The sequence below is a fragment of the Siphateles boraxobius genome, unplaced genomic scaffold, assembly GCF_051911475.1.
Source record: "Siphateles boraxobius isolate OS27281-9 unplaced genomic scaffold, OSU_SipBor_1 7, whole genome shotgun sequence".
NCBI lineage: Eukaryota > Metazoa > Chordata > Actinopteri > Cypriniformes > Leuciscidae > Siphateles > Siphateles boraxobius.
The window spans coordinates 8,552,894-8,616,868 of record NW_027509197.1 but is presented as its reverse complement, the minus strand read 5'-3'; the positions used below and the strand labels follow the sequence as shown (position 1 = coordinate 8,616,868).

Below are 63,975 nucleotides of genomic sequence, written 5' to 3'. Positions count from 1 at the left end.
AAAAGTTGGAAACCATCACAGAAATTCTAATGGTTTCTATTAAAATACCAATAGGAACCATTGGCTTTTACCATTTAAACCATTACAGAATTATTTTTTGTAGTGTGTTTGGGACATATTCCATTAGGATGTAATGCCCCCACCAATAGAACCCAACACATATCAGTAGAGACCCACAGAGACCACTATAATTCCCATTACAACCAATAAAATTCCCTTGAAAACCATTAAATCCAATATAATTTCTGTAATGGTTTCTATAGTTTTTATCATGTGTTAAAGCTTTATCTTGTTTAGCTGTGAGAAGCAGAACTCTATAACTTGTTAACTGGTGGGACTGATATTTTTGTATGTTGAAAAGGATGTGCTTGTGTAACTGGTTGTAGGCCTACTTGTATAATGTAGCAGAGGGTTTTTGAAGTTTCTGTCTTTGATGCATGTTTTTATGTAACAATGTTCATATGTTCTCTAATTTATAATAAAAAATAAAAAAAACATTTGGCAGAGGGTGTGCTTTGGGTACATAATGCAGGCTTAGACAAAGTGTTCATTAAATGGTATGGTTTTTATTCAGAAATATTATTTTCTCCAGTCTTTGGTGAAAGGCGTTTTTTGTTGTTGTTTTTTTGTATAATAACGCCAATCCAAACACCGACTACTACAACCCACGGTGTTGCCATGGTTTGGCTTCACTTTTATAAGTAATAAAGCCACTATGTTTCAAACCTGTCCACAATGGATTGGGCTGTCAACAGCAGTGAACCAGTGTTTGCTTCAGACGTCATTTTCACGTGGACGTAATGATACAAGCTCAGAAGCAGTGGTTCATTGCAAGGACGGTTCGAGTTTTAAGCAAGCTTTGGTGCGTCGGTGTCAGATGTAACATCACTACTCTTTTGCCTGCGTCATCCAGTGTGGATTTGTACCTTGCTCAACCCAGCACTGATGCTGGATCCCTTGTGTTTGCTCAAGAAGAATACGAAGTAAAGACTATCTGTTTTTTCCTTCTAAACCTGCCTCTTGTGATTATCTGCCAAAAGTGTCCACATTGCCTCATAGAGCGGTGGTTAGAACCTTGGGGTTCTAGTAACACACTCTGGGTTCGAATCCCGGAGCTAACAGCAGCATGAAATCTTTACAGTATCATCCACTTAAGTTTTACGCATGCGCAGTATGTGCCTAAAGCATTTTCAGACGCTTAAGTGTGGAGGAGCAACTTTTGAATGTTTTTAAATGCCATTGTTTAAAATTGATCTGGAATGGATGCAGCCTAAGATATAGTATTCTCAAAACAAGCCCCTTAAAAATACACCGGAGGATACACTTTGTAAAGTTGGCTGAGTGACTTTCCAGATGAACTTGCTCAAATAAGGAAGTTTTGATTTGTTTAACCCTCTATTGCATGATATATGAAATAATAGAGAAAAAAAATATTTCCACTCATTTTATTAGCAGTCATAGCGCACATTGAACAATTCAACACATAATTTACAAAAATTATAATAATATGGGGTAGATCTATGTCACTTTGGCGCAACAACATGCAATAATGGGAATAAAAACAAAAAGTGCAGTCTATTTAATATATATCTCTTTATTTCATAACAAAACACATTTTATGAAAGATCTTCAACATCAACTTCATTTAAAAAAAAAAAAAAAACATTTGTGCTGAAAAATACAGTTAAATCCAGTTACCATCTTAGTGGGGTTTGTTACCTAGAAGTAACAATGCGCAACAAGGGAATATTATTTTTATGCACTCATTCTCATTGACGCCTGACTCCTCTTTCTGCCATAGAATGTTGTTATGTTCATTGTCACTGAAAAAGGTAATTACACAATTATTATATGTATCTGGAAATATTAGAGGCAGATTGAACATTTGGTGCACACACACGCGCGCACACACACACATCTGAACTTACAAAGCTACAAATTCTAGGCTATGCCTATGCATACTTATAGCTTAACTGTCATCATAAATATTGTTATTGTTGAATATTTTAAAATAAAAAAAACAAGGCACATACTGACAAATACTTTAATAAGTCTTGGTATCCTTCCATCTGTGTGAAATGTTATATTGCTGATAATATTGTATTGCTAACTAGCATGAAAACAGGGAATTCTCATTCCACTGTTGCATATTGTTGCTTTGAGGCAACAGCAATTTTACCCATTTACAAAAGAAATATTCAATGAAAACATAATCAACAGAGTGAAATTAAATCAGAACTTACCCAAAATTGTGAAAATATTTTTTATTTCATGGAAATCCTAAGGAAAATGTCACTTTTTCAAAGTTTTGTGGAGCTGAAAAAACATGGCTGCCGCATGTGAGTGCAGGTGAGGAAAAGACATTGAAAAGGGGGTTGGACAAGTCATTTGATCAAATACAAGCATTCTATTGGCTTTTCATACTTGCTCCAGATTACAATAAGCTTTGTTTTTTTGGTGTATGATTTTGTAAGCCCGAGAATATGAGGGAAAATGGGTATGTTACCCTGAAGCAACACTTTGCAATAGAGGGTTAACATTTTCTAGACACTATAAATTACCATTCACTTCCATTTGTGTTACTTTTTTAGTGTTTATGACTTATCAATACATTTACTATTACAGGTACTCTTTGACCATAAGTGAACTTGATTTCACTGAAAGGAAACCATGATCTGTCGTGGCAAAGGAGAAGGAGTGAAAGCATATTGGCGGATGTTGGCAATGGCAGAGACATTCTTGCAATAAAGTTTTGTCATCCATGGAGGTTGTCAAGCATGCTGGGTTTAAAGAGGGCTAAACACCAATTGATATAGACATTTTGCACAGACATTCCCTAGCATCCTTTCTGAGGAGCTTTAAAAACATAATGACGAGTTTGACTGACCACAGCTTGAGGAAGAAAAACCACTGCATGTTCTTGGAAGTGAACAACTCTCCAACATACAAATCATGCTGAAAGACAAAACCACACCAATGTCTCAAGTTCAGGGAATTTGGTGGCTGAACACTGTAGGCTCAGCAGTGAGTGATTGATAGCATGCTGTCAATCACAGTAAACCTATGAATTTAAGAACCGGCTCCGTCTAACACTATTTTGACTCCTTTTATTATTGGCTAGACCGTTTTGTTGTTGTTGTTGTTGTTTGTTGTTGTTGTTTTTTGCTTTTCCCAATGACTAATTTCTCATGGGGACACCATCCTAAAATTTAAAAGGGAGCTGTATATTTTCATGTATAAAGAATACTTAATTTATAATTATTCAAATTTAAAATGTTATTTGGAAAATATTCATTATCTGATGAGTTAAATGTATTATTTATTTAAATCAATCTTTGTTGTTGTACTTAATCTAGTCTTAGTTATTAATCCAAATTTTTAAATTTATTTTAAACCGTTTTTTTTATAAATTTTAATTAATTTAATTATTAGAATATATATTTTTTTATAATTATTATTTTTATTTATTTATACATTTTACACCCCCCTAGCCCTCCTTTCAGCCCCATGGACTCCAGTTTGAAAGCACAGGGTTTTGTTTATTTTGGCTTTAAACCAACCGTACAATTATAGGCGTGAATTTGCTTTCATACAACAGTTCAGTACACAAGAAGTTAAAATTTAAATCAACCTGACGAATTATGTCAACTGAGAGTTTTGGAGTATCATATATGATGAATTCCAGGATCATGCTAGATATACGATGTACCTAAAACCATCACTATACTGTGGTACTCAAACTGTAGGCTATGTATTGAGTCAAGAGACGCTCAAGAGTGAATTCCACTTTATATTTGACATCATGAATATTTAGACCAGTGTGATGTCACTGGAATTGGCTATAAATATGGAGCATCTCTTCATAAACGAGTGCAATTGTTATTAATGATGTATTAAGTGACTAAAGCCCGGTCTCTGTGCTGTTTCATTAGATTTATTTATGTAACATTAATGATTATTGTTAATGTATTCAATGACTAACATGACTGTAATTCACAACAACTTACAATTACACCAGATATATAATTTACAGCGCAAAAGACACGCCAATATTATACCATTCTTACCTGTAAAATAAATCAGCACTGATTAATAACAAAAGCATTGATTCACTAAACAGGACGATATGACGATTTCCTAAATAAATCTGTTTTAGTCTCCTCCTAAAAGTAAAAAAAAAAAAAAAAAACTAGTTATTAAAGGGGACATATGATGGTTCTAAAAAGAACATTATTTTGTCTATTTGGTTTAATGCATTGTGTTTACATGGTTTTAGGTTTAAAAAAAGTAATTATTTTATTATTTATTTATAATTTATTTATAATTATTTTACACATATTGTACTTTATTGTTGCTCGTCTTTGCCCACGCCTTTCTGAAACTCATCGATTTTTTGAAAGCTCGTCGTTCTGAAAAGCGTGGTGTGCTCTGATTTGGCCAGTGCATTGTGATTGGCCCAAAAATCTTAAGCGTGTGATGGAAATGGCATGCCCCTTACCGGAAAATGCAGATGACCAGGCTGATCGCTCAACTTTGCCAGCGCGACTAGACCAGATCGTATCAGATTGGTAAGGTTTTATTTCATTGGGGACATAATCATATAATGACTTATATTGTCAAGGGTGTGAGAACACTGTAAACATAAAATCATGTCTGCATTTGTGATCGTAGAAACCACATACAAGTACTGCTCTAAAAAATTTTAATTTTTAAAATATGAAAACATACTTCAGAAGCACCAGACTGTACTTGCAAAGATGGAATTGCCCCACTTTTTAGAATCAGCCTTTGTGCACAGCCGCCTTGTCTAGAAGGTTCTGGAAACAGTCCACCAAAAAATGCGCAGCACACAGTCGAATATTTTGGTTGTACTGTTCTGGAACAGTGTTGTAAATAAAGCTTAAGCACTGTTTTGTGTTTTCTAATTGTGTCCTCTTTTGGAAGTCGAAACAAAGTAGTTTGGCTTTGGCATCGAACTACAAAGTGTCTCCACGACATGGCGGCGCTGGCGGCAACAATAATACAGCGGGAATAAATCGCAGTGTTATGAAACTCTGCACGTGGGGGCGTGTTTGAACAAAGCGTTTTAGGAAGGCGTGGCTGAGCCTTAACTTTTATAAAGAATATCTCTTTAGGTTTGACACTTTGAGCTTTGTAAATCTGCATATCTTATACATGCAAAAACAGCTGCATAACACACTAAAGAAAAAGGAAATCAAGAAATCGCATAAAATGACCCCTTAAAGTGGGTTCGTAGAAGCTCCGCCCACAGCGCAATACGGACCGCTCACCCACGGTACTCAAAGTAAAACTCATACACAATTAAAATGCACTGTTCAAAAGTAATAAACAATATATACAAATAAACTTGGCATTGCCAAACAGCAATTATACTGTACACTCCAACTCACTCTACAAGCAAAAAACATCAAGAAGCCACAGAAGGCCAAGTCCCTCCTATTTGGACTAAAACATTAAGAAATTTAGAAAAAGATAATTACGGATGACTGTGGTGGCAATTTTAATGATATTCATTGATCTTTAGTAAAATATAGATGATTCAAATAATGTCACATGTGTGTCTCTCACTTGTAGTGAGAGAAGATTCTGTTTATGTACCTGGGGAGGCAGAAGGGGGAGACACTCCAGAGAACAGACGAACAAGGACCTCTGACCTAGATGTCAGAAGGCCATTTGGTGCAGGGGAGCTTAGTGGGCCAACTAGTGACGTCTATGGAAAACTACTGGGAGGAAGGCTCTGGGGGGAAGAAGGCCTTGAAACTAAGATAAAAGCTAGTTCAGTCTGTCTGGGGGTGTGTCACTCTTCTGCACAGGGTAACAACTGTGTATTAGACTGCTCCTATTCTTGCAAGAATAAATACTTCTATTTTATATAATTTGACTCTGAGTGTCTCTTACGCAGTGATGTTTGTTTGAGATGAATTTTTGCCACAACAGATTGGTGTCAGAATAGTGGGATTCCTTGGAAGTGCCTTCTGGACCTGAGAGCGGACGGTGTTTGGCCACCTGGACTGAGCAGTTCCAGCTCTACCTCGTAAATTTCAGAGAGAGGGGCCGACCGCTATCAGGGCCAGGAGAAACTCCACTGGAATCAATTGAAAGAACCCGGTGGCAACAGAAGCATCTCTGGTAAGAGACAGTTCAATTTATTTTCTTTTGGGTAAGTTAATTAAATTCAGTTTAATTGGGGAGAAGAGTGAAATTGAACCATATTGGCTGAAGGCTGTTTCTGTGGTACGTAATCTGAGATTAATTGAGATCTATATAGATCAAGAAATTTCAAACAGATACGAGGGAAAATGATCTGAGATTAATTGAGGTCTGTAACAGAACAAGAAATTTCAAGCAGATAAATAATCTGGGATTAAGTGAGAACTGTAACAGATCAAGAGATTTCAAACAGATAGGTACCCTGAAAATTATTTGTTCCACGACGGAGCAAATTGTTTTTAGGTACTGAGGCTAATTAGGGGGAACCAGAACAGTTTTTGGTAAACCTTAATTAGGAGGGCACTAATAGTGCAACCCGACCGATTTGGGTTAAAAGAAAGAATCGGGTCTGTTGGGGACGCCTAAACAGATTAGAGAAAACGCGCGTTGAAGAGAAATCCACAGGGAACAGAAAACAGCCAGTATGGGAAAATCTCAGAGTAAGCATGCCAAATTTGATACACCGGTTTTCTGTAGAACTAGGAAAGTATGGGGGGAAATGTATGTTTTAGATATTGAAGTAGGAAGAAGCAATAAGGCTGTCTGTGTGAAATAGAGGGAACTGTAAGTGAGACTTGGTGGAAGAGGGAAGTGAAAAAAAACAAAAAGGTGGTGTGTGAGACATGTGTGTGTGGGGATTGTGCAAACAATCATGTACTGGTTAGATAATGAAGGAACTGGCATGTTTGAGAAAAGAAAGGAGAAGATAATGAAGGAACTGGCATGTTTGAGAAAAGAAAGGAGAGGATAATGAAGGAACTGGCATGTAGGGAAAAGAAAGGAGAAATATAGTAGAAAACTATATGTGATGAAAATAGACATGGTCTGACAGAATTTATGGAAGTCAAATTAACTGTTTAAATGATATGAAAAGTTTTAGAATAAAATAAGGCATTGTATGATTGACAGGGATTAACATGATATGAAGAATGTTTTAAGCAGAATGGGGAACAATTCTAGATTTTGATAAAATAATGATTGAAATGATGATATATCTGCTTTATTTTATTAATGTTAAGAAAATAAGGGTATTGAAGCAAGTAGCTATAATGGTTGTCTGTGTAATTTACGGACTGAGTAATATAATCTGTTTTGGAGAAACAGTAGAGATAAGACTGAGACAATAATGATAATATTAAGTTGAATCTGCAGACTGACCATGTGATGGAAGGGAAAAGGCTTCAAACCAGTTGTAATGAAAATAATGATGTACAAATTGTTACACTTTATGAAGAGTAACTGAACAGTCCGGGAAAATAAATAAATAAATAGTGAGACAGAAGAGAGCAAATGCTGTAAACAGCTCTGCTCTGAAGATCTCATTTTGAAGAGATTTGCAGATGATGTTTTGTAAAAGATAAGCTGGGATAACAGCAACAGTACTTGTAATTAGTGTTGTTGATGATAATACCAAATTAGTAAGGTAAAGACAGAAAACAAATTCAAATATTTTGAGCATTCTCTGTGCTGCTCATGAAATTATGTTCTGCCAATAATAATGATGAAGAGTATGAGTTGGCTATTGTGATTGAATCCGCCATTGGTGGATGGTCAAAGGAATACAGAGAACTGCTTATCAGTGGGTCTGTTTACATTCCTGAATGGGACACACACTGCTTCAAGGGTGTGCAGTTAAGTTGAAGCCCTTTGGAAGCTCACAGTGATCAAACTGCAAGGTGTCTGATGCTGTAGTTGAGGCTGACACACGAACCAACCAGATGACAGAGAGTGTCTTGATTGTGGTCAGCAGGACCATTTAACACGTGACACATTTCTGATAATAATGTGGGGTTGAAAATAGATCAGTGTTTATATAACGATATTAAAGTTTTCGTCTGAGAAAGAGTAAGAGATAAAAACAAGGTCAAAAGATTGAAGTCTTAAAGTGAATCCTTTTGAAGAAAAGATCTATAATAGTAATTTTTATAAGTGAACTGATGAATACAGGGTGAGGTAAAATTACAGATAATGACTCCAACAAATGTGATACAATATATAAAAGTAACTAAAAGGATGATTGTGTGTTAACTAAACATTTTAAAAAAGAGTTTAGGTTATATAGAGAGACTAATCTCATGGAAAATGATAACTGCAAAAGATGTATGTGTATCAAAATGTATCATAAGCAGAGCGTGATAGTCTCGTAAAGGTTAGTGTGAATCCCGATTGGAGATTGATAAACTCCTAGGAAAATTTAAGTCAAATATTAAACTATGGTAATTGAGATTGAGAAATGTGAAACGTTATTGAGAACTAGAATAATTATTTTTATGTAAGAACAAATAAGCAGAAGTAGTAGGCTACTGAATTAACAGTTGCTAAATGTAAAATGTGTTGAAAGGCATCTGATTAAACAAACAGCTTGAAAAGTTGACCATGAAAGAACTAGAAGCTGATGTTTTGCTTCCAAAAGATAAGTCTGCTATTGGCTGTAATGAAACAGTTCGCTTATCTAAATCTGATGTGTGCTGTGCCTGAAACTGCCAGTGCGACAGAGACTCAATCTGAGTGGAAATTTGTAATGTCTAAATTCCCTGAGGTGGGCAAAAGACAAATATAAATAATATGTTTATTTGAAACACATGTAATTTCTGGCAAAGATGCCTTAAGCTGGGCTAGAGTTAAAATATGGTAGATAAAGTCTGATGTTAAAAGTTTTATGAAAATGCAGTGTACCAGTCCTGAATGCCTCAGAGTCTCTCTCTGATTCAATGTCAGCTAAAAGCTGTTATCTGAGCCTGTGTCATAAGTAAAGCACAGTGTTTAAGTTGAAAATCATAGACATGGAGAGGTTAAAAGAAATCATTGCCGTTCAGAGGGCAATTTGTATTTGTAAATGGATTTAAGTAAAACTGAATGACTTTAAAGAAGTCTTTAAAATAATAATACAGACCTTAAACAATAGAGGTGACATTTTGATTAGCGTATTTTAGGACCAGTAACAACTTTGTCTCATTTAGTCTCCACCATTCAGGACCGATGGCTCCGGCTACAGATGAAGTACACTGAATGTACGGTTGTGATCTAAATTCACTGAGTATAATCTAAGCAGCTAGGTTTCTGCTTTTAAGATATTTAATGGATTTAAGTGATTAAATACTGTTGTTATTGACCTGTCTCCCTGTGTGAACACTATTAGGCAATCCGAATGGCCCTGGTGACTCTTGAACGTGCCTTACCTAAGCTCCAGAAAACAGCTGAGGTCTGTTGAAGAGAACTGATAGTGTGATTGGAAAGAGCGGTCACCAGTGGGCACGAGTGACCATCTCGATGACGGGTAAGACTTTCTTTGGCCAGACAGGGGGCAACCTAAGCCAGAGTGGATCACGTAAAGTCACTGGGCATCTCCTGAATGGAGGTGTGTTATGTGAGACAGGTATGAGGGTTGAGCAGGAGCTGTGAGGCCAGCAGCGTCCTTATGCCGTTAAGGGGAGATGACGCGGTGACGAGTCACGGCATGTCTCCCCAATAAAGCAAAGCTCCTCTATATATACCACTCGCCAGAAGAAACCGCATTAGTTGTATGGCTTGTTTTTTTATTGTGACAAGCGTCTGCAAATATGCCAGGGGAAAACACCCTGATGGAGATTATAGATAAAGGGCTAACAGGAGTGGGCTTTCAAGAGCCAGCTGAGGCCATGAAGTGATTCCCATTAGTTGTTGTGGAGACAGTAGCAAAACTTTTTATGTACTGGTTTGCCTTATGGGCAAGGAAAAATCATAGTGTTGATTTTGAACTAATAGGTCTATGACATAGTTTTAACTCTTGAAGGTCGTTAGACATGGTGGTGGCTAAAGATGAAGACAGCTTTTGATTTAAGGAAAGTCTGGATGACAAAGGTGAATGGTCAAAGGTTATTGTAATGAATACAAATTTTGTCTAAGTTACAGCCTTAGGAGGCTGGTGGAAAAATTATTTGTTATAGTGAGAGAGACTGCCTGAGTTGGAGGAAGGGATGGTAACTGTCTGTCTTTCTGTTATCTGCCTGCTAGAGCAAGCTGAAGCAAAATAATGATAATGAAACAAAACAACCCAGCTGACTTGTCTAAAAATCAAATGAATAATGAACAGACGTGCTTTGAAAGTGGTTAAGATACCATGTAAAATTAGGTAGAAGCTAAAGGAAAATGGGAAGTTTAAAATCTTATTTAAAATTTAAATCTTTTAGCAATAATATAAAGAAAAGTGAACATTGAGAAAGAACAGTTAACATATGTGTGTCTAGTATGAGTGTTTGTGTGTGATGGTGACAGCACTTTATGTCTTGTATGTATTAGTTTGGGGCACTAATATTCCGCCTGAATGGTGTGTATATTGCGTCATTAACCTCTGGAATGAGTTTATCATTACAGATGGGTTAAGGCAAATGACAAATTTTAAAGAAGCTGATAATTCTGATGAAGAGACAATACAGAACATGGGACAAGCTTTAAGTTGATTGGCCATCAAGCTCTGTCTGGTAGTAATACTTTTGTCATACATAATGTAGATTTGAAGATCAGTAAATTGGAATTGTGTAGTTGTAGATCACCATCTGGCATGGGCTGAGATAAATGAAAATGTTGTAGGTTTGAGGGAAACAACAAAGTGACATATTGGCTAAGTCAACATGAAATTATCAAGAGAGCCCCTCACATTTATGATTATTGTGAACAAAGGGGGAGAAATGATTGACTGACATTGACCAAGTCTGCACAGCACGACCTGAAATGATAGGGAAAATTGATGACTTTGGAAATGTTTGTAGATGACTGACTTGAGAGACCAAACAACAGGCCTGAAAAGCAGAATACGCTGTGAAACTGAGGGCCGTTGCCTTTCAAATACTTCGATAAGAAGATGAGATTGTGGCTTTAAGTGAAGAATGTAATATTTTTGTTTCAGAGGCAGAGAAAGATGTCTGGAGGAAATTTGTCTGAAGGACAACGTTTGGGTTAGTGTTGATGGCAAACTTTATAAAAAACACTATGTTAAATGTTATGTTAAATTGATGCTCGAGTTGTGTCGTGCATCAAGAGGGAGATGGTATAACAATTGCCAAATATGGTTTATTAAGGGGTTCACATTTGCTGAATAAATGTTGGGAGAACACTAGGGGTAATTTGATAAAAGCCCTGAAAGAAGCCATTTTTTCTGCCTAACAAAATGGATGTCTGTGAGTGTGCCGCACACACCAATAACAAAGATTGTTTCAACAGGAAACGCCAGGGCATCGAAGGCCACGGGAGAACAGTAGACAAAAGAAACTACGTACTTTACTATCTGACAATAACCTCGAAATCTTTTTCTCTTTACAGAGAGCATGCAGGATTGGGAGACAGGGCAAAATGTGCCCACTAAAATAATGGTTATGGATGAATTTGGCTAACTGTCCTGGCCTGGGTTATTAGAGTGGCAGAAAGGTGCTACACCTGCGCAGCGCATAACTTAAAATTTTCCTTTTACAGAATGTCAGGAAGGATTGGATCAAACAGAACTAATTCTGTTCCAAATGTATAAATATTGTGTGGACATGAGGACAGGGGTTGAGTGTTTTTCAGGGTAAAAGGACCCCGAGTGCTATTAAGTGAGCAAGAAATTATCCGGAGATAATGTTTCAGGTTGTTGATTCCACAGGTCACACCAAAGGGGAGCGGTCAAGCGGTCACTAACAAAATACTTAAGGTCTCCATTCACAGGTGACAGTTCACTCCAGTGGGGATGCGGTCGTGATTTAAGGGAAAACCTTATAAGGATCAGAAAATGGTTGGAGAGTGTGACACCTGGGTCCAAGCCTCTCACCTACACCAACAGGCCACAACCATCCCATAGTCCATGGGGCGAACGAGATGATCAACACGCCTGGAGGAGGATGTGAACCAACTAATGGTTTAAGAATGTGGTTTTGTGATTATTTTGAGGATTTGATTCGATTAAATCAAAATAGGGCTTAGTATTGATATACACTAGATCAAAAGATTTGATTGGTTACTTATTCATTAGGAAATATTTAAGGAAAATGTTTTTGGGAAGAGAAGATCTATTAATTAATGTAAATTATAGGGATAATTGTTGAAGCTTATTAAGTAGAACCACAGCATGTTTGAATTAAAAGTTAAAGGTAAAAGAACACGGAACGTCCGTGGGGCGAACGAGATGATCAACACAACTGATGGTTTAAGTTTAACAGAAGAATCTGTTTTTGTGATGATTTTGTTTGATTGAATCAAACTAGGTATTGATTTGATTGTAAATGTAGAAAATATATTGATTGTGTCCGTAATGGAAATATTAGAGTTAATTTTGAACAACTACATTGGTTAAAAGAATGGATAAAAAAAATATATAAAACCTTTTCTGGATAGATTTTATTAAATATGGTGTTAAATAGAGCTTACTAAGTAAAACCATTGGCTGAATCGAGTTAAAAGTTAAGAAAATATGGTTAGGAAAATGGAGGCGATGTATGGAAATGGGCATGGACTGATGGTAAATGGATAAGATTGGTTAATCTTTGGGGGGTTGGGGGTACTGTACTACCAATTTCAGCGATAGGATTATCAATATTGTTATGTTTACCATGCATTATAGTGTGTTTCCAGCTCAGTACAGAGACTGGTTAAAGCTGGGAGTCTGTTCAATTGGATGAACAAAATATGATGATACAAGTAGTGGGAGCTACTGTGACATGTGTTAAAGTGTATGTTTCCTTTTCTTTTTCTTTATTTCTATGAATGTTTTTGATATGAACAGAAGGTTAAAAGCTGTGGTTATCCGCTATGTGTTGACGTACAAGGAGAGGGGTCGAAATGAGGTATTTTATTCTACTTTTGTTTCTTCGTATTTCTTAGCCTGTTGAAATGCCATGTGGGTTTCAAGATGTGTAATGATAACCAGGGTGTTAAATTGATGTGTTTCCTACTTAAACTATACACTATTTCTTGTTTATACTGAGGTGACTGAGGGTCCGACCTAGGTCGGGAGTGCAATAACAGTGCTTATTCATTCAGCCCGGCCGCAGATAAAGTCTTTACTTGCTTGCTAATACTTAAGGGACTATCCCCACAAAAACAGCCTAAGCTTTTTACTTTTCCAAATGTTATTTCACAAATGTTTAAGAGAGTGGTCAGTGAAAACCAGAGATGAAGAAGTATAAGTGTGATGATATGACTTAAAATTTGTCTTATTGTTTATTATTGTGATTATGGGTAATCATAATGATAAAAAAGTGAGGAGTTGTGGTGGCAATTTTAATGATATTCATTGATCTTTAGTAAAATATAGATGATTCAAATAATGTCACATGTGTGTCTCTCACTTGTAGTGAGAGAAGATTCTGTTTATGTACCTGGGGAGGCAGAAGGGGGAGACACTCCAGAGAACAGACGAACAAGGACCTCTGACCTAGATGTCAGAAGGCCATTTGGTGCAGGGGAGCTTAGTGGGCCAACTAGTGACGTCTATGGAAAACTACTGGGAGGAAGGCTCTGGGGGGAAGAAGGCCTTGAAACTAAGATAAAAGCTAGTTCAGTCTGTCTGGGGGTGTGTCACTCTTCTGCACAGGGTAACAACTGTGTATTAGACTGCTCCTATTCTTGCAAGAATAAATACTTCTATTTTATATAATTTGACTCTGAGTGTCTCTTACGCAGTGATGTTTGTTTGAGATGAATTTTTGCCACAACATGACAAATAAATATGATTTAACAGTAAAATGTTATAATAAAACAAAAAATACCTGCTTCACACTGGACGTACAAGCAGAGCGTAATGTAAGCAGCACCCATGTTAACAGATTAAAGCATTCAGACTACACGCAAAGGCAGCCCTTGCTATATCACCAAAATGCTGTCTTTTAAGGCGCTATAACCGAAAAATGCTGTCTTTTAAGGCGCTATAACCGCCCATAAAATGAATCACCTCCTTATCAGATGAATTTACCAGGTGAATTAATCAGCTCTTTATCACCTAAAACGCTGTCCTTTACGGCGCTTTACCAGAAAACGCCGTCAATTGTGGCGCTTTCATTTAACCCTTAACACCATCAGTCAGAACACCAATCTCCCCCTCACACATGAGAACAATGAAATGTGCCTTTTATTGGCGGAAATGAGATCTTCAAAACGGTGGTATTAACTGTGACCAGGTGTTGATGTTCCAGTATCTATTCTGCCCCCAAGACAAGAGTAACAAGAGTAGTATGTCCGAATTCACAGTACTCATAAAAGAGTAGGCAAAAAGTAACCAAATGACCTACTTCTTCTGGCGATATTCTGAAGTGTGATGGACACTTTCCTATCCCATGAGGCCATGGGAGAGGATTTGTGAATGGCAGTGAAGAGACACAACTGACGCTGGTAGGTCACATGATAATAACAGCATGGCAAATGCAGTATGTCCAGATTACATTAATACTACACACACACATACATACTATACAACGTACTTTGTTATTTATTAAAAATAAGTACCTACTTAGAGTATGCGATTTCGGACGCAGCCACACAGCTGTCATCAGCTAATTCAAGAGAGCAGCACGAAACAATCAAAACAGAATACTAGGAAATGTATCCTATAAAACCATCAAGAAAGGGGAAAAACAGAAACTGATTTTGTTTTAGAAACATTTCCTGTCACTGTACGTTTCATACATCATTTGTTCATCAGAAAATTGAAGTTCAGCTCGAAATCAGCCGTGAGGTCTGTTCATACTCTTGATTGAGTGGAGAAGGTTCCTTTATGACAACAAAGGCAGATTTCCCATAACATGCAGAGGCCAAGTGCCAGGAAGCTTCAAAGGAAGTCCTAATGACGTCTTTTGATGGTCAGTGGAGATGGAATAGAGACTTGGCCACAAGATGAAAAGTTTCCAAAACAACCTCCATGCACTCATGCAGACCTGCACAAGTTCACACATGCACATTTCTTCACACTGCTGTTATGTCTGGATATGTTTGAACTTGAGTGGTACTGGGAAGATACCCTTAATTTTATTAATATTTCGAATTAGCTTTAAATTTTTCATATTTAAGTTTATTTTTTTTAGTAATTTGATTATGTGCTTTTGTCATTTTATTAGTTTTCATTGGTAGTTTGCACAATTTATGCTTAATTTATTTTTATTTCAATTTTCATTTTAGTTCATTTTAGGTTTATATATATATATATATATATATATATATATATATATATATATATATATATATATATATAACATACAGTTAATAATTTTAGTGATCCACCATAAACTTACTTATAAAAAGAAGAGACAGAGCAACAGTTACAATCCTCTTTTATTCTTTCCCTGACCATGTGACTAAAACCCCAAATGTGAGACATTCAAACTGCAAAAGAGTGAATGGCCTAGCATTATCTCTTTTACAACTGTGAGGATTGAAGTGACATGAGCAGGCGAGAGCATGGCCCTCATTGTCACTGAATTCCACATGACACCAAGAAAGGTGGTCCTCTGTGCTTTGCTTTTCTTGGCATTCAATCTCAAACCAAATTTCTTCATATGCACAAAAACGACATCTTGATGCCGAACCGCCAGTTGTTCCGACTCCGCTCGGATAAGCCAGTCATATATATAGTTCAGAATATGTATGACCTGCAGCCTGAGCAGGGCTAGAGCTGCATCTACGCATTTCGTGAATGTGCAGGGTGATAGAGCTAGACCGAATGGAAGAACCCGATACTGGTAGGTTTTGCCCCCAAAAGCAAATCTTAGGAACTTCCTGTGTTGTGGAAGGATGAAGACATGGAAGTATGCGTCTTTCAGATCTATCGTGACAAACCAGTCCTCGGATCTGATTTGAGTCACGATCTGTTTCAACGTTAGCATTTTGAATTTCAATTTCTTGACTGAACGTTTCAGAAGACGAAGATCTAAAATCGGACGCAACCCCCATCCTTTTTTGGAACAATGAAATACCGGCTATAGAACCCTGAGTCTCTGCTGGCCGGCGGAACTGACTCTATGGCTGACTCTCTTTTGCTAAGAGTGCTTTCACTTCTTGTTCCATCACCAGAGCCTGCTCTGGATGTACTACTGTGAGTAACCCCATTGCAGCGTGGTGGACGAGAACCGAACTGGATTCTGTACCCCTTTTCTACTATGTGCAGGACCCACTGAGATACATTTGCTAGAGTCTTCCACTCTTCCACATTAGCTGCCATTGACCGCCTAATAGCACGGCCGGTCTCTTTAGTGGCTTGGAGAGACAGATTGGTGGCCCAATGCAGTTCTCGAACCACGTCAGGCCCCGCCTGAGCAGGTCAGCTTGGTGTGCCTGTAATATAGCCATAGTGTGAAGGCATGCCCTGGCCTGACCTGCTGCCGTATATGCTTTACCCACTAACATAGATGATGTTTTTAACGGCTTAGTGGGCAACATTGGGGACTTCAGAGGCGATGCCGATGCTGGTGAAAGATAACTTGCAAGTGGTTGTTCTACTTTCGGCATCGCCCCATAACCATATTCCTTTAGTCCCCTTATATCTGAATAGACGTGAACTTGAGGGCTAAAGACTCTGGAAGAATATGGTTTATTCCACGACCTTGATTGTAGGTTGTGGAAAAATGGAAGTCCCCTTGGTGGAGGTAGTGAACTAGATGATAGAAAGCGCTCGTCTAACAGGCTTTTGGTACGAGCGCCTTGCTTCTTGGCTGTCCATTCAATGTTCAACTTTGACACAGCACGAGACAATACCTCCACCAGCTCCTCATATGCTGGGGAAGAAGCTGGCGTTTCTTCTTCCCCCATTTCGACGCTCAGAACATCTAGTTCCTCGGAACTAGACAGCTGAAGCTCCGGTGCCTCTTCCGGAGCGGAAGGAACAGCAGGGCCGGGCTTCCAATCCCGGAGTGAGAGCACTGGATCCCACTGGTAAAGGTTGAGAAAGGGCGGGGCCTGTCTCAAACCCCTCCGTGAGATCCATTTGCGATCCCCATGTTAAGAGCTTCCGTGCTGCCACGGCAGCAGTAGGGAACACTCACCTAAACACCCTCCTCAAAGAGTGACAGGCGGCAGCGGAGCGGCAGCCTCTCACAATGCTCACAGTCAGGTTGCCCACAGAAGGCTGACAGAACATGCTCCGCTCCCAAACACACCACACATAATTCGTGTGTATCCTCACCCATAAGATAACGAGGGCAGGGAGAAGCACACCACTTGAATGATTGTTTGGACGCCATGATAACTATATATATATGATGCTGTATGGTTTTCGTGACAGACAACAATAAATATAATATATTGTCACGAAACTGCTCCGAGACACGAAGGTGGAGAATCCAAATGCAGTTTTATTAAGGGGTAATCCAAAACAGGCAAGGTCAAACACAGGCAGGCAGTCCGTACAAACAAACACACAAAGCAGGCAGGGGTCAGAGGCAAAAGAGTAATCCAAAACAGGCAAGAAATCCAAAAAGACCAAGAGACAAGAAAACGGGGAGAATGCTCAGAATTGCAGTGTGACACTAAAACAAGACTTCGCGGTGAGTGAATGAATGAACCTGGTATAAATAGACAGACTAACAGGATGAGACACAGGTGAATGCAATCAGCGAATGAGGTACAGGTGAATGTGATCAGTGATGGTAAGTCCAGGCAGTGAGTTATGGGAAATGTAGTTGTGAGTGATAATAGTCTTATCTGGAGTGCCCTCTGGTGGCTCTCAAGGCCACTCCAGCTGGTGACCGTTACATATATATAATATAATATAATAAATCTGTTAGAATGACATATAAAACTATTTTGACTGGCTCTTACTTATAAAAAGCATAATTGTTCTTTAAACTGAGTACGCCACTTGCCAAGAAAAAAAAAAGAGAGAGAGAATTTTTTTCCAAAACCCCATTACAATGTATGCCACAATTTGAATAACAATACAACAATTTAACAAACACTAATTAAATGTTAAAATTCAATAAAAATCATCTTAACAGAAAAGTGCAACTCTTCTTCAACAATTTCACAGAGATTTCTACGTAAACACCAAATTGCTTCAAAAGATATAAGGTCATGTATATCATGCATATCATCCTATAATGATGATAATCATTATCAAAATCCTAGATTTTATTAATTTCCCCAAATCAACTTCTAAACTATTACAAACATTTCGCTCAACTTTTTCTTTTCATGTACATTTACATTTATTCATTTAGCTGACGCTTTTATCCAAAGCGACTTACAATTGCTATATTTCAGAGGTCGCACGCCTCTGGAGCAACTGAGTTAAGTGTCTTGCTCAGGGACACATTGGTGTCTCACAGTGGATTCAAACCTGGGTCTCCGCACCAAAGGCATGTGTCTTATCCACTGCGCCATCACCACATGGCGTTTTATGCCACCATCATGTGGCATAAATCACCATTTTTGCTTGACCTAACAAGAAATTCAACAATTGAGACTTTTGTCAATGTTTTTTTTTCACATAATAAACCACAAATAAACATTTTCACTGAAAAAAATCACATCAAATGAATTAAAAAAGAATCTCATAATCCATAAATGCCTGTAAAAGAGTCTCTTTATGTTAACAAAAAGGACAACCTCCAGTAACATCAGAATTTATCAAAGAGACAAATGCATTAACTGCAATGGCACCATGTAACACTCTCGTCTGTAAACCCCAGTTTTTTTTTTTTTTTACCAATGGTGATTTATACAAGGCTCTTCATTCTGGTTTTTCATTGGTGTCAAGATTAAGTACATTTTGCCAGGGTGTATAACACTTATTATTCAAAGATTTCTTATTAAAGGCTTTTACACAATTCTTATACAAATCTTTGCCAAATACAGAATTTGAACCCTCAACCATTAATTCTTGACAATCTAACAACATACTATTAAACTCAGTCACTCACCCAAAATGGGGGATATACTCAACCCCTTCGAGTACTGATCGAACAATTCGGTTTCTTCAACAGAAAGGGCTGATCTCCCTTTTTCAAATCCTTTTGCCACTATGCGGTATGATTTAATTCCTAACCGCTCAGCTATCGCAATCACATTTTTAAAAGCAGATCCTGCTATTAAATGTAGATGACCGATTGTTGTCAACTTGGCATTACGCAAAGTCCCTTCTGGTATGGCAAAAGACATCTCAGGTGATAAGTCCAAACGTGTGCCAATGACCAATGGAATTATTACTTTCCCTATTGTTCCCTATTGTTTTAAAGACGAGACTTTGAATCACACCGTTTTAATCTTTGAGGGTCCAACCAAAATCCTATCCAATCCTAAGCCTTCAATACTTCGAAGAATTACACAGCACCCATCCACGAATAAGGTGTCCATAATTCACCGCAACCAAAGCTTGTATTTGTTGTGGCATAGGATATATTCCTCATGACGAAAATTAATATTCATGTCAAGTTCCTCTACGCTGTCTTTCAGTACCATTTATACATAATGCCTGAAAGAGACCACGTTTCAACAAAGAAGACTTCTAATTGGAATCATCTTTATTGAAGAGGCCAGTTTTTTCATGCCTGGAGAGCATTCCAACTAGAACCTCGTTATTAATAAATGACGGCACATTAGATACTGTTACTTTCTTTGAAGGCTTAGAAAGAGGTAACACATTGAGGTAAAAATACCACCAATCTGTACACCACTCTCTACTAACAAGTTTGTCAAATCGATCGTATTAACAAACAGAACAATAGCATTGTTCATTCGTTACGGCGATAAAACATCATTTCCAATTACTGCACTCACCAATAAAACACACTCCTCTTTATTGGCAGTAACATCGATGTTCACACCATAACGCCTCCTTAGAAACTCCAAACTCTCTGCACCTGGAGCTGCCATACTGTAATGACATCACAGCCTGCATTTACTGTACTTCATCTGCACTGGGTCCTGGGTTATTATGATTAATTAAAACCATTTTTAAAAATAAAAATTCTTTACTTGAAGTAAAATAAATATAAACTGAAATAAATAAATAAAACACACACACACACACACACACACACACACACACACACACACACACACACACACACACACACACACACACACACACACACACACACACACACACACACACACACACACACACACACACTGTGATGGATTTTTAATAGGTGATGATCTAAAGGTCAGATTTTTAGAGTCAGAAACATGATTAATTCTAAAAAGCAGTTTACTATCTTATGATAAACTTTTACCTGACTTCCCCTTTGGGTCTAATATTATGACTAACTCTTACCTGACTTCCCCTTTTAGGCAGCCTAACATTCTAACATTTGTACAGTTCGAAACTAGTGAAAACTCATGACTTTGTCTAGTTTCATTTCCCATATTTGTTATTTTTACTCTTAAAAACTGTGCTTAGCTTAAAAACTGGCCAGAGGTCTAAACTTGACACCTTGTTGTAAGTAGTAATCAACAAAAAAAGAATTTGCTCCAACCTAGTAACAGGAGAGTTTGTCTATGAAGAACCAATCAAATTGTCGGGAAATTTTGTAATGTTTCATGTCATTTTGTCATACCCTTATTTAATAAAAAATGTTGTATTCGTGTTTACTGGTTGGATTCTCAATGGAATTTGTCTGAGATCCTCCGGCCTTGCTTCTTGAAGGGAGAGATTTTCTGAGAACAGCTCGAGAACATCTCCCGGCCGTGATAAAAGCATTTAGAGGACATTTTCTGAAGTCTGTTTGAAGTCTGTTTGTTTATTACTGCTGCGCAGTAGGTTATATAGGAAAGCAAGTTAGTTAGAGAAGCAAGAAGTGAGAGATTCAGGACTCGACGCCAGTTGTTGACTTGGAGACGCAGAGCAAGAGTGTATAGTATTAAGTGTCGACGTGGAGGTGCTTGGGTGTCGACTGGAGCACCCCAGGTTATTAGGTTCCAGGTACGTAGTTAGGTTTAGAGAAAAATCTACCACAACACACACACAATAAACCCTAAACATTTGAACTGTTCATGACTAAAAATGGAGATTAAGTGTTCATGACTAAAAACGGAGAGAATCCAGATTGTTTAGGGAAAAGGTGAAACAAAGAGTTTAAAAACTTGACTTACACTGAATCTTTTTGTTCACAACAAGGGCAAAATGGTCCGTCTCCAGGATACGTGAGAGCTTGCCCAGGTTATCAGTTAGGCGCACCTACAGGAAGACAGACAAGTTGTCTATTGCGAGATCACACTACCTGTCATTACTGGTTATCAAGTAACACTCGGTGTACTGATATTTAATTGACGTACAATTATTGACGAACACATTATTTATTCAGCTATTATTTCCTTCTTCATCCAAGCCTCAGAAATCAAAATCCAAGTCTTAATTATAGACAATTATGTAATTACATCCAACCTTTATTTAGAGACAGAAATTAAAAAACAAACAAACAACAGAACAACATGCACTTATAAGAATTTTCTGTATGCTGTTTATTGTGTGAATACTTTTTCTTGAACCTTTTGCTGCCTGTACAGAATGACAGAAAGGGGTGTGTGTGTTTGCGTGTGTGTGCCCACTTGTTTAAACTGTTTGTAGAGAACTTTGCTTATGGGATCAGATGGCCTAAGCTTCCCAGCTAGAACCGACGAGAGCATGTTCCCCAGTGTGACCATGCCCAGAATCTGCCTACAGGGAGAAAACCAGACACCAGACTGAGCCACACCTTTCTCCACTTATTTCTTCCTACATCTGTTAGATCATTTTACAATTTTTTATAACGACATGACACTAAGGCTCAATCTTGGTCCTGCATGGACAACATTAGTACTGTACATTTTGCGTGTCTCCGTTGTCTGAAACACATGGAGCCTCCAATGAGCCGATGATAGAAATCAGGGAGACGTACAAATGAGCAGTGCTGGGGTACACAAATGTCCAGGATATCAGAATGTATGAAGCTATTACAAATAACTTAAAATAATTAATTAACTATTAAAGTTTTCAATATCTGAATGAAAATTATTATGTAATAATTTTAGAAAAATAATTGTATAAAAATAAAGTACTATAAATATATAAATAATTACATGCTTACACATATGCACACGTAGACAAACACAGCATTTCTGGTCGGGCAAAAAGGACGTTGAACTGTCTGTTAAAGACAGACAAACAATATTTAAAGAGAAAAAAAGTTATAATAGAAATTAAAAGTTAAATAAAAAGAATAATTAAAATCAAAATATAATAAGCATTTGCCTCGTTTCACAGACAAGCCTTAAGCCTAGTCCCAGACTAAATGTATGTTTAAGCTGTCTAAACTGAAAGTGACTTGCACTGACATACCTTAAAATATTTATAAAAGTTACTTAAATGCCGTAATTTAACAAAGGCCTAATCCTGGCTTAATCTAAGCCCTGTCTGTGAAACAAGACCAATATATTTTTATTTTTGTTTAATTAAAATTAATACTTCTAATATTGTGTGTAAATATCAGTAACATACCATAAAGTAACTTAATTATCAGATATTTTGACCCTCTTATTGTCACGGGGTGGTTCAGGGAAGACAGAAACTGAAGGTATATTCCAAACGTACTTTAATCCAAAGACACGGGAGACAGGCAAACAGATGCAACAGCTATACAGGGATAGCCCAAGCCATACGTTCCACAGGAAAACCTCCATAAACATTGTTTAATGAAAGGCCTACCTGGGCATACACAAGGGCCTAGGACTACAGCTTTAAATTAGAAGGGATCCCTTCTAGGTAATGTGGCTAGGGAACCCGAAGGAGCCCCAGGCAATCACTATTCAGGGGAACATACCTGAAATGCCACCAAGAAGGCCTGACCTGGCGTCACTTCAGCCTGGCCAACTTCCTGTCTGTCCGAAGACAGAGCCTCAGGACACTTGCATTTATGTAAGGCATCCAACCCGAGGAACTGTGAAGCTGACAGTGAACCACTCGGCCCGGATCAGGGGTATCCAGAGAGCATGACTCAGCATAGCGCTTACAACCCTTGCCAGCGAGGGAAGTTTCTCTGCTCGATCCACAGATCTACCCAGCACTTGTGTTTCAAAGCACTGAAGAGGCCTGAAAGGCCTAAGGACTGATCTAACTCGGAGGACTAACAGGAGGCCTGCAATCGTCTGACCAGACTCAGGAGGCTGAGAACTCCTAGTGACCCTCAGTGAGGGGAGTACATGGCCTGCCTGGTAGGCAAACCAGGCTGTAAGCTAGATAAAATAGGTTCCGGGAGGGAACCAGTAGCAGAAAATGACCATTAGTCATGCTAGGGCACAAGCTCGCCTTCAGAAGCTGCTTGCTAAGGCCAGCTGAACTGATAGCAAGCGGCCACTAGCTTCCACAATCCAGCGTCGCTGGGAGACCACTTACAAGGAGGCCTGGTGAGGCCTACTACCTGATAACCAGAGGGCTGGCTACCAAGTGCCTCTATTTGGGAACTCGCCTTTATGGAGGCCTAGTGAGGCCTACTACCTGGCAGCCAGTAAAGCTACCTGTACAGTTGCCCATCCTTGGGACTTCGCCTTCAGAGAGGCCTGTTGAGTCCTACTACCTGCCTTCAGGGAGGCCTGGAGAGGCATACTACCTGATAGCTAGCTTAAAAACTGGGTATTGCTATGAACCCTGATTCCGGGTGTTAGTCCCATGTCTCAGAGCGGCCTGTTAAAGCCAGTCATTTGAACGTTTTCTTTAGGTAAGAAACTGACTGCCATGGCCGTGAGGTTGGGGACCGAGCTACATGGTGGCCTAATAAGGTGAACAGCCTCACAGTGGCCAATCATATTCTGCTGATCATAATCGGGGCTAGCCTCCAGAGAGGCCCACTGAAGCCAATTGTCTGATTGGCCAGTGAATTAACTGTCGAGCACCCATGATGGGGCTCAGGGTCAGGGAGGCTTTGCTAAGGTCAACGTCTGACCATCAACACCGTTTGTATACCCCGTCACTCAAGACTCACTTAAAAGATTGAGAGGCCCACTAGGCCTGAATCAAGTCAGTGCTTTCAGCCAAATTCATACTGCCGGGGTCCACCATCAGTGTTGCCTGGTTGGGCCTACTAGCTGATAGCCAGTCTATTCTGCTACACACATATAGCATTGGGAACCATACTACACCAACACAAATATTGAGGCTACCCACAGGAGGCCTAATAAGGCTAGCTACCTGATCACAGCTAAAATGTATGTCCCACAACTAGTGATCGACCGATGTATCGGTTTACCGATATTTTTCCCGATATTTAAGCATTTTCCCATAATCGGGTATCGGTTTTGTAATATCGGATTTGCCGATAAACGGCGCCATCTTGTGGCCGTTTTGAGAATACCGCCATTGCAGCCCGCGTCTGAGGAGATCAGTCAACAACAACTCTGTGCACACGTAAGGTACTTGCTTTGCTTTAATTATTCAACTTTATTTAACATAACAGGCATGCAGAAATGAGGTTTGAGACATAAATGCCTGATATAGTTTATGCAGCTTGGATCTCAAAAATTGAGACGAACTCATGGAGTCACGTAGCGTAATCCGTCATGTCCTGCCCCAATAAAGATGTAACTTTACATGAATTAAATAAAACAGACATGAATGAGTGCATGTTGAAAATAAAAGCGCTGAATTTAATTCTTTATCTGTTGTATTTGCTCACCATTAGTCTCGAAAAAAAGTTCGTTCATATTGCTTAGCACTGGGTCGATCATATTGCACTCACTGGGTTGATGATCAGGAATGCTCGAGCACGGCCACTGAATGAAACTTTTGACAAGATTATCTCGTTTAAACAGCCTAGATTATATTATCATTTACTACATAGCAATTATTTCGCTAATACACATCTAAATATAGTGCTTTGTGGAAATTAATTATTTATTATCTGCACGCGCGATCGCGGTTGAATAGCCTATATATAGTTCTGTGAAAATGCATAGATAAACAGCACTTTGTCAGAAAGCATTTCATGATCTAGACCTACAAAAATATTATTAATAATTTATAATGACAATGTTATATTCCAGCTAATATCATTCAGTGAATTAATATTACCCAGTGAATTATTCCTCACTCTTATTTTAAACCTATTAAACGGCACATAAACCTTCTAAAACTGTTTAAAATGAATTGCATTTCAGCAGAGGTGATATGAATCCCCTGACCATTATTTTCTCCATATGAAACATTAGACTTTTAACATTTATTTTCCCTATTGTTAACATTGTTACTGCTGATGCTTATAAATTATATGTATAATTTAGATATAAATTATATAATGTAGTAATATAAATGTTTTTGATTTATTTACCATTTATGAAAACAAACGAAGCATTTTTTTATTTTTAAACAAAGGCACTTTATTTTTTGGACTCAGACCTCTATATTTATTTGTGTATAAATATAAAGTTTTATATTTATATATTATATAGGAGGGATATTATATATTATTTAGGAGGGAGTGATTATATTATATATTATTATATTATATTTTATATATATATATATATATATATATATATATATTATATAGAAGGGAGTGATTGTTATAAATTAAATGGTTTGTTCAGTTCATTTGTGTTGTAATAATTGTGTCAAAAACAGAAGTATAACAGTAAATAAATATCGGTTCTGCATATCGGTTATCGGGCACATAAACATGCAAATAATTGGTATCGGTATCGGTTATAAAAAATCAATATCGGTCGATCACTACCCACAACGTCAGGACTCCCTTCCGAGGAGGCCTGTTTAAGGCCTACTACCCATCAGTGAGTCTACTGCCCGAACTACTATGGCCAACCACCTGAGGTAAGCTGGCCTACCACGCCCTCTTGGGGGCTGCCCAGTCAAGGAGGCCTGCTGAGGCCTACTACCTAACTGCGTAGCCTTCGTTGGCAGATAAGCTGTTTACACAGCGCCTACAGCATCCCGGTATCTAATCAAATTGCCCATGGCAGTGTACTCAGCAAAAATGGCAGCACCCTTAAAGCAAGGGAAGTTCAAAGTACAGTACTCTGCCTCAACGGAGGCCCCAGAGTCAGGGGCCTACCATCTGTACGCATGGGTGTCAACTCATGGCAATGCTCTGGCTTCACGGGAGCATATTTCGAAAACCAAAAATAAGTGAAGGTTAGAACTTTCCGCTCGACCCGAGCAATAATGGTGCGAGGTAGGATACTACAGAACTGAAAGTGAAGTACTCAGACCTATCCTGTATCACAGGGGAATACTACCACCTCACCCAGAAATTTAACAGGGTGCGGGCCCGCCAGCGGCTCTAGAGGAGACAGAATTTTATCTGAGCCCAGCTTAGGGGAGTGGGGCTTGCTTGTAAGCCAACCACCTACAACCAGATCGAGCAGTAGCACAGCAAGTTGAGTGGAGCTACTGAAAGCCCAGATCCATATGCTAGTTCTGCACGGCGGGAACCCAAACAGAGCTCAAGGGGGCGATGTACTCAGGACCAAAAAATGTCAGACGGTCCTGTGGTCCGGCCATAAGATCTATCTGAAGCTCCAGCATCAGTCTATATTCCAAAACAAAAGAGAGAGACCAACTACTCTACCCTGAGGTGGCTAATAGCCCGAGGGCTAACACAGATGTGTGTAGAAAAAACAAGCGGTGGCATAAACTTCCCATTCTTCTTTCTAGAATGACATTCTGCCACTTAACTCTCCGCTGATAACATATTTCATATGAATGAGCGGTGGCCTCAAATGCTCTTACCATGAGAGGAAGCCTAAGCTATAAACATAGTTTTACAACTAGAATGAGCGGTGGCACAACTAGCTTTATCTTACATATGACAACAAGGGAAGCCATCACATAGTCCCAAAAGCCTATACAACTGGTGCTTCTCTCTATCGTTCTAGTCACCTAACAAGGGAACTTCAGGGCCCTAATAACGAAAAAAAAATGTACCTTACCTTATGCCATTGACATGACCCAATATTTCTATACAGGGATTGAGGTCTGTAGAGATACATTTTAGTGTTAGTTGCACACGGAAATTTCCCTTAAAGAAGACCAACTCAGCTCACCTGCGCCATGCGAAGTGAAGACTCAACAGACAGTTCTTTAAGAACACGGGGTCTACCACCTTTACATGCCTGAAAGAGGCACTCTCACTAACCAAGCCGAGGTGGGCCATCAAAATATTGTTCTCAGCAAGGGCCCAGCCTCAGGCCTGATGTAAGAAGTGCCTAAGGAGTCGGGGAAGAGAGGAGAGGGCTAAGGTATAATCACTCCCTCAGGGAAGGTGATCCATTCTCAACGCTGTGTGTGTTTGTGCTGGATGACCTCCCTCAGATCCCTCTTCTTGCGGGAGTCACGCCTCTTCTGCGACCAACTCCTCCACTGAGGAGGCGCACAAGAGGCAAAACTTGCTCTCTGGCCCTGTCTACAGTCCTCGTACCGTGATGGGCCAGGCCCTCCCGTCTGTCTGGGCGTGGATACAGATCTCAGCGGTATACATTGTTCTAAAAACAGCTGAGCGCGCCTTCGCCTCTCTGAATGTCGTTCTCTGTCCTCTCCTCATTCTTCCCGATGTCGGCCAGGTTCAAACACAGATGTCTCAGCGTAGCAACTATTGCCGCCATCGACCGGCCGATCGCGGCAGTAGTCTGTCTAGCCCAGATTAGTCCGCTGATGTTGGCGGATACGGGCAAAATATGGGATCTTCCATGTCCTCTCGATCTCAGTATGGAGACGCCGAACCCTCTTCTCGAGAGCGAAGCGTTTCTCAAGAGAAACATGTTTCTCAAAGAAAAATGCTCACAAATACACAGACAGGTCTCGAGGGAACATTTTTCTTTGAGAAACGCTTCGCTCTTCCTTCCCAGACAGAAAACGCACAGTTTGTGTCACCTGTCGTGAAATTTCTTGAGCAGGGGTCTGCACACTTCTCAGTGCATTTCATAATTACCTGTTTTTTTAAGCGCTTACAGACAGAACAGTCCCTGAAGACAAAAAGGTTTTTGCAAGGACAGTACACTTTGCGTATATAGGCAGTGAATGATTACAAATTTAAGAATAGGTTTAAGATCTGCTGATCCTATTTTCTTTACATAACATCACATTAAAAATGAAGGTAGAGTAAATTGAATTTAGCATTTAAGGTTATGATGGTGATGATATCAGCTGTGAAACAGTTTCCAGCAAGAGAGTGCGGCCAATCCTCTTTTCTGTATTTGTCAGATTACTGCTCTCTATCGAGCCTGCCATTCCTGTTTCTCTCTATTGTAAGCAGATTACTGAAACTCTTGGTAGCTTCTGTCTCAGCGGGAGAGTTCTGCCATTCCTGTTTTTGAGTCTCACTGTTTGAATAGTTATGCTGATTGGATTAGGATTGGTAACGCTCTCAGTCTAGTACCGATTTCCTAAACCTGTATACGACATTTACATGCTTTGTTCCAATGCACCTCCTCCATGTAATCCCTCCCTATATATACTACAATGTAAAGTTCCTTTTTTTTTGGACTCGAGACAAGCTTGGAAGACTACAGCGACGGACAGCTCGTGTTCAAAATAAATAAACCTTCTTAAGATACATCCCGAGTCTCCTGGTCTGCGCTTCTGTGTTTTCTGCACTTTGGGAGAAAAAGTTCACAACAGCAGGAGCCATCTTTGGAAAACAGTCTCGACCAGTCGAACCACGAATGCTGTGCTACGTGCTGGTCGATAGTCACAGTTCAGCTCACGTAGCACGGAATTGTCCTTTAAGTGATAAGCACTGATCAGTGGCATGAACAGACCTCTTCGGGAGCAATTTTTTTTAAAAAAGGCAGGTGCTGTTTCGTATGGCATACATTTGACCAATCAATGTACACATACAACATACACAGTTCCTATTGTGCTGTGTTAGGCACTACATTGAAATAAGAGCTCATTTAGTTCCCCAAAAATGTGTTCCCAGTTCCTGTGGTGTGAACATAACACAAAAAGTGGGCACTTCCGTTATTAGTTCTATGAACTATGAAAACGTTCCTCTGATGTGAAACTCCCTCACGACTTACCTGGTGTCATCCACCACGGGTGCTTGGTCAAAGGCCTTCTCTTTCAGGATCTGAATGGTCTTCTTGATGGACACTAAAGGCAGCACAGTCAGGGGGGCGGAGAGTCGGAGCTCCTGTAAAGTCAGATTCCACCACCTACCGAGAGATGAGGGCAGGGAGAAAGACAGTAAAAGCTCACGGTATGATGACAGAGACAGACAGAGTAATCTGGGAGAGTGAACATGCCTCCACATATAGAAGCTTAACTGTAGCAGTAATGCAGCCTCGAGTGTAATAACAGACGGAGATAGAGACTATATTTGCAGAGGTTATCCATGTATAAATAACAAGGGTGCTTCCAAAGACAACATGCGTACGTGTGTATACACTTACCATTGCTTCTTGACAACAAGATTGTCCTCACTCAGTAAGCCCTTTTCACACATCCACTTGTCACCAAGAAATATAGACCTAAGGGGGAGAACAAAGCAAAAGTGATTTTTTACATTTATTTTAAAACTGCATTTTCCAAAAAAATGGGCAAAAATCTAACATTAAACCATGTAAAATTATCCATGTTATCCCAATGAATGAAAGTTAGAAATCTGGGACTTTTGAAGTGTATTTACATAAAATGCTGTTTTAAAAAAAAAGCCTATTTAAATAAATATTTATTTATCTATAGAAATTTAAAATATAACATAAATCCTCCAAAACTGCACACATTTTGAGTAAAAACATTAATAAACAAAGTAAAACTACATTTGTTAAAAATAAAAAAAATTAAAAAAAATATTATTCTGTTACAAAATTAAATGTTATTGTATGAGGTCCCTGGAGACCCCAAAAATAAGTAGTGTAGACACAAATTAAGATAATCAGATTCAGAGGGTTAAGTCTGAAACATCACAATAGTATTGCTGTTGCTTAATCTACCAGGCAACACAAAACACACATTCACGTCACATAAGCACACTAGATGCTGGGAATACCGAAACCTACATGTAGTTGCGGATGGAGTCGGGAAGGATCAACACACAGCGCTGTCCTTCCTATAATAATGTGCGTCAGATGCCCATGCCACTTAATGTTAAAACTGCTACTGGATGTCCTCTCATTGAGAGAAAGAACATGTTATCTGGATGTTTTGGGTAGAGTCTCCGTTTTTTCTTTAGAGCCAGACCAAATCCAACCTTGAAGAAGCTGCGTGTCTGTGTGTGTTGGTGAAGGTAAGTGCTGTGATCGTTGGCCCCGTTCACACCGCCAGCGACTTTGTCGCTGTATGTCGCTCGGCTCTGTACTGTGAAGTCGCTTGTGGGCGTTCGTAGTGCTGTCGCTCTAATGTTATTGGTAGACTGCACGTGTGGCCATATCTATACCAAATACCATCACAAGTGATACAACTATACAATTTTAATTTGACTAGGAATTTGGCTCAAAAGAAACAGTATGCTGTTGGGAGAGTGTTTTTATATTATCAGAGCAGTGTTCAGTGGATTAAATAGTTTACTAGATTAACGATCGATCAATCAACAAATTAAACTCACTCATACTGTCATAAATTACTAAAACGTCATTCGAATTTGACAAATAATCAATTTTCTTGTCCCTAATAGTCAACACAATGCAGGGGAAACAGTAAAATGAACTGCAGGAGTAGGCTACTAAACTTGCATCATAAAATTACACCACTCGAACTATAAATGAAGTTTTATGACAGTTTAAATGACAGTTTCTTTTCCATGCATCATGTTATTATATCCATATGTGGTTACAGTCAAATCATATAAAACAGTGGAATCATCCTCGAACTCTTCTGTCTTCTCTGCACTCGAGACGGTGACGTTAGCTCCACTGAAAAGGCTTCTTTCCTATTGGTTGTTGCTCGCGAAAATCGCTTCTCATTTGCATAAAGTTGAAATTTCTCAACTTTTGTCGCTTGTCTCTTGTCGCTTGACACGCCCACATTCTGTCACCTACGGTCGATGTCGCCCGTGTCGCCAGCGCTCCATTGAAATGAATGGGATCATGTCGCTTTGTCGCTGCGTGTCGCTGGCGGCAAGCGCCGTTCACACTACACGCGACTTTGTCGCTGCAATTCGCCAGTCGCTGGCGATGAGGTCGCTAGTGGGCGTTCCCACTACTGGTTGACTAGTATGACATCCAATAGACAGCGAATCAGCTTTCTTGCCGCTAAAAAACACAATTACTGGAGGGAAAATACTAAATATAATATACTCCGTACATAAAAACGTCTGTAGTGAAGCATGAAGATGAATGAGACACAGAAGTCGATTTTTCTCGTTGCGGCCGTTTATCTAGGGCATAAGTGCAAACGCCGGTCTATCTGGGTTCACAAAACCATTTGGGCTCGGAGACAGCACGGCGAGTACCATTGATTTCAATAACATTATGGAGTACATTATATACACGTGTAAATGGAGAGTGTAAACAGCACTAAAATATTAGAAAGGCCACTATAGTACGTTAGGTTTTGTTTACTGGCTCTGTCAAAAAATATATAGTTAATTGTACAGACTATTCAATCATTTAAACCTACTTGGAATCCCCACAATCGCCGAAACTCCTTTCCACGCATCATTCTTTTTATTTATGTCCCTGTACGTGGGCAGAGACATATCAAATAAAACTGGAAAATTGCTAACCGCAAGGATCAATTTTTCATCCATCACTGCAGGCCCAGGGGCTGAGGAGAAGGATCACGTGCGCTCCACTCCTATTGGTTGTCGCTCGCGAAAATCGCTCTTCATTTGCATAAAGTTAAAAATTTCTCAACTTTGTCGCGTCGCCAGACACGCCCCATCTAGTCGCCAACGGTCGCTGTCGCGCGTGTCGCCGGAAGTCGCCCGCTCACCATTGAAATGAATGGTATCGCGTCACTTGGTCGCGTGTAGTGTGAACGGGGCTGAACCCCTAAAATCCACTGGATTCGTCTACGGCGCGGAACGTCAGCGCCACGTTTTTGATGCGTCCCTAGCTCGGCGTCAAAGTCCTCTGGAAGCGTCTCAGACGCGCTTCAGCAGCGGAGCGTTGGTGACGTCTTCATTTTTCCTCAGAATCGGAGCGTTGTTTATTTGTTGTTCATTTGTCTTCTTTTGGCTCAGGAGCAGACAGTTAATTGTGCTACCTTATTGATTTTTTTTCTTCAATTTTCCTCTTTGTGCTTCTACAATAGGTAAGTGGGTTACTTTAAGTGAATTCTTTCTATTAGTTTTTTCTGTTGTTATTTCCTACTTGGTATCCAATCAGAGGCATTGTTGTCCAAACTGTAGGGATGCGGAGTCTCCACAGGGTGTTTATTTTGAAATTGATAGTGTTTTTTTACTTTTATTTTGTATTCACGGTGCGGCTTGGACGCGGGTCCGTAAAAAATAGACTAGGCGCCTATCTTTAGCGAAGCGGCGCGGAGAGCATGCGGCATCCGCGACGCTGACGCTCTGCGCCGTAGACGGATCCAGTGGATTTTAGGGGTGACGGTGCAGATCCACTTGTCCGTGCGACACCTGTGTTGCGCCGCGCTCCACTTTATTCCTATGGCTGACTTCACGCGACTTTAATGCGCCCGCAAAGCATCCCGGGAAGGTGGCGCTTCATTTGGAAATGCGACTATCCAATAGAAGCAGAGCATATGCAGACGGGGGGAAGTCTCTCGCAGGTCCTCTGTTCTAGACTGGACGCTGGCTCAAAACCACACCCATAACGGTAAACTTGAGGAACGCCCATCAAAGTACAAATGTGGGGAGGCGTCGCGACACCACGCTACAGTCGTGTCGCAAAAGTGGATCTCTACCGTGAACGGGGCTTAAGCGCGGCCTACGATCTCCTTGTGAGTCTTGAAGCTGACTTCTGCTTGATGAAACGCAAACTATCTTCTGTAAATTTTTTTATTTATTTATTATAATTCTGACTCTTCTCTTAAATTGACTGCACTTCTGACTTAATTAATCATATCTGGTCCTTAGGGTCTTTAACTGTAAATCCCCTAACACTTGCGATGGTCACAATATGTGTGTTATCTGTTTAGGAGTGCAGCATGCAGCCCTAGCGCGGGCTGGATGCATTGCAATGATTTCTCACTGAGAAAGCTCCGCTCTCGGCTCCTATAGGATATCTTTGCGTGGCAGAGGGAGCTGCCACTCGACCAGTCACAGATATATGCGCCTGCCACTGCATTATATGCGCCTTCCACTCGAACAGTCACGGATATATGCGCCTGTCACTCGAACTTACACAATATGTTATATATGTTTTTAAACCAAATGCAGCGCATATCCCCTGAAGCCAGCGGGAGCCAGAACGGTATGCACAATATGTCAATATTCACCATTAACCAAACGCTTTTCGCCTGACTTACAACTAGCCTACTCTACCCGCTTTTTTTAATCCTGAGCACCAGTCTCGTGAGGCTTGCGCCTGCCTCAAAATCTCTCACTGTTTTAATATACAAGACGAACCCACAGACAGTGCAATGCTGATCTTATTTACCTATTTCTCATCTGATCTTATATTTTATTCGCTCTTTTTATCCGTATGGGAGTGCGCTCGTAGCTCTATTAAGCGGCGCAAGCCACCATGCAGCCACACGATCACTCACTGTTTAAACCTATCAGACACTCCTAATGATAGCCTACAGGAGAGCAATCAGACAGTGCAATACAGATCTTACTCATCTAATTGTCATCTGATCTTATATTTTATTCGCTCTTTTTATCCGTATATTGGAGAGCGCTCCTGGCTCTATAAGCGGCGCCAGCCACCAGCCACACGATCTCTCACTGTTTACACATATCAGACACTCAATTGATACACGAAAACACACAGACAGTGCAATCCTGCTCTTATTTACCCGTGTTCTCACCTTATCTTATATTTTATTCGCTCGTTTTATCCGTATATGGGAGTGCGCTCGTGGCTCGCCTCGCGCCAGCCACCAGCCACAGGATCTCTCATTGTTTACACCTATCAGACACACCGAATGATACAGGAGAGCACACAGACAGTGCAATACAGATCTTATTTACCTATTTCTCATCTGATCTTATATTTTATTCGCTCTTTTTATACTTATATGGGAGTGCGCTCGTGGCTCTAAGCGGCGCCAGCCACCAGCCACACGATCTCTCACTGTTTACACCTATCAGACACTCGGGATTGATACACAAAAACAAACAGACAGTGCAATCCTGCTCTTATTTACCCGTTTTCTCACCTTATCTTATATTTTATTCGCTCTTTTTATACTTATATGGGAGTGCGATCGTGGCTCTATTAAGCGGCGCCAGCCACACGATCTCTAACTGTTTTCATCTACCAGACACTCGGGATTTATACACGAAAACACACAGAAAGTGCAATCCTGCTATTATTTACCCGTTTTCTCACCTTATCTTATATTTTATTTGCTTTTTTTGCCCGTGATGAAGCACGTCTCGATCCTGGCTCTTACATCACCAGCCACAAGATCTCCCACTGGTTTCATCTACCTGACACTCGGGATTGATACACGAAAACACACAGTGCAATCCTGCTCTTATTTACCCCTTTTCTCACCTTATCTTATATTTTATTCGCTCTTTTAAATAAGTAAATAGGTAAATAAGATCAGCATTGCACTGTCTGTGGGTTCGTCTTGTATATCAAAACAGTGAGAGATTTTGAGGCAGGCGCAAGCCTCACGAGACTGGTAATCAGGGTTAAAAAAAGCGGGTAGAGTAGGCTAGTTGTAAGTCAGGCGAAAAGCGTTTGGTTAATGGTGAATATTGACCTATTGTGCGTACCGTTTTGGCTCCCGCTGGCTTCAGGGGATATGCGCTGCATTTATTCCCTCAAAATGTTTCACCACATTGCTCTACATTATGGAATAATAGAACCATTACGATAAATAGAAAGACAGTATTCAAAAAAGAGTGGTATGGGAAAAATGTTTTAAATGTTGTTGATCTTTTAGATGAAACAGGTCTAATTATTCAACATAATTTATTCATGGAGAAATTTGAGATAAAATGTTCATTTAGAGAATATAATACATTGTGCATAGCCATTCCTCTTGCTTTAAAACAACGAATTCAAAGCACTCTTACATATTCAAAGGTTTCGGTTAAACTGCCCGAGTTAAAGTTTGGAGAAGTAGCCTATATATTGGAGACAAAATGTGTAATAATAAAGTGATAGGGAATGTATTAAAATGTAAGTTATTTCCAGATTATGATAAAACTTCAAAATTAAAACAATTTGAAAATGAAACTTTTAAAAACAAATTCTTTAATTACCTTAAATGGCCAATTATACCTAAAATGAAGGATATGCAGTTTAGGATTATTAATAGTTCAAGTTCAAGTTCAAGTTTATTTATATAGCACGTTTAAGAACAACCATGATTGACCAAAGTGCTTAACAAAATTCAAGATAAAAAATAAACTAAAATAAAAATACACAAACAATACACAATATACAATAAAAATAAGCAACAATAGGTCAAGATATCAAAGCTCAACTTGAATTGAAAGCCAAGGCATAATAATGGGTCTTAAGCAAGGACTTGAATGTTACAATGGTCCGAGCTTTCCTTACATGAATAGGTAAACTATTCCAGAGGTGTGGAGCAGCAACTGCAAAGGCTCTGTCACCTTTATTCTTCAACCTAGATCTGGGCACATCGAGGAGCAACTGATCACAAGACCTCAGTGCTCTGACAGGTGTATGGAAATGTAAGAGCTCCGTTAAATAAGACGGTGACAACCCATTTAAAATTGTAAAAACCGTTAGTACAATTTTAAATTCAATCCTGAAACAAACAGGAAGCCAGTGCAGCGTGGCTAAGACCGGTGAAATATGGTCGCGCTTTTTAGTCCCGGTTAGAAGTCGAGCTGCTGCGTTCTGGACTAACTGTAACCGACGAAGGGATGACTGCTCCAATCCAACATACAAAGAATTACAGTAGTCTAAACGGGACATAATAAAAGCATGTATGACTCTTTCAAAGTCTTTGCGTAGCAGGTATTGCTTGACCTTCGCCAGAAGCCTCAGCTGAAAAAAACTGGTTTTAACAACTGAACTAATCTGTTTATCAAATTTAAAAGCATTATCAAAAATCACACCCAGATTCTTGGTAAAAGGTCAAACATGCGATCCTAAAATACCAAGAGCATCTACACAGACATTAAAATGTACCGCACGACCAAACACAACAATTTCAGTCTTATTATCATTTAGAGAGAGAAAGTTCTGATTCAACCAAATTTTTATTCACTCAAGCAGTTCAGCAAAGGCTGAAGATTATCCTTCTCATTGTTTTTTACAGGCAAATAAATTTGAACATCATCAGCAAAGCAGTGAAAAGAAATGTTATGTTTTTTAAAAATGGACCCTAATGGCAGCATATACAAAGAAAAGAGCATAGGTCCCAAAATGGAACCTTGGGGGACCCCACAAGAAAGAGGAGCAACCGATGAAGAGCAATTCCCAAGGTGGCCAGCAAAACTCCTATCTGCCAGATATGATTCAAACCATTTAAGGGCTAAGCCCGTAATGCCAACACTTTGTTTGAGCCGGGATAAGAGGATAGAGTGGTTGACGGTGTCAAAGGCAGAGCTCTAAGAGCACTAAAACAGCAGATTTTCCTGAATCGACTGCTAAGAGAAGATCGTTATAAACTCTTAGAAGGGCAGTTTCGGTACTGTGGCGGGGTTTAAAACCAGACTGGAATTTTTCGTAAATACTAAATTCATCTAAAAATGATTGAAGTTGATTAAAAACTACCTTCTCCAAAACTTTAGATAAAAATGGAAGTTTAGAAATGGGTCAAAAATTAGACAAAACTGAAGGATCCAAATTTTTCTTTTTTAAAAGTGGTTGCACAACAGCATGTTTAAAAGCAGCTGGAACAACCCCTGAGCAGAGAGAAGCATTAATCATAGATAGAATACTAGGCCCAACAGTGTTAAAAACATCTTTGAATAAGCGAGCAGGGATACTGTCCAGCAGACAGTTTGCCGGACGAAGTTGCTTAACTACGTCAGAGAGACTATGCAGCGTAACTGGCTCAAACTGCTGGAAGACAGCTGGGCATACTGTGTGAACAGAGGGGTCACTGGTAGAAGTAGGGGATGAAAAGCTCAGGCCAGAAATTTTATCTATGAAGTATATCAGGAAGTTTTCACACAACAATGTGGATGGCACAGCACAGACAGTTTCACAAGGGTTAACAAGAGAATTAAACACTTTAAAAAGAACCTGAGGCCTCTGTGTATTATTTGCAACCAGGAGAGATAAAAACTGAGTTTTAGCAGATTTAACTGCTCCCTGGTATTTATGTAATGTGTCCTTTAAAATTTGAAATGAAACTTGGAGTTTGTCCTTTTTCCACTTTCTCTCAGCTGTTCTGCAGGCACGCCTGAGAGATCGGGTATATTAATAATGTGTATCCCGCTGCTGAGGTTTTGCGCAAATTCCGTTTTGAAGTAGATCCTTGTGTTTTTTGTTTAGTAGAGCCTGAAACCATTGATCATTTATTTTATTCTTGCCCAGTAATATTGAAATACTGGCAGGATCTTTTCAGTTGGTTAAATATTGATTTAAACGATGATATTCCATCACTGAAATTGTTTCAGGTTTTGATTTATGCTGATGGTCTTTCAAAAGAGTTGTTCTACACTTTGAATATTATTATTACAATGGGTAAATACCATATACACAAAAGTAAGTGGAATAACAGTAAACCCTCTTTAAATTACTTTAAAAAGGAATGCAAAAAATACTTAGAATCTTTAAAACACTTATCCAAAGATAATCAAACCCTTGGAGAACTGTATAACCAGATAGCAAAATTGTTCTGGGCCTTTTATGGCCCAAACACTGGCAATCATACCGCCAGGAATGCAGGGCCAAAACCGGCCCAAACAGTTTTGCCAAAAGCACGCCAGAAAGCTGACAGAAAAATGCCAATGCCTTACCAGACGAGAGCCAGAAGACCCTAAACTGGCCCATATGCATGCCATAATATCCCTCCACCACCTCTAGAGGCGCCACCACCGATTCCGGAACTCTTCAGGGTTGCCATCCATTTGCCAACATCGTACACAAACCAAACAAATGCCAGAAGAATCCAGAAAAGGCCCGGAAGATTTTGCTATAGTCTCTTTCCTTATAAGTTTGGTAAGATTTAAACCTTATGTATTTATTTTCCTTGCACTCCCTCTACAATGATTGTTGAATGTTAGTTTTCTTTGATGTTATTGTATGATATATATAGCCTATATACACAGGTGGACATTTAGGATGGATATATGAATGGAAAAGTGTACATTTTGTAATAGGCATTGTATTGTTGCCTATTTGGTTTGTAAACTAATATTGTTCAATAAAAAAATAAAATAAAATAAAAAGCGCTGCATTTGGTTTAAAAACATATTACATATTGTGTAAGTTCGAGTGGCAGGTGCATATCTGTGACTGGTCGAGTGGCAGCTCCCTCTGCCACGCAAAGATTTTACCCCTCTCCTAGGCTGGTGCTCTTCATGAGAGAAGAGAGTCAAGCACTGAGCCTCAATTGTGAGTCTTTTGAAGAAAACAAAAATCTGTTTTAAGTTGTTTGGCAAATAAAAAGAGAAATGCTTAGCGTACAACTTTGCACGTTACTTTCATATAAAGAGTGAATCTGTTTGCCTGTAGCATATAGCCTAGAATCCTAGGGCCTAGATCACCAAAAAGAGTTTGGTCTTTAATATCACTGTATTAGTCCATTAAGCTATATTATGCCTTTTATATGTCCCGGCGGCTGGGGAATCCTGGAGTATGACGTATGAGGGAAACTAGCACCCGCGAACAAATCAACCAAGAGAAATAAACAGTCTGTCTCCCTCAGATGTTCCGGGCACTAACATTATTCCAGGGAATAACGTTATCATGTCGTTCGTGAGAGATGCTTACATGTAGCAGGGAAAGTAACCATGAAGAATTAAACACTTTTGTGTCTTTATCAGCATTTCCGCATACACTGGACCCAATAATAATCACATACTTACTGTACCGCTTGCTCAATTTCTGTAAATTTGTTTTTGTGAATGAATGGCTTTCTCTACCTGTTGCTCTGACCTTTGTCAACCATGAGTCGACTAACAGCAGATGGAGATCATGCATCGGCACTCCACTGCTATTCCTGCAGTGCCCGCATGTGCATTGTCGAATTTGAACCACTGAATTTGTAATGCAAAATAAAATGGACTGAAAATTGCCTGTTGAATATTATATGTTGTAGTTTTAAACAGACAGACTATTTTAGAAGCTTAATGAAAATCTGTGAAATGATTTGGATTTAAATATTCAAAGCTTAAATACGGTGGCAATAAAATTCACACAACCACTATTGCTTCCGGAAATAAAGCCTTTATTTGTAACCTGTTAGCAATAAGATTCAAGTAAAAGCTAAATCAAATAACAGAACATCATAACTGAAGAGTAAAGACATTCTGATCCGGAGACCTCCAGCAGCATGCACAAAAACCATAAACATGAGATCAACCTAATGCACATTCATTCACATCGACTCCAATACAAACTTATTCAGTCTCCAGCAGTTACAGTTTTGATTTACAAGACATCAGACAATAAGAACATAGAAAAATGAAAATTATTTTCAAATTTGCTTGACACAAAGTGGTGTGTTTTAAGCAAGTACGAACCACCATTATTTATTTACATTTTATATACCATCTTGTTTCAATACAAGAAAAATATCAAGTAACCCTGTCTGGGTGCAGTTCGGTTTACCAAACACACTTATTATTTGCTTTGTCAAATATTATTAATCATGCCTGCAAAACTCCCCACACACCCCAGAGATCATTGTGCCAAGAAGCAGAGCATGATTGATGAAGATCAAAGTCTCCATGATTGTTGTAAACTATTGCAGTCACTAGGTGGCAACGTAGCTGTAGATCAGACAAGACAGCATCTTAATCTAGCACTTCAACTAAACCCAAAAATACTAAACTGCATGCAGTCTTTGAAATAATGAAGTACATTCATTTAAATATATACAGATAAAATCTGTAAAATCAGATTTGCAAAGTAAACAAATCTACAAAGGGTGATTAAATGACCTGTGAGATTACTTCATTACTGTTACTTGATTTTGGCTCTTCTTTGGTCTCTCTTAATTTTAAGTTCAGAGTACAAATCTGTTAGAATGACATGTCAAATTATATTGACTGGCTCTTACTTGTAAAAAAAGCATAATTCTAAAAAAAAAAAAAAGCATTATTCTTTAAAAAAAAAAAAAAAAAAAAGCATAATTCTTTAAAATTTAGCTCGTCACTTGCCGAGAAATAAGAGAGAGAGAGAGAGAGAGAGAGAGAGAGAGAGAGAGAGAGAGAGAGAGAGAGAGAGAGAGAGAGAGAGAGAGAGAGAGAGAGAGAGAGAGAGAGAGAGAGAGAGAGAGAGACAACAATGCTTCACCATTGTGTTCCCACACTCTTGATCGTTCACTGCTCTTCAGGCAGAGAGCACTCGGACAGCGAGCGTTCCCTCCTCTCACGTGTGGCCACGTAGTTCAGCAGGTCAATGGCTGTCACGACCCCAAACACCATCTGCCTCATCTTGGGGGATCCATTACTCATGTCTGTAAGACAAGAACTGCAATTCAGACTGCGGACACCATCCACTGTAATGGCATCACAGCCTGCATTTACGGTTCTTCATCTGCACAGGGTTCTGGGTTATTATCGTTAATTAAAACCATAAAAAAAACAAAAAAAGTTGTTACTTGAAATAAAATAAATACTAACTGAAATAAAATATAAATAAATAGGTAAAACAAACAGGATCTAAGAATATCTGAGCTATTCTGAGATCTCAGAATAAACTCCCTTTCAGGCTGATGCAAGACCACGCCGCATCGCGTCGGGGTCCTCATCACCCTGTCGGGGGTTTATTCTAAGATAACAACCGGCCAGATCAACATCAGCCATTTTTATTAACTAAAATTAAGTAAGGGAAAGTGTACAAGTTAGTTTACACTTACAGTGCATTAAATTTTTTAACAAATACAAATTTCGATCTTAATGTAAATGTTGAAATTGACATTGACTATGGTTAATGAATGCTGTACAAGTATTATTTCATGTTAATGTAGTTAACTAATTTCTATTGTAAACAGTGTTGGGGGTAACACATTTACAAGTTACAAGATTTATGTCATTAAATTGGGTTTTTTTTCAAGTAACGCATTACCTTTAAATTTACAACAAAATATCTGACTTATTTTTCAAACAAGTAATGCAAGTTACTTTGCTTCCCCATTTATTGACTGACAGCTCTCATTTCCCCATGATGAGAGTAATCGGGAGTGAGTGCAGAGGCGTTGTGTGCGCTGTGTGAACATGATGGTTATTGTAGTTCTAGATCTAGACTGAGCATGCGTTTACTCATCTCATTTGCACAAAAACAATTTCAGTATTCCTCAAATTGAATAAAAACAGTTGAAATGCACAGTCAATATTACACAAACCTGCAACAATTAAATGTTTAATTACACAAATATACTTTGTATTATCTCAATTTATTAACCAATGTCTTTGCCGATGACCTTCGATGATCCAATTCAACCATGCGAATAAGCAAACATGACTTTAGATCAATCACATTTTTTCTCCTGCAATCCAGAATGGCAGCACAGCTGAAATGTGTTTAAGCTGCACCCTCTACTTTACAGATGTGAATTTGGATTTCCTTCGGCCAGAGGCTTATTAATTTCACTTTGTGTAAAAGGCCCAGCCAAGATGAGAAAAAGTAACGCAAAAGTAACGCAACTCATTCCTTTCCATAAAAAGTAACACAATAAGTTACTTTTTCAGGGAGTAACGCAATATTTTAATGCATTACTTTTAAAAATAACTTTCCCCAACACTGATTGTAAAGTACTACCACAAAAACTATACAAGTATGTCAGTGATGCTACAATAACATTATTATTTTCATTTACAATAATGATGTAATGAAAGTTATAAAAGCAGTCCCGCCCTGTATTCTTATGTAATGTTTGTTAACCTTAGCTAGAAAATGGAAAGTTCACAGTATTAGCACTTGGCTGAGTATATGCCACAGCAGGTGTAATGTCCCTTTGCCACAAAGAGCAAATAGAGGGGTGCAGTGATCCGAAGGTCAGGAAAACACGTGTCCTGTATCACAAATTGGTGCTGTATTGAATTAAGCTCCATGAATAAGACTGTTGTTCCTGATTAGTGCTGTGTTTTGTATGGAAAGACTTTGTACATTTTGTAAAATACCTGTTAATTCGTCATGTGATGTAGATGCTAGACTAAGACACTGTGACAATGTTTTACATTCACCAATGGCTTTGATTTAGGACCCAAACTTTACACTGTACATCAAGTGGTGACCCAATACATTACTAAATGTAATCTGTATTGAAGGGAGTCACATTTTGTTTGTGGGTATTCTGGCATCTGTCTAATTTGGCAGCTTCTACCAAGTGAAGGATGATTTGATTGTGTAAAGCACTGACATTAAAGGCGGTGCATCCAGTGCATTGAGTTTTTGGGAATAATGTCAATACCCTGGTTTAACAGATAATTATTGACTAGCTAATCCATTTTATTATGCAGTTTTTGTTTTTTTTTTACCAGAGAACACAATCACAATGATTAACAGGTCAATATATGCCATTTACACTAGATGCTGTAAATTAAATGGATACTGCCTTATTGGGACAATAAAGCCCTCCCTACACCTAACCGATAAACTTTATTTCCACTTTTTGACTATTTTCTTAATGTAACTTTCCGATCTGATATGTGATTGGAAAAGGGAGTAGAGAGAGTTCGGCAAAAGAAGGATTTGAACTTGGGTCGATTTGCGTCAAAACTTTCTGCCACGCTTCTTACCCCTACACTATTGCTACTGAGGACAATCCAGCTTTTTCCGTAATTTTGTCTGGTCCAACAAGACGTCAGTGGGCGGAGTTACTGTAAATAGCCTCTGTAAATAGACACTCCTTTTAAATAAGCTCCAAATATACACTAGTGTTCAAAAGTTTGGGGGAATTTTTAATATTTGTACAAGACGTCTTGGTAACACTATAATAAGGTTTCATTTGTTTACATTAGTTAATGAATCAACTAACATGAACTAGCAATAGTAGTTCATTGTTTGTTCATGTTAGTTCACAGTGCATTAACTAATGTTAACAAATACAACATCGCTTAGAGCACCTTTAATGACCAATTCGCACAGAATAAGATATCTCAGTAAAACTAGCAGAAGTGGCCGGAGTATGGAAGTAAAATAATGTCAAATGTTTTTGAAATAAAAAGCCTGTTGAATTGCACTACTTGAAAAAAAATAGGCATTGCATTAACCATGCTTGCATTTTAATGCATTGTATTTTTAGGGCTTGCATTTTTAATGGGCTGAAATTCAACATGGTTGAATATTTAAGCTGTGAATATTTCAATTAAAAACATTTCAAACACATTTTCATTATTAAAAATTCAAAAATCCATATTCACCCTTCATATTTCATTTCCAAAATATTCAAACTGTTTAAAATTACAACCTAGTATAATATTCAACAGGCAATTTTCGGTCCATTTTATTTCGCTTTGCAAATTCGCTTCCACAAATTCGACAGTAAATTCAACATTGACGTCCAGGAACTGCAGGAAAAGCAGTAGATTGCCGAGCATACTCTCCATCTGCTGTTAGTCGACATCACCAGCAGGGGGTGCAAGCGCTTGTTGACGAAGACATTCATTCATAAAATGGAAATGATTATCTGTGACAGTATATGCGGAAAAGATGATAAACACACAAAAGCTGTGTTTATGTTTCATTCAATAACTTCATTGTTACTTTCCCCGTGTATTCTACATGTCATCAGCTTTCTCTACCATGAACAGGATTATAATCGGTTTTCCTCAATACCTCATACTCAAGGATTCCCTTTCCGTTGGGACAAAACGCTTAACACATACAGTGATATGAAAGACCAATCTTGCACCTTATTGGGGATGTAGGCTCTAGGCTACTATATAGGCCACAGGCAAGAAGATGGACTCAGATTGTAAACTTTACGCGCAAAGTTTCCTGCTGAGCGTTTTGTGATATACTGGCATAAAATCAACACTTGATCAATTAATACTAACACTTTCTTCTCTCTCTCTCTCTCTCTCTCTCTCTCTCTCTCTCTCTCTCTCTCTCTCTCTCTCTCTCTCTCTCTCTCTCTCTCTCTCTCTCTCTCTCTCTCTCTCTCTATATATATATATATATATATATATATATATATATATCAATCCAGCTTTTTCCGTAATTTTGTCTGGTCCAACAAGACGTCAGTGGGCGGAGTAGGGCTGGGCGATAAATCGATTTTATCGATTAACTCGAATGTGTAGTTTACGCCGATTTTTTTGAATGAAAATCGGTTTTCTCTTTAACAACCGCCGACGCTCCCATCTGGGTTCCCGTAGTTCCGACCGGGCTCAGCGCTTGCCATGATAGAGATACACAAACAACATGGCAAATGAGCAAGACCGCGGCAGCAGAAGCACACCCGCCGAAAACATTTAGGCTACAAGCTGAATCTGCAGGTCTGCCAACTCTCACGAGTTCACTGTGAGAGACACAATTCTGTCACTTTTTACACGCTCGCACGCCACACATCCATTTTTCTCACGCAGAGAAAAATCGCGAAGCAAAGAGGACACTGACACCGACAGACAATATAGAGCAGGTTACTATCGATATGAAACAGATTCTCAGCTCTCAGATTCTGTCAATTTTATTGCAAAATTCAATCAATAAACACCGTTTTGGCGCTTGTAAATGTGACGTGAAAGAACGCTGGCAGATCTCAGTTCCAGCGGCACGTGAACCGAACATCTGTTATTCTTTACTACTAACTTACCGAGATGTAATAAAATCGATCGATCAGTGTTTTTCAACCGCGGAAAGATGTCCATAAAACAGCTGGAGAACAACATGTCACGTAACGTTACATTTACCTCAGGATGCCTTTTAATGACCCATAGCACACATGTTAGTTAGATGCATTATAAAATAAAAAACGCATTATATTTAATTTGAGTTAGTTTTAACCTTTAATAATACCAGCTGACAGGGCTCTCTGTATGTTTACAGCATTAGGTGATTTTTTTTTTTTTGGGAGAACAATTAACACATTAACGTATTCACTGTACCTATTTATCCAAAGGAATTTATATTGAATCAAGATCAGAATCAAATCACAAGAATTGAATTGAAATTATGAAATTTGTGTTAAGCAATAATAAAAACAGTAGCATACCAGTAAACTTAATAAAATTGTGTTTAGTTACCAAATAATTTGACAATCACAATACACTCATTGTGATGCAAGTATTATTTTTTTTTTTTATTCATCCCCCCAATCCCGATCCCGGGGGAAGTATATATATATAAGTCCTAAAGTCCTAAAATGCCTACGTGTATTGCATTAGCTTAAACTGGGATCATAGCACTTGCATATTGTTGTCCTCCTATTGTTAGTTTAACTGTAAATCGCTTTGGATAAAAGCGTCTGCTAAATGACTAAATGTAAAATTTGCTTGACATTGGACATTCGCACATTTAGGGACCGTCTCTAAAGTTGCATACAACATTGGCATGTACGTTTCTAACTTCAATAGCAAACTTAAATTTATTTGAATAAATATCCAAAAATCCAAAGGGTTCACATTATGCCTGACACTACATGAACACTTTACAGTTTGTTTTATGACTGTAAGTCGTTCTATTCAAATGCTATTGAAGTTAGAAACGTGTATACCAAAATCGTATAAACTTCAGAGACGGTCCCTAAATGTGCGAATGTCCAACATCAAGCCATCTTTATGCCAGTCTATCACTGGGAAACGCTCAGCTGTGCGCGTTATTCTGAGTCCATCTGCTTGCCTGTGAGTTTGGACTTTTACATCACTAGTCCATTAAGCTACGTTAAGCGTTGTACTGGTCCAGCAGGGGAATCCTGAAGTATTGAGGGAAACCCTAATAGCCTGCATGCAGCACATCGCCACAATATAAAGTTAAGGCAACTAAACAACCAAGAGAAATATATGTCAACCTCAAAAATGTAACATTGGATCTGTACATCCGCATCGGGGAATAACATTATGATCTCGTTCACGGTAGAGAAATATGCATGTAGGCTACACAGGAAAAGTAACCGTGAAGGCACCGAATTTAACAAAAACAGCCGTCATAATAATCACAAATAAACTTACATTGCTGTAAATGAGTTTTATGAATGAATGACTTGCTCTAATTTTGCTGGTCTTCGTAAACAACAAGCGCTTGCACCCCCTGCTGGTGAGGTCGACTAACAGCAGATGGAGAGTATGCTCGGCAATCTTCTGCTTTTCCTGCAGTTCCTGGAGGTCAATGTTGAATTTACGGTCGAATTTGAACCACTGAATTTGTAGAAGCGAATTTGTAAAGCGAAATAAAATGGACCGAAAATTGCCTGTTGAATATTATAGGTTGTATTTTTAAACAGTTAGAATATTTTGGAAGTGAAATATGAAGGGTGAATATGGATTATTGAATTTTTAATAATGAAAATGTGTTTGAAATGTTTTTAATTGAAATATTCACAGCTTAAACATTCAACCATGTTGAATTTCAGCCCATACAAATGCAAGCCCTAAAAATACAATGCATTAAAATGCAAGCATGGTTAATGCAATGCCTATTTTTTTTCAAGTAGTGCAATTCAACAGGCTTTTTATTTCAAAAACATTTGACATTATTTTACTTCCATACCGGGGTAACTCGATTTGCGCATCGCCGTACCCTTACTGTCATCATGTGCGTATTACGTTGCTTCTAGATATCACGTGCACAAACACACAACCTATATTTTATTCATCTATATAAAAGTTATGGCCAGTCGAACGATGAATTAACTTCAGATTGGATTTTGTTGGTAATAGGCACTTACCTAACGCTAAAAGATGTTTCGTGCCTCTAACAAGTGCTTTCGATCTTCTTTCTGATCTGAATGGTATGTGGAAAGCACTTGAGTTTCCCCACAGACTTGTCCCAGCGTCTAGAACGCAACTGAATGCTTTTTCAAGAGTAAACGCACTTGAAAAACCACGGAAAACTATTTTAAACACGAAATGACAAAATATAATATGTAATATACGTACATATTTACAGCGGACTATTCACACAGGATTAGTATTACCTGAGGTAATTTTTCCAGACCTTTTTACTGAAGGTAAAAGTTTCCATAATCTTTACTGACATTGTCCGTAATTATTACTGAGATGGCATTCAGGCGGGACTAAAATCACAGAGAAGCTCTGGTAATTATTACTTTACCCCACCTCTCCATGTTAAACTAGTCCCATCCGAATAGGGCTTATGGCAGCCCATATAACCGCTTGTGGGAAAGTTATGAAATTTGGCACACATATAGAGGACAGTCTGAACTGTCACCATAGCAAATTTAGAGTCTCTAACTCAATCCCTCCAGCACCACCAACTGTCCAAAGTTTCACTCATGTTTATGCTAATATCTTTTGAACCATAATGGCTAGACACACAATTTTGCCATTTTGAATTTCCAAAAAACTCACTTTTTCGAACACCTCTTAAGCCGCTGATCCGATTTTAACGAAAATTGAACCAAATCATCTTCAGACCATGCCGTCAAAAAGTTATGGAATTCATATTGATTTGTCAAACCATTCGCGAATACCGCACAAACAAATTTTACATAGCGCTTGCAAAAACAGATGTAAGGCTGTATCTCCGCGATGCTTTATCACATTCAGAACAAACTTGGTACATGTCATCACAAGGATGACCTGAGGCTACATGCAGCGTTTCGACGCAGTGCCACTACTGGTCCGGAGACATGAAAAATGCCTATTTTTGCTTATAACTTCTGAACGCTTTGTCCAAAAACCATAAAAGTTGTCTCGTTAGATTCAGGGCATCATGCCAAGTTGACTGATATCCACTTTTTCCATATCGATCATTTTAGGCGTCTGCCATTTTGAATATTGTACTAAAATGCAGTATTTTATGCAGAAAACAGAAACATAGGTCGTTGGCAATATACTAATGCCCAAATGTCAAAATGTTGATAGTAAGTGGCAAAAAAATCCAATCAAAGTCACCCATGGGTTATTTTTTTATGCTCTCATACAAATAAATGTCTAACTCCAAAACAAAGATGAATGGGCTCACTCTGAAAACACAAAAAAAGAGGTGGAACTGCGCCACTTGGTGGTGCTATAATAGAACAAAACAAGGACATTGCCATTAATTACAATATAACATGATATTAAATGCAACACTTTACAAATGCATTGGTGTACCGTTACAAAACTAGGTATGTATCTTGATAATCCATTAAATCATATATCTAGTTACTGTATATATGATTTTTCAGCCATTTTGCCTAAAATCATCTTTAAATGTCTTTAATTTCTCATTGTTGCAGTTGGTCTGACACTCCCAGCCATGTTGTCATGTCTTGTCTTTGCGCTTCGACCCGATAATTGCTGCTTGCAGCTATATTTATTATTAGTGTTAAATTTTCATGAGTTTTCATGTTTTAGGGGGACTTTCCATAGACAATTATTTTTATATGTACAAACTGCATATTCTATCCCCTAATCCTAAACCTAACCATCATACAAAAACTTTCTGCATTTTTACATTTTCAAAAGGTGATTTATGATTCATAAGCAGTTTTCCTCATGGAAAATGTCCCCACAAGGACAATGATTTCAGATCGTGCCATCTTTGTGGGGACATTTCCCCGTAGGGTTTACCAGGACCTCACACAAAGACACACACATATGTTCGTGACTAAAAATAAGAAAATGGAGATTGGTTAGGGAAAAAGTGGAAGAAAGAGTTAAATAACTTGACTTACACTGAATCTGTTCGTGCACAACAAGGGCAAAATGGTCCGTCTCCAGGATACGTGAGAGTTTGCCCAGGTTATCAGTTAGGCGCACCTACAGGAAGACAGACAAGTTGTCTATTGAGAGATCACACTACCTCTGCCAGTACTGGTTATTAAATAACACTCGGTGTACTGATATTTACTCTGACATGTACAATTAACACATTATTATTTCCTTAATCCAAGCCTCATAAATCAAAACCGCAGAATTCTTTGTATAATTATTTACAAGATACCCTCATTTAGAGCCAGAGGGGAAATAAAAAACAGCACCACAATAACATGCACTTAAGGATTTCCGATGTCTCAAGGTTTATTTGAACAAATTGTGTGAATACTTTTTCTTGAACCTTCTGCTGCCTGTACAGAATGACAGAAAGGGGTGTGTGTGTTTGCGTGTGTGTGCCCACCTGTTTAAACTGTTTGTAGAGAACTTTGCTTATGGGATCAGATGGCCTAACCTTCCCAGCTAGAACCGACGAGAGCATGTTCCCCAACGTGACCATGCCCAAAATCTGCCTACAGGGAGAAAACCAGACACCACACTGAGCCACACCTTTCTCCACTTATTTCTTCCTACATCTGTTTGATCATTTGGCTATTTTTGGGTCAATGACATGACATCCCAGTCATGTTTTAGTCCAGATCTATTAAGTCTCAATCTTGGTCCTGGAAGACATCAGCACTGTACATTTTGCGTGTCTCCGTTGTCCGAAACACTTGGATCTCTAATGAGACGATGATATAAATCAGGGAGACTTACAAAATGAGCAGTGCTTGGGTACACAAATGTCCAGGATATCAGATTGTATGAAGCTATTCAAAATAACTAAATAATAATGAAAAAAAAATCATATTTACATTGACTTTCTATTATGAAAGTTTTCAATATCTTAATTAATTTGCAATAATTTTAGAAAAAAAATTGTATTTAAAATAATAAAAGTACTATTAATATTAGGGCTGGGCAAAATAAATCGATTTTTCGATTAATCGTTTTTAAAAATGTGGTCGGTTCAAAATAGATTCTCAAAAGGCCACAAATAAAAAAAAATTTCCTGATATTTATTTATTCATCATCCAAAAGCCAGTATTACTTTTCCTACACTGTTCATAGGCTTGCAGCCTCCATGTTGCAGCTAATGCTGTGAGATTTTATGTTTGTTTTATTTTAAACAAATAACCTGATCCTGTTTGATCAACACATGCAACTGTTCTGACATTTCATCATCAATTATTCATCTTGCATCCAAATCATGTCTATTCATTGTATGCATTTGAAATATAGAGTCGGGTTTTAATGTGCCCAAGTGTATCTAAAATAAAAAGAGTTTAAGAGTTCTTAATTTCTTTTTATTAATAAACCACTTGTAAACTTATGTTCACTGTTCTTTATTATAAATCTAGTATTTGTATTAAATCTATATTCAATGATTCGAATCGAGAATCGAAATCGAATCGGAACATCTGAATCGATACCCAGCTCTAATTAATATATAATTTATTACTTGCATACACAAACAACATTTCTGGTGGGGCAAAAAAGGCGTTCAACTGTCTGTAAAACATTATAAAATAAAATATTTTAAACAGAAATTAAAAAGTTACATGAAAAGAATCATTAAAATCCAACTATTTTAGTAATAGCATTATTTGATTTGATTAAAATTAAATAGTAGTTTTTTTTTTAATTTTTGTTTTCAAATTGTGTGTCAATATCAGTAACTTAAAGTAACTTCAATAAGATATTTTGACCTTTTTATAATATGGCATGGTTAGTTCAAAAGTTCAGCTGTCGAATGGAATACCCCAAGAAATGTTCGATATTTGTACAAAGTTATTCCTAAAATACATTTAGAAATATGTCAAAAAATATTAGCACATGTATTCAAATGTATAAGGGGGAAAATACTTAGAAATATAGTGGAAAACTATTTTTTTTTTTTTGCAATGATATGTAATAAGAACTTTTTTTAAACAAGGTTTTTGATGGATTTCACCTCCTCATTGTTTCAGATATCTTTATTAACGCAGTACATACTAGCTTAACATGATAACTGGTTTCTGAATGAATGACCTACCCGGCTTCATCCACCACAGGTGCTTGGTCAAAGGCCTTCTCTTTCAGGATCTGAATGGTCTTCTTGATGGACACTAAAGGCAGCACAGTCAGGGGGGCGGAGAGTCGGAGCTCCTGTAGAGTCAGATTCCACCACCTACCGAGAGATGAGGGCAGGGAGAAAGACAGTAAAAGCTCACGGTATGATGACACACAGACAGAGTAATCTGGGAGAGTGAACATGCCTCCACATATAGAAGCTTAACTGTAGCAGTAATGCAGCCTCGAGTGTAATAACAGACGCAGATAGAGACTATATTTGCAGAGGTTATCCATGTATAAATAACAAGGGTGCTTCCAAAGACAACATGCGTACGTGTGTATACACTTACCATTGCTTCTTGACAACAAGATCGTCCTCACTCAGGAAGCCCTTTTCACACATCCACTTGTCACTAAGAAATTTAGACCTAAGGGGGAGAACAAAGCATTTAGGCCAAGCCTATGAGTGTACTAACATATAGCCTACTGCATATTATTTTTAAAAATAAATCTGAAATATAGTATGCAACGATAAACAGTTCAGATCAGTTTCAAAAGCATGGTACATTGTCGTCACATGACCCACGCTGAACTATGTTTACATTACCACAGTGGCTTGTCAGTTCTGTAGAATGCTGGGTGCACTGCATCATGCGCATTAAGTTTCCAAATGCATGCAAGTCACTCAAACTCATATCAGATGCAGAGATGAGTTCATATAGAGCAGCATTTACTGTAAACAGTTGCTCTGAGACACTGGAACACATGCAACTGAACACAGCTGAAACACCCAGAGTACATATTTAATTATATCACAGCCCATGTAATTTGATAATCACACTAAGCTGTATTGTGATTTTGGTTTTATTTAGATCAATAGTGCAACCCTAGAAAACAGTATCCAACACAGTGGGAAAATATGCATACTATGTATTGTATACATACGGCATTTGAGGAACAAGCATGCAGTATTGGGGAGTATTTAACTAAAAGTAGTTATTTTTCCTGAAATCACTATTTGTTTCTCAAAAAAAAAAAGTATGTTTTAGTAAATTGGTTATTTTAGAAGCTTTATGTAAATTAAGTGTGTGTGTGTATGCATGCATGTATAAACGCTGATTACTAGCAGCTGTTCATCACAATGTTTTGACTATTATATAAAGTTTTTTTTTGTCTAGTCTCATTAGTTGTATGTAGTGTAAATTTATCCGTTTAATCTTGTTAAACATCATGCTAAAATCATTGTTGGTTTTGTTTTGAATAGATATACATTGCTAAAAAGATATTTCCTCTAAAAGTATTTCCTCTAAAAGTATCAACTACATTGATAAACACTCATTTAACCACTAAGATTAGCATAATTCAGTAGACACGACTAAGTAAAACCGCAAATAGCTTGTATTTTGGGAAGCTACAGCTTCAAAGAAGATACTCAACTCTGGTGGTAACATAATATTCTGAACATACCGGCTGTCTAAGTCTAAAACATCACAATAGTATTGCTGTTCCTTAATCTACCAGGCAACACAAAACACACATTCACACCATAGCTAAGCACACTAGAATGCTGGGAACACCGAAACCTACATGTAGTTGCGGATGGAGTCGGGAAGGATCACCACACAGCGCTGGCCTTCCTTCAGCTCTTTGGCCACATGCACTGCTGCAGCCATGGCTGTGCCTGAACTACCGCCTACAAAGAGTGATAGAGAACAGACTTTAGATACACAATTTCACACACATTAAATGTGAGAGATGTATTGCGAGTCACATACCACACAGAAGACCCTCCTCTCTGATTAGCATACGTGACATGGCAAAGGACTCTTCATCATTGGACTTGTACCAACTATCCACCACCTGAGACAGAAAATTTGTTTAAAAAAAATAAAACAAAGGATTTTGTCTAGCATGAATTAGGTGCGATATTAAAATAGCGGTGGGCGATATGATCAAATTCTTATTTCACGATAACGATATAGATCACGATGTAGTTATTTTATCTCATTTCTCAAAATATGAAAAAAAAAAGCAGCAAATTACGAACAATAGGACAAATACAATAATGAATTAAACATTTCTCCGGTACAATAGGTTTATTGAACATGTAGTTAATAATCAAATGTAAAAATAAAATAATGCACAGTCTTTACCGAATTAATTAAATAAAAATGTATTAAGGCAAAAAAAGATATCCAGTCAAGAGCAGTAAGTTATTTTCTTAATTTCTTTTGTTTGATTCACATTAATGACAGAGCAGGAGGTAGGTATATTAGGCTGCTGTCACTTTAAGACAAAACCCAACTATTTACTTTCACTTGAGACATTACTGGCTGTGTTTACATGAATACTTCACACAAAGGGCATTTTGACATAATTGTGTCAATTTAACTTGAGACACTTATGAAAGTCAAGAGAAGGTTTCCAAACGTTTCTACAACATTCTCCCTCTGGCTCTTTTAGAGTTCACAGTTAGTGTTCACACTTGGCAGGTTTGATTCGATTAAAACGAACTCTGGTGCGATTGCTCTGTTAGTGCGGTTCATTTGAAAAAGTGTGAACGCTGCCATCTGGACCTTGGTGCGACACCAAACAAGCGGACCGAGACCCACCATCAAAACGAACTCTGGTGCGGTTTGAGTAAAATATGACGACAGACCAAAGACATCTAAACGAACCAGAACAGGACGTGATGTCACAAGATCCCTAAAAATGCTCAATGCATACCTGCTTCTTGTCATGTTGCAATGTTATTCCTTACAGTTCAGGACAGGCATTTTCATGCAGCAGATCTTTTTTGTGTGTGCAACAGAGGAATTCCTGGTGCTATTTTGACTCCTTTACACAAAAGCCATTTCATGAGTTCTCGTCTAGTTAGAAAAACACGATATGCATGCACATACAACAGTGCATTTAACCCAACAAATAGAAATGTTTCCCGTAGCAGTTCCGTAGCAAACTATATGTCATAAAAGCTGGATTTTTTTTGTATTGCTAGGTTCGGTGTTAAAAATAATAGTGTGAATGCCAAGCGAACCAGGACTAAATGCATTATTTTCTTTTTTGTTCCGGACCAAAAGAACCGAACTACAAGTGTGAACACATCCTTAGTTACTATTGCCTCAACTATGGCTTAAAACAATATGTATCCATGCATTTCAAGATTTGAATATCTGAAAAGTATTTAAATATACTGTACAGAGGTAAGCTACTTAGAAAGGATGCACAGTTATGGCATATTTGTTTTAACACATGTTATTGTTAAATGTTAATATTAAATGTTTTGTATGACAATAGGTCGGATGGCAACCCCTGGAAAGGCATGGAAATTTTAGGAGATGACATTTAAGGTGGGTCATTTGCCGTCAATAAACATCAAGTGTAATTTCAACTATCAAAACCTACTCTGCAAATACACACTTACAGATCTGTCCAGAACAGTGGGGATGAAGTCATATCCGATGCCCTCCACCTCATACTGAGTCTTATCAGTCTTATTCAGCTCCTCCGGCTCAGCAAGGATGGAGCCCTCAGGGTCCACTCCAACTATCTGAGGACAAAAAACAAACAAATTATAGGCAGTGTAAAAATAATTGTAAGTGGAAACAAGTGTCTCTCCAAAATAATGATTATTCAGAATTCCTTTGAGTAATAACTATGATGTGAAATAAAAGATAATTTAAAAAAAAGAATACTTTAAGGAATAGTAATAAAATATAATGCCAAAATACTTAAATCTGGTAAAATCAGATAAATAAATAAAGCATGTTCATTGACAGCTGTATCAGACTTCATGAACCGATCTAAATCTCACCTTAATATCAGGGCATTTCTCCTTCAGCTTGCGGGCGATCCCAGTGATGGTGCCACCAGTGCCAGCTCCAGCCACCAGCATGTCTATTTTACCTACAGAGGGAAAACACAAATACATGGCGTGAACATTAGTGACATGCAGTGATTCTTGACCTTTTCTTTAACCTTTTGTCAATATTTGAAGACACTGTAATCTAGGCCATATTATCTGATGTCAGCTGTATATGTAAATCAATAATATGACTGTAATACAACTAAAATTTAGGGCTGGGTAAAAAAATATTGATCCGAATTTTAATCAATTCTCATTTTGAAGAACCAATATCAATTCTTAAATCCCAAGAATTTATCTTTTAGTCTATGCGGAGTAGAAACATAATTATGTAATTATAAAGTTAGTATTATCACTTTTTCATTATGAACATTCCTTGGGTGTAATTTAAGTGTTTGTGTACAAAACATTACATTTTTTGACTTTCAATATTAAAGTGTAGTATCAACTGACTTCCTGTATAGTTAACAGCATTAGTTTTCCTTAAGAAAATTGGCCATGTACTGTATCTGATTTATATTCAAATTAATCAACATCGAATTGAAAACTTGAGAATCAAAATGAAATGGAGAAATTTATGCATTTGTGTCACAACCCAGCCCTAGTAAATTTAAATAACCGTAAGACTTATTTGGGTTTACTGGAAGTTTGTAGAGGCCCCGGTCCCTGGTTGAGAACCAATGGTAAATTATGATATTTTCATAAAAATAATCCAATTGACTGAATTGAGAGGTTATTGATTAATTTAGAAAAAGCCACAAAGTTGCTTCTGCACAAATTCTGCAGTTACCGTCACACTGGTGCAGAATCTCCTCTGCAGTTGTGTCATAGTGGGCCAGGGGGTTGCTGGGATTACGGTACTGGTCCAGAATGTGAGCATTAGGAATCTCATTCTTCAAACGCCAAGCCACACCCACATGAGACTCAGGAGAGTCAAAACGGGCAGAGGTAGGGGTACGAACAATCTCTGCACCCAGAGCACGGAGTACGTCCACCTGGGAACATGTAAGGACACGAAACACTATTCAAACACACATTCACACCCACAACAAATATCGAAAGAAGTCTTCAGAAATCAAGTGGGTTTACACCCACACCATATTTATTTTCATAATTTCACCTTTTCCATGCTCATCTTTTCAGGCATGACAATGATGCAGCGATAACCTTTTACTGCTGCTGCCAGGGCAAGTCCAATACCTGAAAAAACATTTACATGTATTCATTTAGCAGACACTTTTATCCAAAATTTAACTATCTTCAAGTGCTAGCAATACCACGTTTAAAACATTGTCCAGAAAAGTACAAACTAGAACAAGGAGGGATATAAGAAATAGTGAAAGCATGTGATTTTTATCTTATCCATCAGTCTCTATCACTATTTAAGATCAATAATCTTCACTATTTCATTGATTAGAGAATGTTAGAAATGTTGAATAACACTTAGCAGACTGTATTTGTACAGTAATTCTTTGACTTTGGTGTCATACTAGTTGGCACATGACATGTTTAACTGGTCCTTCAGCTTTTCAGTGTCTGGATTAAACGGAATAGAACAGAGGCTGTTTCTCAACATGGCACAATTAAAAACAACTAGTACTTTCTTTCAAGAAAAATATTAAAAGACATGATGAGAATAGGTATTATTGTGCCAAATGGTGCGCGTGCACACACACACACCTGTGTTTCCTGATGTGGGTTCAATGATAGTGTCTCCAGGTTTAAGGATGCCGTCTTGCTCAGCATCCTCTACCATTCGCAGACTGATTCTGTCCTTCACACTTCCGCCGGCATTGAAGAACTCGCATTTAGCCACTAGACAATGATAGAAACCCCCCACCCCAAAAAAACACATTCACAACTTCGTAAACCATCATTTAGGTATGTTGTCAATTCCAAATCATCAACTTGTTGCTTAGATTATAAATACAAACATCACTGTATGTTAAGTTTCTTTATAATAGGAGTGTATGGGGCAGAAGCAAATTTTCTGTCCAAAAATGTACTTTAGCTTTACAGGTAACTCAGTGTACAGGTAAATCATTGGTTCTTAACCAGGGGACTGGGCCCACTAGGAGTCATCAGTAAATTTCCAATAGGGCTTCAAGTTATGTTTTTATTTGAATTAATCTTTTAAAAGTGTGAATTCTAGTCCTAGTCACAAAAAAATTAAATATTGACTACATTTATAATGAATACACATTTTTGTAGTTATGCCGAACTGTAAGATATTTTATCAGGTAGAAATTGTGAGAAATATTGGTGGGGCCTTCTAATATTGTTGTGGACAGTGAGGGTCTTGGAGTCAAATAAGTTGAGAGACACAAATAACTTTGGGTTATACATGTGTGAAATACATTTTCTCCTGTGTGAAATATTTATACAGCAAATACACGGTGCACTTAATTCGATGGAAAGCATTACTGTCCAACCTGAACCTCCCCTTCATCCCAACCACACACAGTCACACATGCAAATATGTGAAATATGCACCAACTCAGATGCAAATAGTCAGCTAATTCTACGTCTGTATTGCCAAAGCCTGTCGGCTCAACTGGCCAAAGGGTAATCTTGTTCACATGAAATCGCTAGACATTGAATCCCCATTAAGCTCATTAAAACATTTAGGATCAAAAGGCTTTCACACGATAACACTTTCAAACAATGTTCGTTAAACCAAAGAGGGGCTTAACTACAGCCCTGCGACACTTTTGACCCAAGCGACTAAACTCGCTCACCTTTCACAAAAGAAAAGAATGACTGCCGCCATTTTGTGAGCCTGGTTTTGCCAAAGAATGTATTGAGTTTCAATTTAGGTTCTAGAGTACATTCTGACAAAGTTTTTTTTCCAAACCAAACCAAAATATACAATGCAACAACCTGGCCATGTGAGGTATGCATCTGCTGCAACACGCAATGCATTCCTCCCTTTGCTTTGCTGCCATTCACAACTTCTCTCCCATGGCCTTGTGGGATAGTAAAGTGTCTATTGGATGCGTACTTCAGAATCTCAGCAGTAGTAATAGGTCACTTTTTGCCTACCATTTCATAAACTGTGATTTCAGACATACCATTTACATACGGTTGTTCGCCTACCATGTAGTAGGGAAGTATGCAAATTCAGATGCAGCTTATTTCTAAAAGAAGATGGTATTAAATGAGTAGTTCACTTCAGAATTTCAATTTCCTGATAATTTACATAATCCAAAATGTTATGTCTTTCCTTCCTCAGTCGAAAAGAAATTAAGGTTTTTAAGGAAAAGGATTTTTTTTCCATATAGCGGACTTCAATGTGGTACAACAGTTTGAAGGTCCAAATTTTCACCCTACCTTTATGAACCGGAACACACGTGACCTTTTAACGTAATTACGTAATGCGTGGCGCATCGCAGTGCTAGTGCAAGATGAGCATTTGTGGTTAAAAAGTACAGATCCTTTTATTTTTAAAATGACCGTTCGTTTCGCTAGATAAGACCCTTATTCTTCGGCTGGGATCGTGTAGAGCCCTTTGCAGCTGCATTGAAACTGCAATTTGGATGTTCAAAATGTTGTTCCCCATTGAAGTCCACTAAATGGAGAAAAATCCTGGAATTTCTTCCTCAAAAACTTTCATTTATTTTCGACTGAAGAAAGACATGAACATCTTGGATGACGTGGGGGTGAGGAAATTGAAATTCTGAAGTGAACTACTCCTTTAAGTGCATGTGATTTAAGTAAATAAATAGGTTCATGCACTCAAAATGCTTGAATGAACTGTGACTCAGTAAGGTCAGTCCAGGAACGTTTGCTTCTTCACGTCCTCAATCAGCAGAAGAGTGAAACCCAACACCTGCATTCCTCCTTCCAGAACACAACCCCTTACTTCCCAACGCAGACACACGTGCCGATACATGCACTTTACAGGCTGTCCTTAAAAGATCATGTGATAGGACACGACCTCATATGACACGACAGAAAAAAAACAGGTTGGAAGACACATCCTCTGCACACATATTTTACAGATACTCACAAAGCTCACACTTGAGGCCAAAAGCATTGGGAATCTTGTTCATGCGGACCAGTGGGGTCTCTCCAATCTTGCTTAAAATGTTGGGGAGGATACTGGGTGTCTCGGTCCTGTAAGAAAAGGGAGCATGTCAAGCGGTTACACATGCACTACCACAAACACACATTAAGGTAAACGTCAATCATGAAATAACCACAATGGAACTGACTGAATCATTGTGACATGTGGTTTATGTGTGCGGTAAAAGTGTGGTCATTCACGGTTACAATTCTTGATGAGTCATTCTTCCTGGAAAATCACTGTTGTTAAACAGGAGTTACTTGAATGGTCATGAATTCATTCATGTGTATAGAAATAAAGCAGATTTTTATTCAAAATTATAATAATATTTACTGCTTAATTTATTCATTTTCAAGTTTTTTGGCTTTACTTTAAAGTTTCTCCTTTGTTGGCAAAAGGTTTTATTTATATATTGTGCGGTATAGTTTATTATTTAAAAGTATTTTTTTTTATATAATTTAGAACCTCAATGTTCACACATACATGCATACAGTAGCAACAAATAGTAAAATTGACTTCTACCGCTGCTAATTTATGTGTAGGTAAACACATCAAGTGACTCCATAGTTTGGTTTTAAAACATCCTGTTTTATGTTAAAACAACCCTATGCCCTAACCACTAAACCCACTCTTGGGTTAGTTCACCCAAAAATGAAAATTGTCATAATTTACTCACCCTAATGTTGTTCCAAACCAGTATAAATGTTCTTGTTCTGCTGAACACAAAGGAATATATTTTGAAGAATGTTTGTGACCGAACAGTTAGCCTACAGGTCCCCAAAGACTTAAAAAAGTATGAAAAAAATACTATGGAAGTCAGTGGTGTCCCACAACTGAATCGTTAACTGACATTCTTCAAAATATCTTCCTTTGTGTTCAGCAGAACAAATAAATAAAGGTTTATACAGAACAACTTGAGGGTGAGTAAATGGTGACAGAGTTTTCACTTTTGAGTAAACTATCCCTTTAAAATCTATGTACTGACACATAGGAATTCTTAGGATAGCATATAACAGCTTTAAGGTGCTGCAATCTTACCGTTGGAAGTGGTTGTGGGGCGACTCTGTGTTAGGGTCACCAAGTTTCCAGGTGCATCTGCTGGGCAAATCTGGTCGAATCCATTTCCTCTCCATGGTGACCTCTGATTCATCCTCCATCTGCTCTCCATTAATACTCTTCACATGGTGACTGTTTGTTTCATTCACATGGGCTGTGCCGTTCACATTTAACTTGTGTCCAGCATTTCCATTCAAGACGGTATCGACTTTCAGCTTGGCATCCATGTTGATGCCAGATTCTCCATTTGCAGCATTTGTGAGGCCCTTGGCAGCATGTGGGCAGATGGGACCAGTCCCAACTGACTCTGAACTAGATGGTACTGATGGCATGGCTTACCTGAGAGGAAACATTTTAAGTGTCAGTCACCAGGCTTTCCTTTGTACTTACTGCCTGCCTATCTGAACACCAAATAACTGTTATAAACATTATTAGGAAACATTACGCAACTCTTCCATCATAAATGTGGGCGTATCACTCTAGAAGTTCATTCTGGCTTTCACTCTATCATGTTTAAATACAGTGTTCGTGTCATCCAAGTGCTTATGCAACACTGACAGATCACAACATATTATTTAAGAAGCCAAACCACTGCACAAGTTCCATGAAAGTCTAAAACACCCTCCTAAAAGATAATATTTATAGTGCTTTACTTCATTGACGTATCTCAATGTATGATAACACTTGCGTGCTTAAACACAGTGAGAGGAAGAATACAAAACATTATCATTTAGAATGTGTACAAAAACACTCACTTCTTGATAACAATATCTATTAGATTAGACCTATAAATCTATGGTCTCGATCGTCAAACATTAAGATAAAACAACCTTATTATTGCCCCAACTTCCTCCTGCTCAAAGCATTAATAAGAAAAGTTGATCCCTCATACACAAAAAATAAATAAAAAAATAAATAGATTTACAATAAAAACTAATGATCACCACAGAGAAGGAGATGCAATTTGGTCTGTGGAAAACTGCCACTAAATACTCTTTCAGTTTTAATAGGAGCTGGAGATGTTTAGGTTTCTCTTCAGAACAGAACAGCTGTACTTGTTCATATGCATACCTTGCGTGCTTGTAAATTTGCCAGGATGGAAGGGACTCATATATAATGAACATTGAAGTGTGACAACACCAACAAAGCCTTTCGGCCAAAAGTTTGCTTCATGGAAAAGCATTTCCAGAGGGAGAAAAAAAAAATCAGGAATTTCACTGACATCAGGGATGTTTTGACTGTAGCTTTTACTACCAACTGCATGTTATCTCTGCTCTCAATTGACAGCATAATTAGTTACATAATCATAGAAGAGTCATCCATACTCTGAAAAGAAGCCACTGTAATCTCAACACAGTGAAATAAGAAACTTCGGCTTTCCACAGATAACCGTCAAGGAAGAGGTGTGGCTTTCTAGACAGCTGAGATGATGCAAAGCCAGCTAGTACAGAGGGATTCACACCTACAAATCCTGTTTAGTCATGTCACTACACTGAAACAATATCTAAAAAAAATAGATATTTTTCTTAGATTCAACCATCTTCAAAAAATGTTCTCAACCTGAGGAAACGTACGACTAAACCAAAAATTTGATAAGAAAAAAGCTGGTTAAAGACTGTCTCAAGAAATCTCTGAACAATTTTTATCTTATAAAATTACATTTATAAAATTCAACAGCCGCTGACATTTATAATAACATAGATTTATTATTATTATTAAGCAAAGAGTTTTGGTGTTCTTTAAAAAGAATCGCCAGTCATTTTGCTTAAATGATAGTGAATAATGAAATAAAAAAATAAATACAAAAATGCTCAAATGAATTATACATTTGAGATCTCCACCACAGGTATATGTAGGTATGAGTTGTAAAACATGTAAGAGCATCACATTAATGAACGAACATGGTAAAGTATGCTGACGCAATCGCGTGGCTATTGCATTGTGCTCGCGCTGATCGAGATGCTGACGCAGGGGCTCGATTTCCTCATGCGCGCGCCGCATTCTCATCGCTCACGACAGGCGTAATGTGAGAATTGAAAAAAAATATATATAAATATATATTTATAATTTATGTGTGTAATGCTCTTCTGTGGAATGCAAGAGATTGGGATTCGTTCCTCAAATATAAACAACACCATTGAGTAGTAATGTCGCAGATTGATGGTTTTACCGTGTCTTGGTCGTAATCAATAAAAGGGTTATCTTTAGGGCTTAACGACTAAAATACGAACAGTCATTTTTACTCACCTGACTATCAGATAGAGACGAACTTGCGAGCCGGTGAGGTCCGATTACATAGATGTACTATCCGTTTGTGGAAAGAATCCGGCTTGCCAGCAGCAGCTCACATGCGTTAGAGTCAAACTGACGCCCAATCAGGTGGCAGCATACCTTGTTGGGGTCGAGCGCTGATTTGCTGTTCGTTCTTTTCTCCTAACCAATGGAAATGACGACATTTAGCCGTGCCCTCGTGCACATAAAACATCTATGATGATATAGTGATGGGATTTATGGCTCTTTGAGGGGATCCGGATCTTGGCGATCCGTTCCTTACAAAGAGCCGTTCAAAAGAACGGCTCTTTTGGCTCTTTTTAAATATTTAATCAGTTTTAAGAAGCCAGCTTGAGGGCATCTCAGTTTATCCTGGAAATAATCACTGGGAGGAATGATGAGGTGAGATTTGTAGTCAAATAATTTAAACTCAGATATCACACACCAATATCTGAGTTTGAATTTTTCTGAAATATAGATTATTACCTCATTTGTCATGTGTGGACTATATACCATAGGGTTGCACAACATCCCTCTGTTTAGAAAGTGACATCACTATTTTGGATTCACCTTTAGTACAAAGTGTGTGTATGTGTAAAGCTATGTTGACTTATGTTATTCATACAATACCTACTCACAAATAAACATAAAAAACAAAGCCGGCTGCAATGAATTTCTGTGCAAATCAGCTTTTACTACAAACAGTAACACTTCCACACAAGAACATTGTTATCACACAAGAACATTTTGATTAAAAAAAAACGGCTCTTTTGGCTCTTTTTAAATATTTAGTCAGTTTTAAGAAGCCAGCTTGACGGCAGCGCGCACAACTCCGCTCCTACCCAATGACAAAGGCACGTAGGTTTTTTTTTCCATTGGAGTACTCACGTAAAGGATGGGCGCGCATGCACAACTACTATCATCATGCTGTTAGGCAGTAGCACCCCTGCGCTGGGTGCGCCCCTTCCCCTATAACTGAGGAGCTAATTTGTGTGCATCTGTGTGAAACACGCATAGGAAAAAAAGAACGACAGAAAGAACGGCTCCCCTCCAGCCGCGACTCGGCTCCCATCGTTCATGTTTATGAGCCGTTCAAAAGAATCGGTTCGTTCACGAACGTCACAACTCTATGATGATAAAACATACGGACAGTTCTGTGCTATGCTATGAGCTCAATCGAGTGGATTGTGTTACTCAGGTGCACTTGACCAATTTATTTCTAACATAGTAAACTAACATCGGGGTATTGTTCGCAACTCTTATTAAACTAATAAGAAACTAAAAAATGTATCGTTTTCAAGTCTGAAATACGCGTATCATTACTTGCCTTGCAGTAATAAACGACTGGCTGTACATGTTCCAAGATTCCGAAATATTTTGTTAATGTCATATTGTAGGTTTAGTTAAAAATAGCCAACACAATTTTCCCAAAAGAAAAATAGCCCATTAATCAATCGTCAACAACATTATAA

At 38.4% G+C, this 63,975-nt stretch overlaps 2 protein-coding genes across 2 annotated transcripts; both read right to left on the bottom strand.

Moving 5' to 3' along the window:
- Nucleotides 1–21,241: 21,241 nt before the first annotated feature.
- On the bottom strand, nt 21,242–39,274 carry LOC143723831 (cystathionine beta-synthase-like). Its single transcript, XM_077216635.1, has 5 exons — nt 39,249–39,274; nt 29,542–29,619; nt 29,170–29,304; nt 21,715–21,823; nt 21,242–21,343 (listed from the first exon to the last, which is right to left on the bottom strand). The coding sequence occupies exons 1-5, from the start codon at nt 39,272–39,274 to the stop codon at nt 21,242–21,244; spliced, it is 450 nt and encodes a 149-aa protein (XP_077072750.1).
- A 262-nt stretch (nt 39,275–39,536) lies between these two features.
- On the bottom strand, nt 39,537–62,616 carry cbsb (cystathionine beta-synthase b). Its single transcript, XM_077216663.1, has 15 exons — nt 62,480–62,616; nt 60,215–60,571; nt 59,120–59,226; nt 56,791–56,925; nt 56,231–56,310; nt 55,901–56,105; nt 55,060–55,151; nt 54,670–54,795; nt 53,021–53,105; nt 52,833–52,938; nt 51,596–51,673; nt 51,226–51,360; nt 49,555–49,663; nt 49,112–49,196; nt 39,537–40,786 (listed from the first exon to the last, which is right to left on the bottom strand). Exons 2-15 carry the CDS (start codon nt 60,562–60,564, stop codon nt 40,650–40,652), a joined length of 1,830 nt encoding a protein of 609 aa, XP_077072778.1. The 5' UTR covers nt 60,565–60,571; nt 62,480–62,616; the 3' UTR covers nt 39,537–40,649.
- Nucleotides 62,617–63,975: the final 1,359 nt, after the last annotated feature.

Coding starts and splice junctions, on each gene's coding strand:
- LOC143723831 (XM_077216635.1), bottom strand. CDS start 39,274: ATGGTTGACAAAGGTCAGAGCAACAG. Junction 29,620..39,248: donor GACAAAGGTCAGAGCAACAG/GTAGAGAAAGCC, acceptor TCTCCCCCTTAG/GTCTATATTTCTTGGTGACA. Junction 21,824..29,169: donor CCCGTGGTGGATGACACCAG/GTAAGTCGTGAG, acceptor TTCTCCCTGTAG/GCAGATTCTGGGCATGGTCA.
- cbsb (XM_077216663.1), bottom strand. CDS start 60,564: ATGCCATCAGTACCATCTAGTTCAGAGTCAGTTGGGACTGGTCCCATC. Junction 56,106..56,230: donor AAAAGATGAGCATGGAAAAG/GTGAAATTATGA, acceptor ACATGTTCCCAG/GTGGACGTACTCCGTGCTCT. Junction 51,674..52,832: donor GACTCCATCCGCAACTACAT/GTAGGTTTCGGT, acceptor TCTCCCCCTTAG/GTCTAAATTTCTTAGTGACA.